Here is a 72,089-nt window from a genome sequence, read left to right on the forward strand (position 1 = left end):
ATGCCGCCAGAGTACCCTCCTTTGGAATGTCAAGGTATCCCTTCACATAAGATGATACACCCATGTATTCATTATCATATGCTGTAAGCCCAAACTCATACACATGATGCACTGCCACCCCTTCAGTAAGAATCTTCAGTGCATGTTTCCTTTCCTGCTTACAGTGAGGTGCAAAGACACGCTCCAGCCTCAATGCTTCGTCCTTGTCAACAATACCCTTGAGCCAAAACTCATTTCCACGCTGCTTCTTGTCATTGATGGGCATATTACTACCCTCTGGACATACAATATGATCAACTTCACATTGTAGCAGGTGTGGAAAAGGCGCTTCACCAAGATAGAATCTTGGCCGTCAATCAGGAGGACAATTGGAAGGTAAGTCTGTTTGTGCAGCCACTCCAAACGACTGTGCAGTTCACTGATTGTCATCGTGTCTGATGCAAAGACACAAGGCACTGACTGGTGGATATCCCATAGAATGCGCCTTGCAAAGCATGTCCCACCGCCTCCAGGGGCATGATACAAGGTGATCAATGCAGGCTGGCTTCTTATGACGTGTCTCATAACATGACTAAAGACATCGTCATACAGTGTACGACGTGCATCGAAGGAGGACAGATGATACTCGTACCACGTCAATACCCCTCCTCTGAGGAAGCTTTCACCCAGATGGGTAGTTTGGGTATCAGGCTTCTCAAATGTCTCGTTCATGTACAGAACATCCAGTTCTCGTTGAAGCCAGCAGGCATCGGAAGCGCTGACCACCAGTGGTTCCGAGCCTTCGGGTACGGGAAGCTGGTATGGCTGACTGGATGCCCTTACCTCATTGTCTCCTGCCATCTTTTGAAGGCCCCAACAGACACACTCGAGGGGAATTTCAATGACTTTGTCGATTTCCAAGGATCGCACTATTGTCTGCACCATTTCCCTCGATGCTGTAGCCTTTGGAACTTCAGGCATACAAAGCACTACCTTGAGTGGATCAATGGCACTGTCCATCTTCATCAGTAACCGATTCAAGAAACCAAGACCTTCTTCATCTGAATACCACAACACGACAGCTGTCAGGAGGGTGGTATCATGGCAAAACTCTGAAAGAAGATTACAGTGAGTTTCAACGTCTTTGCCATACTTCTTTATCCATGCTCGCTCAGACCCATCTACAAGACTGGCCTTTTTATGGACATGTCCTCTCGGGAAGAACCAGTCAGTTGACCTGCTGGATAGACTGTCCAGGTTGTCTATGGGGGTGGAAATGGTCAAGCCACGTGTTGACTTCAGCTTCTCTTCGCAGACTGACAAGACACCATCGACACGACTTTTCTGATCAAAGTCAAACACCTTAAGCCAAGGTACACCTGCAAGTGCCTCTAGCTCTCCAAGATACCGCGTGCCCTGAGCACAGCGACTGAGAATGAGGCAATATGAACGCCGACTGTCAAACTGATCAACTGCCTCAAAGAATGATTCCCATTTCTCGTCATCTCTTCCTAACAAGGAGAACCTCAGCTGTGCCTTGGCTGACCTGGGTGAACCGCTCTCACGAAACCAAGCAAAGACTTTATCATGGTTTTGTGCTGGGGCAGCTGCATTGCAAGGACCATCACGGCACCAAAGATCACCTTGATACCACATACCATGTTCAAGAGAATCTTCTGCTATGCAGGGTTCAGTGTACATTGAACCAAAGCAGGGTGGGATAACAATAATACCCAACAACTTGCCCTGATACTTGAGTTCTTCATACCTGAAAGGAGGCTGGTAGGAGAAGTACTTTCCTGTACATGTATCAAAAAGATTCTGGTAGTATGCATCAAGGTTTGTGTCCTTTAGTCCAATTACGTCATGTGGAGGTGAAGATTTGCAATGAACTCCCATCACTATAAATGCTCTTTCTTTTCTTTTCGGAGTGTTCCACATGGACACAACATCGAGCATGAAAGCTGCTTGCCCTTCGTGTCCTTCATAGCTTTCTGTGAACTGAATATTTGGTCCTGCAGGTTTCTGCAAAAGTGTGTTCAAAAGGTCATCAGAGATATCTGTGTTAAAGTAGGGCGTTGATGGAGGCAGTCTGCCATCTGTTGACGAAAAGCTGAAACGAGGTGAAGGAGAAGGAAAGAATGAAGGAGACCCTGACAGAGACAGTGACAAGTGCTCAGACTCAGCACTGTTGCGATTTACATGCCTACTTTGCGGCCTCACAAGCTTCCAATCATCCTGCCCAAGGTCTTGACCAAAAGAAAGTGGTCGGGGAATCATTGGACGGATACCAGGGCTTGTGGTGCGAGATGATGATTTACTCCCTGGCTGATAACTATGACAACTTTGAAAGTCCAACTCGGATTCATCATCGTTGAACTCTGAAAGATTTGGCTCCATTCTCATTTGCATATAAGCAGAATCAGTGGTGTCTAGTGGTTCCTCAGAACTTGGTGTGTCCTGTTCAAACTTCTGCTGAACCATGAGCCCTTTGTCTGTCTGAACCAAGTTGAAATGAGGGGATTTTTGCAAGAAAGCCTTCAGGGGACCAACCCCTAGGCTTTTAAACCTCCCATACCTGGACTGAAATCTCTCCGCAAGGTCTTCATACTGCAGGTAGTATTGATTATCATAGTTTCCTGGATTGATAATCGAGTTTAAATAATCCACTGCCCGTTGGGTATCATCAGTCTGCCCTCCTAAATAAAGCAGGAAAATCAATTCAGTAGTTAGATTTTGTAAATACTGTTGTGTATTACATTATCAAAAGAGACTGTTGGTTAGGCCTAGGAAAATTAATGTTATGTTCCTGGTTTCAATCCTAAAAAAAAATTGGGGCAGAAGTTTTTTTTTTTTTTACATTTTGGCTGAAGTGATCCAACAAGTACCAGGACTAGCTATGGGATCAGTCCCTCTGTTTGCTTGTGGGGAAGGATCTGGTTCCTGTTACTATCATACAGAGTGAAATATACTACATGTATATCTGATACTTTTACCAGTTGTCCAAACTTGCATCTCCCATATTATCATATTCCCCTTGAGGTACAATTATATCGATGCCATGAAAGATAAAACTACTAGTATGCCTGATAAAATGCCTGAAAAATTAAAAACTACTTTTCATGGAATTCTTACTACATGTTACATGTATACGAACATGATGTATCTTCTGTACCTTTTGATGAAGCTTGCCCTCGTTGAAAGTACCCGACGTTATGGTGTCCAATCTGAGAGTTTTGGATGGTTCCATAGTTGACAATGTGGATGTTGGTTGTCCCTCCATTATTACTACCTGAAAAATGGCATTGTGTTCAAAGGCTTATTAATTAGGTCAAACTCAAAACCCAAAGTACACATGCACCAAGCTTTGAAACACAGAGATTAAAAACTTGGGAAGAAATTGACTTTTGAGTTCCTACCACAACAAAGCCTGGGTGACATATCAAAGAGCAGTCAAAGTCAAAATTCTTGTACTAGGAGGGACTCCATGATACACTAGATACTAGTACCTCGCCCTCACAAACACACACACACAGACACACACACACAAATACACACACAAACAGACACACACACACACACATGCACACACACACACACACACGCACACATAGACACACACACAAACACACACACACACAAACACACACATACCTGATATACTGGTATTTCCATCAGCCCCTGGTGTACCATTATTTCCACCATGGTCCTCTAGCATAGGAGTGGGACTGGGTGCTCTCTCTGGAGTGATGGTGCCATGGGAGGAGCTGCTGCTTGTGGACTTACTTGTACTTGCACTTGATTGAACACTGGCTTTGGTGTCCTCAGCTTCTTTTGTATTACTGGCCTTGCCATTGGCAAAACTGTCATCAGGAGTGCTTTTGACTACAGTTGCCATGGCACCTCGTGTGGAACCCTCCTCTCTGCCTTCTTGATCCATTAGATCTGCATGTTAAAAAAATCTGTTACACTCAGTATGATTAATATTTTATATTATCATACCCTTGTTTATGGGTTAACCCCAGTGTTTAAAAATGGTCCTCATTTGTAGCCTCTACCAGGCTCCGGTAAGTGACTGTAGAAATTGGCCAAAGCAAATAGACAGATAACATGCCGGGGAAATTGAGTTGGTCTCCTAGAGGACGACAGAATAATGAACCACTTTTCATGCAGGTATAACCATATATAACCAAGGACATCATACGCCTTGTGAAAGTGACATAATTTTTATACATGTCCTTGGTATAACTAAGTACTAGTATGCCAAATAAATGTAACGTACTTACCTGTAGTCAGAGTCTTGCCATGTAGAATTGATTAACAGGTCCTCAAGCAGTCAGCGGACAAATGCCAACTCCAAACGTTTCCGCCATTTTCCAACCGTCCGTCCCCAGTCTTGCCTCTTGCCTTGGAGAGGGCCTTGTGAAAGTGAAAGCAAACTTTGCGCCTGTCTTTCACCACAGCCCGACAGACCGTCCCTCCAAACACTCGCTACAACTTTCTATAAACTTTCTCACGCCGTCGGTCACACAAAAGTTACACAAAACTTCAGCGACACGTCAGTCTGCCGGGGGCATAATGGCAAACGGTGACAGGAAACGTGGCGGGGAAATTATTTCCAGTCAACTGGGGAATCCCCTTGGTCGAGCGCCCGTCCAAAATCTCTGAACGGCTCCACAGATTTTTTTGAGTCAATTCGTCCCAGCAGGGGAAACTAGTCCCTTTGATGGACGGCGACAAGCAAGCGCTACCGTAACACTACCGTAAAACTGTCACAGCTTCGCCAAGTTCAACTCAAAGTGAGTTATTTTCTCGGTTGGTCGTCGAGGTGTGCTGAGGTGTGACGGACACGGTAGATCACGGCAGACTCTTTCTCCCGCAACGTTGACCTCAGGATATTCGATCTCCCTCTACCTTTGGACTCCGTCTTTCTCGTCTTGACAAATTGTTTTAGGCCCTGGTGGCTCCGCGGACCCAAAAAAAAATAATCAGTTCCTTCCGACTTCCACGGGGAGTCCAACTTTCGGACCGAATTTCACCGAAACCAAGCGAAACTAAAAATATCCCACTACCGCATCAGAACGAATGTCCTCCATATCAGACCACCAGGCTAAAATCGTATAAAGGCAAAAAAAATCAATCTTCGATCACGAATTTTATATTTTGATTTATTTCTGATCACCACCTATGTAATATTACCTAGCATTGTACATCTACCTGATTTTAAACTATTACAGATAGTGGCATTAGTCTGCTGTCCCTTCCCAGGATGCACCAGACGGGACAACCAACGCGCGGCGAATTTAAATACAAAATGGCGGCCAAAAAGTAACAACTGACGATTTCAGGCAAAAATTCACGCAATTTCTGCGTTCTTTGGGCAGATAGAAAAGAATTAGATAATTTCGGAGACTTTTGCAGCTACAAAGGTACGTAAGATGCCCAAAACTGTCCATAATAAACAACCACAAGCAAAAGCTTTTGGTGGGCTAGGATCTAGGACTCTAGGAGGCTTAAATTAGTGGGGAGGGGGGCGAAAAAACTCAAGATCAAGACAGACGAAAGAGTAGAGTAGACTGAGTAGAGTCATTCGGCCAGGTAGGACAATCTGTCCAGTTTAGATAGCAAAAAATTCTTCCCCAGTTCTAGATTGCCATCCATGCAAATTGCTATCCAGTTATAATTTATGCTAATTTCTAATTGCCATGAAACAGAAATTTATTCTGTCAAAATTGAAATAAGTTTTTATGCTCAGCTTCAGATATAGGTCGTCAGGATGGAAGTAGAGTCCAGTCACACCAGAAGTGCAGCAGTGTTTGAGCCAGGTCTGTGCAAACCTGTGCCCACATCTGCCACTAGCACAAACTCCAACAGGTCTGTCTACAGTGACATCACTCCTGGTCAGGACACACATGAACCAGTGGACGCCTCAGTGTTAGTGGAGTTAAAAGGGTGAGATTGTTAAACTGCCTCTTTATAAATACAATGTACAGGGTTCTCACCAGGATTTTTTCATAGCATAGAGGTCAGGTACAGAAGAGCAACTTTCGTGGTGCACTGATGTACATGTACATTGAGTACTAGTATATAATTTAGCATTGTTGACTAATGCATGTGTTCAAAATCACATGTAACGTTACATAGTTGTACTTTGCACTACAAGTTTGCAGTGAAAATAGGTACATTATACTACAATGTACATGTACTCTAGTTACTTTTACGCTCAGTTACGATAGAGTCCCTGTGAAGAAATAACAACCTTGTTCACTCTGCTCCCTCTGTGCTTTTTATTCAGTGGTTATTTTTGTAGCAACTGAAAAGGCCTTGATATCACACCATATGCACCTTGAGGGAGATCATTAACCCTTAATTATTAATAATCTGGTTTCAGGACAAAGGAATGGGTGAGAAGGCAACTTGTGGAGCACAAGGCAACGCAGCTTGCACGTGAGTTCTCTGTTTCACAATAATGTCCCTTTTTTATGATCACAAATTCACAATGTAACTCGCACATAGTTTTGTGGCATATGGCTATTTTGCATTCGTTTGTTGGTACTGTGTAACATTTTCTTCTGAATTCTACTTGCACAGGACAACAGGATGTAGCTGACAATAGCACTCAGGAAGAAGTGAATGCCAGGTATATCAGCTGAATTTTTTTAGACAATTTGTCATGTGAAATAAAACCACCCTAATTGATACTTGTGATATGCTGGTTAATAATCATTTCCAGTTTACAAAGTACTCTTTTGTGTTCCTGTCAGTTATAAAATGCCCTTTTTTAAACATCTATATTTTTACACGAAAGTGTTTTTATCCATTTCAGCATTGTAGAGCTGCAGTCCCAGCTCCAGGAACAGTCTACAAAACTCAGTGTGCAGGAGCTGGTGTTGGAAAGGTGAGTATAATATCATGTCTGCTGGTTGTATGGACAGAAAGTCTACACACACAGGCTTGTAGACGGGTAGTTTATCCAGGAGTCTCCCCAAAAATTCTGAGGGGAGAGGTGCTCCCTGATCGGTTGATGAAAAACCAGCAAATTTTCATGTAAATACTAAGAAAAACCCTAAATTTGAACATTTTTGGGTGAGGTTCTAGGATTTTGGGCAGAGAGGGAGCACCCTTGCTCCATTGCTTGGGGAGAGCCCTGTTATCACACTCAATACTTGCCTCAAATTTTCAGGGGCATTCATCAATATGTGTTGAGGTTTACATGTATATTTCTGTGGGTGTGTTTCTCCCTATGCAGATTGCAGTGTGGAGATGTGCTGTCCAAGTTCCTGTTTGACTCACCTGATTCAGAAAGAACAGAAGAGCCTTCAGACAAGGAGAAAGGGTAAGAGTCTTATTTTTTTGTTGTTGTCTACTGGTGCTTAAAAGACATTATTAGCCCAAGAACTTTCTTTATGAGATACCTTCTATAGACTATTGGAAGGTATAACATGTACAAATATTTTAAAGTTTGTTTGTCTTCAATAATGTGCTTTTTTTGCTTCCAGGAAAATTTGTGACATGGTGAAGAAGCAGAATGAACTTGTGTTTGAACTTGGCAAGTATCACAAGGTCAGTAACCTGGAATCTTAACTTAACATGTACTAGGTTTATTTTCTAGTCAGCAAACTAAAACTGCAATTCTTCCCCCTGTTTAGGATATACAAGATCTGCAAGAAAACCTGGATGAGGTGAAAAAGAAGAGTTTTGGTAAGTTTCTACATGCATGCATGAAATTCTCATACACTCAAACTTTCAAAGTCAGATATGTGATTACATGTACTTTACTGCCTGTGCAGTGTTCTAGCCAGTACTTTTTTCATAGCATAGGGGTCAGGTACAGAAGAGCAACTTTCGTGGCGCAAATCACGCATTGAGCCGAAATATTTTGAAAGTCATAACCCCCTGAGATACAATTTCTTGTTTAATGAGGAACAGATTTTGTGAAGTTAAGGTTTTCCCTTTGCTATAGTTATGTTTTCATTTTTTGAAGGTTCTCCCTCCCAAAACACCCCTATGCCGGCTGAAAGACAGCATAAGGGTCAAAATTATAGCATAGGGGGTCAAAATCATAGCATAGGGGGCCCCTGTGCTAAAAAGGCCTGGCTAGAACACTGCTGTGATGTGCAGCAATAGTTCTGTGAGTTTGGAAGCCTGACATTTCTCTTCTGTCTTTAGAACAACAAGTCAGGAACAGGGAACTGATGACCTTGCTTCAGCAGAGGAAGGAGGAACAGCAGCAGAGGTCACAGGAGGACAGCAACGACAGGGTCAAAATGTAGGTCATCAAAACCATGCTGTTCGTAACTTTTTTTTCTTGACATGCAATGATGTCACTAGAAACGCACAGTGGTACTAGTATTTAATCAGACTCACTCACTGCCTTAACATCAAAACCTTTCTACTGTGCCTCTCCATTTCTTCTTATCCTTGGAGCAAGTGAAAAATTTTCTGGGTTTATATGTACTAGGTTCATATGCAAATGTAGGTCCAAGTGTTCGTGAATTTTCATTGCTAGCTGTATTGAGTCGACTGTTGCCACCTACTAGTATTAGTTGTAAAAGAAATAACAGATTGGCAATGGTTTCTGATAAGTTTCTTTTTTAAAGTGTGATCATGCATAGCATACTTCTAAATTCTTATTAGTGTTGCAGGTAATTTTCAGTGTCATCTGCATTTTTTTTGTAAACCAGGAAATAAGGGAGCTGCTCCCTCATGTAACCAGCCAGCTCCCCCATATCAATTTTCAGATTGAACCCTAAGTGGCTACATACACAACATTAAATATTGCTCAAAATGAACTTTTTCCAGTGAAAATATTGACCCCAAAATTTATATTGACTCCTGAATGTTTGTTGTTCCAGGTTGGAGAGTAAACTGGGTGAGGCGATGTCTGAAATCTCCAGACTGCAGCACATCTACCAGGCCCTGATGGTGGGGAGTCAGGTACACTGGGCACAGGACCCTGACCTGCAGGAGCTCATGATCAGTCTGGGCACTCCTCCTGACATCTGAACACTGCACAACTCAAGCCTGTATTATTATTAGTGTACATACTGTACATTTATGTAGTTCCCATCTCTATTGTTTCTTACCTATAGCAGTATAGGAGGCTGTATGTTTACCACAATTTAACAAACTTTTGTGTAATCCCATACTGAAGACATGAATGGTAGCAAAAAGACTACTCTCCAAGCAGAGGTTGATGGGGGAAGATCGTTACCTTTCTATATATGGCCCTTTTTTGTCGCTACCCCCACCTTGGATCGCACATGGACCCTCTCTGGCCAATGGATAGTGCCTGTCCAATTCGATACTGTCCTTTTGCCATCCTAGGATCTGCTTGGAGAATATACTAGTACTGTACATTATGTAGTCCCCATCCCTACTGTTTCTTACCTAAAGGCTGTCTGTTTACACCTTTGTGTACAAATCCCTACTGAAGACATGGATTTTTAAGAGATGTTTGACTCGCCTCAGCAACTGAGAAGACATGTTGGAACCAATTTTATGACTCGTTTTTTATTCGTGGTAAATGGCTGACCTTTGTAAGAAGCAGTTCATCTGCATAGTCATACCTGTAGACATTACATGTGTCTATGTCAAAAGAGGCCATACCGCTCATTACTTGTTATTATGTGATGGTAAGCTTCTGACCAGAGTTGAAACTTATCCTGGTACAAGAAAATCTTGTGCTCTGCCACTGTAGATAAATTTCATGGTGATAAAGTATGATTGGTGTAAAACAAAAACTGACCAGATGAATTGAAATTGGAACGAAATAAATTTGCTTAAATAATCATGAGAAAAACAGGTCTCAATGGCTTTTCACTGCATTAAATGGTTATCCTTTACTTGTACATTGTATTTTTTATGTGTATAGACAGCTGTGTGTTTTGTTAATGTAGCAAGTTGCAGACAATCAAAACAAATTCTTTCCAGGGGCACAGGCTTTTTTTTCTCATTTCAAAGCCTTGAAAGATCCTTGTTGGAACATGTCACTGAGTAATGAGTCTGGGCGAGAGGTTACAGAGTAATACGTTGTTATGAAATGAACTCACACCACTTGCTCAACTCAGAATGGGTGCGCGACTATGCTTCAGTCTCCTGTCTGTCTATTTGGTTTCGACAACGTGCCTAACAGAGGAAAAGGATCACGAGTTCGTTTGTAAAACGGGAACACAGTATGCAGAAACTGGAGACGCTGCTGGGATCAGCCAAGTGATGTATGTGCTAGGTTGTTTACTTTTCTTGTGGGATAGTATTGATACCTACAATGTAACCTCACCACTAATTTTAAAGGACCATGCTTGAATATTGACTAATTGAGCTGTATGCAAAATGCAAAGATGAACCATGTAATTTAACACGTTGAATATTCAACGTACTCCTCTTCCATCAAATTTTACTGTAAAATATTTACTAGTAGATGGGTTAATCCCATTATTTTGTTGAAGGCCACAAGGGCTCCATCTTTGCGCTATGTATTAATAATGCCCGTTCGTTCGATGGTAGGGTGTCAGAGACAGTTACCGTATGAATGAAAATCAAGCAGATCTCAGGAGGGAACAAAAACGATGTGACACAATTCTTTGAAGCACGTAGCCGCTAATTAACCATAACAAAATATCTCTTAGAGAGAGCTCACGATACATTAGTTACTATTGTGCATCTCTAAGTCTAGTCTTATTAGCATTAGTTCAATTCAAGTCACCAAGGTGACCAATCATTTGAGTTACATATCATGTACATTACATATCAAATGGATCCTGTCAACTTACATGTTCCAACAGCAGAAGGCGTTGGAAGATTCCATTGCTGCATGGGAGTATAGACTGTTGGAACAGTTCACATTTTGAACAGGGGTGATTTAGGAACAATCCATTTGTGTGGGAGGGGGATATAGATTCATTTTGGGGGGATGTGGTGAAGCCATGCTGCATTCGCTCCTGAGCAAATGTCGGCCTTTCTAGTTTTAAAGCGTTTGTTGTTTCACTACAATGTACATCTTTTTGAAGTCTTGTATGCGCTTTAGGAAATGGAGGTACCGATCTGACCAGTCAGTACTAAACGGGAAGAATCTTCAACTCCTCACACCCGATGTTGACGTAACGGACATCAGGGAGAACTTGAAGAACATGTCTCATCTTATAAATCAGAGCGCGGCAATGATACACGGTTAGTTTTCGTCAGCTTTCTGGATGGTTTATATATGTTATGTTATAGATCTCATTACTTTCGTACTTATATTCTGTAACACTACGGTCTACGTCTTTCTAAATTCTCTATTTGCCTCTTCTTTGTCATCAAGAAGCTCCTAAGCATTTCAGGATTTAAAACGTACTCATCATGACTACAGTACGTATGTCCTAAGGACTCTGTGCGTCTATATATGTCTCGCTTCTGGATTTATATAAAGCACTCATTTAGACGACTTTGTATCTTGAGCGTCGCTTTAGTTAGCCTCTACCAGCCTTCGAGAGGCGGCTGGAAAGAGTAGAGATCGGTCAAATAGATCATATAGAGAGATAACATGCCAGAGGAGTTGGTCCGCTAGACAGTGCATTTTGCCGAAGCGGGAGCGGCAAACTGTTCTCTCCAGCAGACCAAATCCCCTGATATGCTATCTCTCTATAGTAGGCGGATTTCTACTCTTTCCAGCCGCTTAATTTCCGAAACCTGGTAAAGGCTAAGCTTTAGTAGCTAAAATAATAGTTAACAGGGACCTCAATCTATCTTTCTACAGACTTCTGTGTACTGGAAGACCAGCGATGGCAGGACACACTGAAAAATTGTACCAGCAACAACACCATGGTCAATGCACTGCTCCGGAACGACCAGCTCCGGCCCTGGGTGCGGCCGTACTGGGCACGGCGGAAGGACTGGTTAGAGTCGCCCGTCCCGCTCTGTGAACAGCTACCAAAGACTCTGACACAATTCGTGGCATTCTGTGCTACCGAGGGCACCAAAAGCGGCTACATGCAGGCTCACAACATCAACAGCTACTCGAGTTTCTTTTCTTCTCTGCTGAAAGCTGTGAGAATGATACCTACTGAAGCTGCCTACTGCACCAACAAGACAGAAGTTAGCAGCCTTTTCGACGTCAGGCCATCCCAGAAGATTCCGCAGCACATTCGAGCAGCCCTTATCCTAGAGGGCCGACAGTTCACCACCGCTGACGCCGCTTCGCTGGCCGAGCTTTTTCCGTACCTTGACTGCTTGGAGAAACTCAGCATCGTGAACTCTCGGATGCCAGCTGCTGCCACGAGGAAGATCATTGACCGCCTGTGCGAACTGAAACGCCTGATGTACCTGGACCTGTTCGGTAACACCATCGATGACGAAGGCGTTACGAAACTCACACAGACTTTCATCCATCTCAAGAGCATGAAGGACCTGGCATTGGAAGACAACAACATCACCCCAGTTGGTGTAGCCATCATAGCACAGAACATCGCAAAGCTGCAGGAGCTGGAACGATTCATAATCGGTGGCCTCGACGAAGTGGCTGGCAGCATACTGGCCATGACAAGGGCTTTCCTGAAGATGCCTAAACTGCGTAAAGCCCACCTGGTCTATGTTCGATCCCCACCGGCTGAAATTTCAGACGTTGAGAACCAAGTGAGTGAGGTGATCCGGCTGCTGAAGGCTAATGTGTACACAGCCAGGCCGTGGAAGAAGAAGTTGCTTTACGACGCAACAGACCTAGACTCGGGGCGTAACGCAAACGCCAGCATGGCGTCAGATTGGTCCGCGGTCATCTCGGAGCTGTGGAAAGACCTTGGTGGCCGCGGTGTGACCGTCGAAGCTAGCGACAGAGATTTAGACATCGTGCTTTGTGTGTCTTGTTGGTGTTACGAGCGTGGGTTTGACCGTGCTTTGAGATGCTGCACGAGGGACTGACTACAGTCTACAGAGAACACACACAGGGCACAGGCATGGCCGTTCACACACGAACAGGGGGCTCACTTTTGAGGACTGCTCTCCCCCTCTCTTTTTCAAATGCTGCCTCTCAGAGAGCACCTCCCGTCTTTATTCACACTGACACTGTATTAAATGTGAGACGAGTGACTCACATTCTCTGCTGGAAAACACTTTGAAGTTCAAACATACATGTAAAACAGTATACGTAGCCTGAAGTTGACACTTTTTCATGAAAATGGTTTCTTTTTAAGGTGCTAAATATAGTAGGGCTTTAGTGCGAATGCTCCTTTGTACATAAGGCTTCGTCAGTGTGAAACCTTTTACAGAAAGCTCAAGAGAAGTACAAAATACAATGATAAAATGTGATTTCTGGCCTGCTTACATTGGGACTGCTAAAATGATAAAATATTTGTAGCGTAGTCATTTCAAATTTAAATGAGTATGTGTTCTGCAGCACGGCAATTCATCCAGCAAGTGATTGCATCATATACTAGTATAAATAAAATTGTCTATCTGATCTTACACATCTTACACATCAAACAATCTCATCATATATTAATTCGATTTGCATCATACAATGTATATTAATTGTCTATCTGATGTAAAACATCAAACGATCTCATTTATATCTAAAAGTGCACAAGCGGCGTGCGCATGTCTTATACATAAAGAACGCAATCAGGATCACAAGAAAATAAGTGTTTTCATCAACATTATAGCATTTCTGTGATGTCTGGCGAATTGAATATTGAAAGGGTCGGGGGGCAGCGGCCGTGGGGTTTTTGCCAGGGGATGCTCGTGAAGCCGAAAACACAACTTTTCCCTAGGCCTGATATAAATCTGACTGTGTCGTGCTAGCTTCTTGTTCCACTTGGTCGTAGGTCTAGTATAGAATGGACGCGGGACTGTGTCTCAGGCTCCTGGCCGTATTCATGGTTTTAACATCCGGCTTTCCGGACGAAAGGGCCCCCACTTCTACTGGTGTAGCGGGAATACGGCTGCGACATAAGAGAAGTGGCCAGGATTTCAACTCAAACGCGGGCATTTGCCACGTGAGGTATGTCGGTTCTACGTTGATGATAACTGGTTTATTCTTCTTCACCTAAACATACACATTTTAAAAGTCTATGGCAGCCTAAATGGCTGAATTGTCGACTTCTTGCAATTTCAAAGCTTGAAGAATATTATAAGTTCAGATTTACAGTACATATACATATGGTATGCAATATCGACCTTACCCTTCTCCTTGCTGCCTTGCCCCATAACCAATACAAATTTGGAGCCAAATATAGGCACGCTGGATGTTACAGTGCTTTATTGATAGACAAGCAGTACACGGTGCAGTGAGGCCCCGGTATAGATTAATGTTGAGAAACGACATTCTCTCGTCATAGCTCGTGATCTTAGCCTCTACCAGGCTTCGGCAGGCGGCTGGAAAGAGTAGAAATCAAAAGACAAAATGTTCTCTCCAGCAGACCAACTGCCCTGGCATGCTATCTGTCTATTTGGCCGGTTTCTGCTCTTTTCAGCCGCCTCCCGAAGCTGGTAGAGGCTACATGATATATAGTATCTGGACATGCTAGGGTCACGAATTTTGGATGATAGATAGCGCTTGTACGAGTAGAATAGCCTTCTTTCTTGAGATAAGACTGTTACTTACTAGTGGGTGAGGAATGGTCAACTGATGAAATCCATGCAAATGAAGGTCTTATTTGCATTATAAATGAAAGGCGTTCATAATTTGTAAGTCGTATACAAGCTAATATCATGGGGAAGGTGTGCGGTTGTGGTAATCTCCAAATGTTTATAATTATTAGGTGGCCGCAAAAGACAGTATCAAATTGGCCAAGCAGTATCCATTGGCCAGACTGTATTCATGTGCCACCCAAGATGGATACAGTCTGAACAATGGATACTGCTTGGTCAATTGTACTGTCGTTTGCGGTCACCTAAACATCTGCTTAGAGATTAAGGTTGTGGAACTTTTTGTTTGTTTCAGAAATTGGACGTACGAATTCGCTCAGTCAGAACTGTCTGCCCAGATCAACTATCGCCGATTCCTCCTACCTGATGTTGGTCACATAAAGGACATGCTCAACAACGTCAGGAAAATGTTGCCTGCATTCGAACAACAACAAAAAGGTTCGTTTCCTTTGCAGAGCTTTACACTACAGTGTATATTTTATAAAAGATTGGACGGACGATACTGTATAATCTTCGCATTCCTGTTTGACCAAAATAAAATTTTTCTTTTTTTTATTCCAACATGTAATCACCAGACGTGGTGACGACACACTCAAGTTTTTTTCAACTTATATTAATGCCACCACCAACACAGGGGACAAATACATGACAGGACAATACTCATTTACACCTGAGCTAAGTGAGGAAAGCCGAGTAAAAAATTGCCTGTGGTTGTGCTCGAGCTCATGTATGCTTTTCTGCTCTTCTCTTCAGTATTGACAAGTATTGATATTGAATATTAATCCCCTGGATAACCAAGGGCGTTCTTGATAGAACGTCCTTGACTACACGTCTAGATAGCGCCTGCTTTACACATAACTTTTTCAAGGCGACTAGAACTCAAGACGACTTGAGCTAGTTGACTTGAGCGAAAATTTCCCTGTGTAAAGAGAAATAATTCAACTCAAGTCGCATTCTAATAAAGACGACTTGAGTCGTATCCAAACCAGACTTAAGTCGGCCAATGGGGTGCCGAGTCCGCTAGCTTCGCGTGTGTAAACGGGCGAAGTCGACTTGAGCGTCTCTGTGTAGTAGTCAGGCAAGACCGACCCACCGAGTTGACTTGGTGGACTTGGGGGGAGGGTGGCACAGCTGGACAGCCAAGTCGCTTTGCGACCCCGTGTGTAAACAGAAAGTTTTAAAGTCGACTTCGCTGAGTCGACTTAGAAATGGTGTGTGTAAAGTGGGCCATAATGACGATGCCTCTACTATACTTGGTGACAGCGAGTTCCACTCTGCGATAGTTCTAGGAATTAAAGAATGAATTCTTGAACACCTCAATCCTTGGTTGATAACGCTGGTACTTGAGGACATGGCTATTTCTTGTTCTTATCTGTTTTGCAGACGTCTGTGAGCAGAAAGAGCGACGCTGGGAGGATTATGTCAAGGAGGAGTGCTCCAAGCTTGGAGGGTCAACATCATCGGAACTTCCCAGCAACAACTCCGCTGTGACCGCACTGACGACCGCCCAACCGTTCTGGCCTCGGGGCTGCAAGAACTTGTTACGAGATCGGAAGAAGTGGTGGGGGTGGCCCGTTCTGCCCTGCGAAGAGTTCCCAAAGACTCTGACCCGCTTCGTGGCACACTGCGCGTCGAAAGCCTCGCACACCCACAAGAACTATATGACCGCAAGTGGCTTCAGCACTCTCGCAGAGTTTTTCTCGGCCCTACTCGACGCTGTACGAGTAATACCTGAGTCTGCATTTGCCAACACCACCGCGTCTGGTGCAGGCAATGCCGTCCAACTGATACTCGACGTGAGGAAGAAGCTAACCGTCGCCGACACGTCTGCTCTGGCCGAGCTCTTTCCGTACCTCCCGCGTTTGAAAACATTTCATATAATCAACACTCGCGTGCCTGCTGCCGCCACAAGGAAGATCGTCGAGCGGCTCGGTGATTTGAAACACTTGGAATTCCTCAATCTGCACTCCAACACCATGGACGACGAAGGCGTCGAGAAGTTCACACAGAGTTTCGTCCACTTTAACGAGAGCATGAAAAAGTTGTGTTTGGAAGGAAATTCAATCACTCCAATCGGAGGAGCTATCATAGCCCGAAACATCGCTAAATTGCAAGCGCTGGAGAAACTGGTTCTGGGGGGCTACAGCCGAGTGGCTGGCAGTGTACTAGACATGGCAAAGGCGTTCCTGAAGATGCCCAAACTGTGCCGCGCTTTTCTCTATGCTCTCACGACCACTGCTGCCGAACTGCCAGAAGTGGAGAGACAGGTAAGAGAGACCATACACTTGCTGAAAGCTCAGGTGTTCGGTGTCAACGGTTGGGTGATAGCGAGGGACAAGCTGCTGTATGATGCTACCCACACCGAGAACACAGATCTGAAATGGGAAAAAGTACGCAGGGAGATACGCCAAGACGTAAACGGCAGACCTGGTGTGTTTATCGAGTCTGGAAACAGGGATCCGAAGTTGTCCGTTCATTTTCAAGTGCACTGTTCGGACTGTTCGGACTGAAATGCGCGCTTTCAAGACACCCGTAGAGCTCTTCTTCTAATCTCCAAGCAGATGTTACGGCGGCAAAAATCGTAACCAGCCCTCAAGGCAGTATCCAGTTGGCTAGACCATATCCATTCGTCCACTCCTATCAGGTGTTGCGGTGGCAAATTTTTATTTGTTTGTTATAGAATAACCACTTTCGAATTCTATGCTACTTAATTTACTGGACATGATTGGAGCTCATGACTCAATTCAGTGCACATGTTGCAGGATGATCATTACAAAAGATTTTTTGTAGACGATGCAGATGTTTAACAACGTAATTTTGGATTTTACATCCCTTAATTGTTTTTTTGCGCAGCACGGTAATAGAAAGAACGCTACTGCTAGACTGAAGCTTAAGAATCACATAACGTGTTTCTAATCATGAGTTTTGCATAAAATGATTTACCCAACAAGGCTTGCTGTTATATAAATAAAACTAAAAATTGCTGTCGAAAATTGTCTACGATAATTTACACATCAACTGTTCTCATTTATTTCATGTTTCTGAATATGTTTATTTTAAACCCAATATTGTGTGCTCAAAAGGCCAGAAAATGAAACTACATGTAGTAATTTCTTCAACACAACTAAATTATTTCATAGAAATAGAAATTATTTGAACATTTTTCTTGTATTTGCTGAGCTTCCTTGACTTATTTTGGACCAGCACAGCAAAATGTTAGAGCGACTTTTATTCTGTATGATTTTCTAGTAGCAGACAACACATGCTCAAGTTGGAAACATAATAAAAGATGACAACATCAGCCACTTGGTCTTGAGATCTTTTTACTTTCACGATAAAAATGTTTGGAAATGGTTTGGTACCTAGTCTGACATTACTGCAACACATCTGTGAGGAAAGACTACATGATACGTTCTTCCTGCTGAAATAAAGGTTTTATGTACACTTCCATTGCACTGAACTGTTACACTTTACAAGGTCCTTAAGTTTTCAGCGTTATTCACAAATTGTGAGTACTAAGGCTGTAGCAAAACCCCATGCTAGATTGGCCATGTGCAAATTTTGTTACTTAGATATTGTAGACTGCAAAAGAAAAAAGTTTCTTCCAGCCTATACCATTCTGACATGGTAACAAGTACAATATGTAAATGTGTTACCATCATTCTGCTAAATCATTAATGGTTTTCCGACGTCTTTTTCCCAAAGTTTTTTTTTGTATAAGGAAGAGGTTCTTGCTATTACTGAGGTACACGCACTTCAGCTATCCATATCTTTGACTTGCCGTTGGCTGCTATCCGGTTTGCACAAGTGTGCAAAGCAGAGCTATTTAAGACTTTTGACATGTCATCTCTAGATGGTCAATGCTTCTTAATCCAACAGTCACATGCTGGCCCAACAGGTGAGGCATTTTGAAGTGGAAGACATCATTGTTAGAAGTACAAACTATTAAGTTACAGCATACTTGTACACGGTACAAGGTTTCAACTTAAGGCTGCTGACCAAGTGTCGAACATAACTTAGGGAAGTTGTACTGCTGTAAGCTTAAGTCTTCCACGTGATGATTACTTCAAGATATACCTGGCTACTTCTCCACACCTGTCCTGCTCTTCGTACACTTACACATGATGTCTTGGTCACCATCCAAACCAACGACGGACAAACAACAACACCTGATTTCTTTGCACGTGGGATTAAAGAGGCCATCTACATCAGGGCATTACAGCCATCCCTCAACAGAGACGGGGGGCGCCACAGACTTTCTGCAACCTATGATCCACTGCTCATGGATGGAGTCACGTGTGTTATCTGCGTGACGTCACGAAAGCGGTGGATTGCTCATTCCTTGACAAAGACTGGAGTTGTGCAGTCAAAAATTTGGGTGAGTCCAATTTCTTGTGTTGGAAATTACAGCTTAAACTTGCTTTGTAATGATTTCTACTGACACAGATGATAAACTTTCAAGATAACAACAACACCTATGCAGCTCCCACCGTCAACTCCGCTCCTTCTCTTCTTGGGCCTCTGCTCTGTACACCACCTGACCACGGCACTTCACATAACACCATTGCAAACATAACAGGTCAAACCAGGGCAAGGGGCTGAGTTCACACTTTTCATATATATAATATATATCCTACAGGTCCTTATAATGCATTGCATATTTTGCTGATATTTTCTTCACTTCTGTTTCACGCCCCTCCTCTTCATAGCAGCAGTGCATTGTGGGCAGTACCATTTCCCCTTGGGGGGCTCAGAGATGCCGACACACCCGTAGTGGAACCACTCGATTGGACACTGCAAAACAAGCGGGACAAGAACGTTTAGAACTTTTTGTCATAAACAAGACTGAAGGTTAACTCTTTACACAGATGCTCTAGGACGACCACCCCCTACATGACCTTGTCCCTGTCTCTAGAGCTAATGCTACTGCAAAAAGGAAAACAAAACAAACAGACAAGGTACTTACGTCTTCATTGTCACATCCCACCATATCTCCGTAGGACACCTGAAGGCAAGAAAACACAAGCACATTTAGGCATAACACATCTCACACTCGGCTGTGAATGAAACACCTGGTTGTAAAAAAAGCATCTCTTTACTCAGTGTGGTGGGATCTTTAACATGCTGGAGGTGTGGCTCTCCTCAAACATGTGGCCTTCTATATATGCCTTCTTACAACCAGAGCAAACAAGGACAAAAATCTGTATCTGTATAACCTTCCCTTGGTGTAACACACCAGCTTCTGTATCTGTATCTGTATGGCCAGTATAACTGGCTCTTAGCGTAACACACCAGCTCTGTATCTGTATGTGTATTGCCGGTATAACATCCCCTCAGTGTAACACACCAGCTTGCAACAAACCAGCAAGAAGACAATCACCTGATTACATATACAGTATCTTGGTTCGTTTGGATCGAAGGTCCAGTCCATGGACGATGTGGTGGGCTCCTCTATGATGGTGGCCTGCGGCTGGAAGGTCTCCACAGGTGGAGGGGGCGGCGCAGGTGTGGAGGCCGCGGCTGCAGCCGCAGCAGCAGCTGCTGCAGCTTTCGGTGTTCTGTGAAGAAAGACATTAAAGGTTAAACAACTAGAAAGGTAACATTTGCAAAGCAAATACATAATGTTTACCTTTGCATATGGTCTGCTCTTTTATTCTTACTCAAACACATTTCATACATGGTCGGACAGGAGTCTAAATCTCTCCTGCTTTAAAATTGCAACATGATGTAACCCAACACTAGTTACCATGTACCATGGTGACAGACATCTGTTCCCTTGGTTTAGGTCATTGACCTTATTGGTTTGGAGAAGAAGAAGAAACAGAGCAAACCATTATGTTTTCCATAAATACACCCTAGCAGTCAGTATTAATTAATCACTTTCAGAGCTAAGGAAACATTTTACTCCTCCAAGACTTGAAACCCTTATCAGAAGCCTGAAATGCCTTTGAGTTGCTCACTTTTTCTGTGTTCTCTGAGACCTGCTAGTGTCTGCAGTAGAGATGCTGGGAGAGTTGGCCTGTGCCGTGACGCCGTAGTTGGTCCCCAGGTTGAAGTCGAGTCCTAAGTTGGTCAGGTTGGCATTCTTCATCACTTCGTACGTGGTCTTAAGGCTGGAGGTGCGCCGTCCTTGTTGCATCTGTGGGGAGAAAAAAAAGGTGGGAAATGTACAATAAGGATGGCACTGAGTAAAGAGACAACAACCACAAAAGAAGTGTTTTATTTAGCCGATGTTTCGGTGATCGACTGTTACCTTCCTCATGATCAGGGCAATTCTGACTGGTTCACATTGTACAGCACAGGTGTCTTTACTCAGTGTCTTACCAACCTGATAAAACTATTCATAGAAATAAGGATGGCAACCCTGCATTGAAAATACACTCTGCGATAAACTTTATATAGGTTTATTCAGCCCCCATTCTACAAAAAAACATTTCAGTAAGATCTCTAACACTTCCCTATTTGGTTCTGAAACAGTACAGCACATACAGTCACACACCAATCTTTGCTCAATATGCCACTAGCACTTTTCAATGATGCTATGATTGCTTGGGTATTAGTAGCATTCAATATTTAGATTATACTACTGGTGGGCAGCAGTCAGATGGTCTTCACACCATGTTTCCAGGCAGCTCAGTCCATCAGAGAGTGCTACTGAGGCCACACACATTCATGTCCCTCTTGACACACTTGACACATCAAGGTAAATATGGAGATATTAAAATATGGAAACTGTTTTTTTTACCTGCAGTGTTTGGTTGACAGCTTGAGCAGCGGCAGCAGCAATAGCACCACTTCCTGCACCAATCTGACCTGGAATGGGACCATCCAAAATACAACACTCTTATTCACAGATTCTGTTGTGTACAGTGTAGTCAATAAAAAAAAAAGGGCATCTAGTATTATCTACATAGTACAACATCATGTACAGTATTTTCACTTGTCAGCTCAGGGAGTTACAAAGGTATTGAGCTACATACCAGTATAGAGCTGATGTTAAAGAGGTGTAACTAAATCAGACATGGTACATGAAACTACATCCAACAAGGCAATCGGTGATGGTAGACTTCATTCTCTTACTGCTTTACAACTTCAAACCATCACTGGTTTGCAACCCTTTCAGTCCCAGAAACAAATATTAAAGCACTGACTATGCAACGTAGCTATGTTGTGTGGATTGGAAAAAGCAGAAATATACACACACACTCACAAACACAGACAAGCCCAAACAACACTGCCCTTCCTTGACTTGAGTTGATATGATAACTTAAGAGAAGTTTCTCCTTACCCAGGTTGGGCAGAGTGAGTGCAGGAGAAGGCTGCTGCAGACTTGGGTAGAGACTAGGAGTGGGCGGGGTCGACGTGTTACTACGGTAACTGACAGGAGAGTCTGGCGTCCCATTGGTCAACGTTCTCAGCAGCTTGTCTGATGCTGGTCTCTTCTCGGGCTGGTGTTCTGTCTGTGTCACATACTTTCTCTCTGTTTGAAAGAAATAATAAAGGCAGGTTTTACACAATGTTAGAAGAAAACAAAGGCATGTTTTACATAATTTTTAAAGAAAATAAAGACATGTTTAACATAATATCAGAAGAAAATATAGGCATGTTTTACATAATGTTAGAGCAAAATAAAGGCATGTTTGACATGATTTTTGAAGAAAATATAGGCATCTTTTACATGATCATTATCATACGAAACACAGATGAGCCATCTGCTGCCATACCATGTGCCTACAAGGCTGGTGTGTTATTTATGCCAAAGGGCAGTTAAGCCAGAACTCAATCTTCAAGTTTGTTGTATTTTTCGAAAAGAATTGGGCTTACTTTCAGTCTTGGGTTTTCCACCATGCTGACTTCCCGATGGGGTAGGGTTATCCAACTCTAAGGATCCTGGGGAAAAAAACATGTACATACTTTTAATTATTTATTTTTTTTAATGCTGTATGTATACTAGTAGTTTGGGTTTCTATGTTTTGTTTTCTATGGGCGAAATACCTTAAATAAAGACATTCATTCAAAACTTGAGGCAGATTAAACCAAACATTTTGTCAAATAGATACATGTGTATAAGGGATAGGATCAATACAGAGGTGGTTGTAACTTGGGTAGGGGCAAGTCCGCAAAGATAAACACAGGAAATACTAGTACTAGTAGGACCAGTGCACAAGAGAGCCCCCTAGCAGGTTGTGATTGAATTGCATTTCACTGAAAGTTGTGCAACAATGAACTTTGTTTATATTACCCAAATTGAGTCCTATAAACAAATCTAGTGTCCGTAATAAATTTTCACATTAAAAAAAAATGAAGAGATAGGAAAGAAAACATACTTCTCTCCAAAATTTCTGTGATACCAGCATTGTCTGCTTCCAACTCCATTTTGAATTTCTGGAGTTCTTGGTCAAGTTTACGCAAGTGCCGGTCAACCTAAGGGATAGACGTTCAAAGAAATGTTATCAATGCTGTCATTCCCTTCTACATTATATGCTTGGTCAAGCTGTGAACAGGCTTGTCCCAAAGTATGTGATATGCAAATTAGTCAAAATCTTTAAATTTAATTGAGTCTCCATCCCAACTTATCATAGTTGAGAAAAATAATTCATGGAAACCTGTAAAAAGTTATGATTGGTGCATCAATAGACAAAACTTACCAAATCATAGATTTGGTTGGCAAGCTGGACTTTTTCATCTGCATCCTCAAGTGCTTTGTAATAATCCTGTATAAAAACAATTGTAAAAGGATGATGTGATCAAAAAAACACCTCAAGATGACAAGATCAACAGATAACCTTAACACATTTTGCCGAAAATTGCGAGTTTATCCGCCCCGCATCCGTTGCCATGACAACCGGTTACTCACCTGCCGGATCTTCTCAAACTGTTCATCCCGCGCTTCTGGCTTCATCTTCTTCGCGTTGGCGAAAAGCGTCTTTACCCGCTCTTCTAGCGTATCCATGGCATCTGAAAAACGAGAAAAAACACAAAAAAGTTGATATTTCGCCGTACAAAACGAAAGAAAAGCGACGAAATTTGCGAAATAGGAGATTTTAAATTTTACCCACTTTGCACTTGCAGGTCCATTTCGCGCATTTCCGTGAACCGGTCCCTGAGGTCCTGCGGAAGGGTCTCGATCACTGCAGAAACGAGAAGAAAGGGCAAGAAAATATCGGTCAAACGGCCAAACGATGGGAAAATTTTCCACAGAATTGCGAGATAGATGCCTTATGAATCGAATCTGGCACATTTTGGGTTCTCTTACTCTCGAGATAGTCTTCTAAGTACAACATTTTGAAGGGGTTCTGTGGACTCGATCGTCGCAGTAATGGCGGAAAGGAAAATTCAACTCTCGCTCCTAGACTCCCCAGGCTTCTACTGCGATGTCACCTTCCCTCTGATTGGCTAGAATTCAGGAGGTCCGTATTGAGTTGAATTATCATAAATACGGTACTTTAGTCTCTATCCTGCAAAATTTATCACTGAATTGATCTACTATACGTTTTGGATGTTTTACAGCTTGAAGACTAGTAGTATAGTTGTATTTTGTAGGAGATTCGTGGTATACAACTGTGTTTATTTACTCCAGTCTGACCAATCAAATGGCTCCATGCGGAAAGACGTTTGGCTCGTACGATGACCTGTGACCTACAGTGTGTCCCACTGCGCATGCGTACGTTGGCCGCGGTCATTTTGGGATTTTGCTCTTCCTGTTTTTTTCGACCGATAATTTATTGCAATTTTTCGGCCCAAAATGACGCTGACAACCGTTTTTCGGGCGAGTATGCGACTCCCTCGGCTGAGAAGTATACCCGAACGTGCGACAACTGTCTACGCAAGGTCATTTTCCTCAGAGGTGTGTATGCATGGTTTTTATTCTGTACAAGGTTACGAAAAGGGGGCGGGGAAAACACCATAGTCCATAGTACAGCCAACAATCAAAACACGTGGAAAGAATACACGTGTATGAAATTTGAAGGAAATTATAGATTGACCTAATTATGAGCTATTGTTCTCAATCATTGTCAATAAGATGAAGATAATACCAAGAGAGGAAAAGTTACATCTCGATATTAAATTTCTCAGGAAACTATGTAGATAGTGAGTAGTGATAACGTTAGACGATGGATAAAAAAAAACCAGAAGTCGCCTGAAAAAAATTATACATTTATTACTACAAGAACTGAATGGCTGTAACTTTTTAAGCTGGTGTGTTACACCGAAGGGCAGTTATCATATACCTGCTACTTGTTATGAATCGCATTATGTGCAATATCATATAGGAGCGACTCCAGTTTTTGTTCACATCAATTATTGGTAGGCCACAAGCTGTATTAAAGCTGGTCCTTTTGTTATCATGAAAGTTCATCTGTGTTGGTAGTTAAATGTTTAAAGTTAAAACTTTTGGTCCAACACAAAAATTTCTCTCACCTAGAGCTTTCAACCAGTCACTCTGGTCCTTTTGTTGTTATTCAGGCTGAGCTGAAAAAGACACCGCTGTACGAGTTCCACAAGGAGCACGGTGGGAAGATGGTGGACTTTGCCGGCTGGTCCATGCCGGTTCAGTACAAGGACGGCATCTCAGCTTCTCACCTCCACACCCGGGCCAACGCCTCCATCTTTGACGTCTCTCACATGGTCCATGTTATTGTTGTTTTTGCTGTCTCTGCTAAAGGCATCCAAAGTGATTAAAGAGCAGCAAAACTGAAAATATTCGGAATAAGGCAATCTTTATTATATTGACACATTTCAATCAGTATTTCATATTTTGGGTATTTAAAACTGCAGAAATAAGCCCCAAGATGAGTCCTTTATTTCAGGGATGGTACCCTAAAAATCAGCCAAGGGCCCTTCCAGTAACCATTTTCCGTCAGTGAGGGTCAATATACATTGGGATAATGTGGTTTCAAATCAGCATGTAGATAAGTGACTAGAATATTGACTTTGAAAAATTGGGATTCCAAGCCCTAAAATCTGCGTTGGATGCCTTTAACGTCTATTTTTCTGCCAGACGTAGACTCTTGGTGCCCTTCTCTGCTTGCTGCTTGTTTGTATTCGATGCTCTGGTACTTTTGCACTTACATGTATCTCCAAGCAGATCTTTCGGTGGGGGAAGACAGTATCCAATTGGCCAGTCTGTAACTATTTCTTCGGTGGGACATTTGCACTGGTGCCTTGCACTAATCTCCAAGCAGATCCCTTTCGGTGGCAAAAAACGACAGTATCAAATTGGCCAGGCAGTATATCCCTTAGCCAGAGAAGGTCTGCAGCCACCGACTGTAGCGACAAAAAACGGCCATATATAAAAAGGTAACGATCATTCCCCCACAACCTCTGCTTGGAGAGTACCTTGCACATGTGTGTTTTGATAATGTTGGTTAGTCCTCCTTCTCTAACCTTGCCGTGTTCTCCATGTAGGTCCAGAGTCGGATCCACGGAAGGGACGGGGTCAAGTTCATCGAGTCTCTGACTGTGGGGGACGTTGCGGGGCTACAGGAGAACCAGGGAACCTTGACCTTGTTCACGAACGACCGGGGAGGGATCATGGATGACTTGATCGTGTCGAAGACGTCGGAAGGGTTCCTGTACGTGGTGACGAACGCTGGGTGTGCCGAGAAGGACATCGCACACATGCAGGTTTGGGGATTTTCATGAAAGTTCATCTGTGCTGGTAGTAATCATAGTAAAACGTTAAACTTTATTCCAACACACAGTTTTAACAGAGATCAAATTTTTGCAACCACTGTCACCTTCATCAGGATTATTAATGACCAATCACTTAAAAATGTAATCTACACATGACCTTGTTCATATGAGACTTTACTGATACGTGATGTAAGCAATTGATCAAAAGTGCCAGGGAGTTTATATCGTCCACCATCTCTATGGCTGAAGTGTTCTGATATATGTGGCTTTCTTATAATGCCTCTTAAAAAGTAGCCCTGTTCAGTGTCCGGTATTCTAACTTTGTCTAAGGTTGGGAGATGATGATGACAATGAATGGTTTATCTCAAAGAAAATACATCACAGCCTCAGGTTGAATTACATTGAATTACTCATTTTCAGAGCCAGTGTAAAGAGTTTCAGGCCCAAGGCCACGATGCAGCAGTAGAGGTCATCCAAGATCAGTTTGGTCTTCTGGCATTACAAGGTGAGTGGGCAACCACTGAGGTACTACATGCTGCATGTTGATCTAATACCTCAGAGCACACAATGATTATAGCAATTAGATGCAGTTCAGCTTGATTTCACTAGATGTCATCGATGAACTGATGGCATTGATAGGATCTAATCTGGTCCATGCAAAAATGTAGTGTGGCAAATACTGGCATTAGATATACTTGCTTTCTTGTTCTACAGATACATATGAGAACCAAGAAATACTCAGTATTCTATGGTCCCAATGTTATTGTGACTTTCATGTCTTCTGTCATAGCCTGGAGTCTAGCCTTGTTAACTTTAGTCTGTTAGCTTTAGGATCTCGGGGAGCGGACTAAAAAATTAAAGCTAACAAGGCTGGACTCCAGGCTAGTCTGTCATTCATCCTTTAATTATCTTTATTTATTTTAATTCAATTGCAACAAGGCAATACATTGGCCACCCAGGTAGCATGGCTGATTTCGGTTGCCAAGAGGTACACAAATTAAACAAAGGAGAAGATCAGACAAACTAAAAGAATTTCCTGCTGACTGTACATTATACGTGTATGTTCTTTTGTGCACACCTCCACATGTACACCTACAGGTCCATCTGCCGCAGCTGCGCTACAGGCAGGTGTCGAAGCAGACCTGTCCAGGATCACCTTCATGTGCAGTGCCGTCCTGACGGTGTTCGGTGTCCCCGGCTGCCGTGTCACCAGGTGTGGGTACACGGGAGAGGACGGCTTCGAGGTAACAGCAGTCTCCATTCTCTAAATATACAAATATGTGTATCTGTATAGCCGGTATAACAGCCTTTTCGGCGTAACACACCAGCTTCTGTACCTGTATAGCTGGTATAACCGCCTTTCGGCATAACACACCAGCTTTGCAGGCACACAGCACAGCGGCAGCTGGCTACATTATACCGACCGAATTGTTACACCTAACACTTGAACATCTAACTCTAGACATTGTTTAAAGCTATCTAATGACAATGCCCCTACAGTGCCTTCAGAAACAGTAAAGTCGCAAACACTTTTAGTGGGAGGAAAATGGACGAAAACTTATTGTAGACATTGTCATCGATCGATATACTAGTAATCAGTTGCGAGTCAGTGCAGCCTAAAGTATAGGGTACTTGGAGGCATGTTCTTGAGCGTTATGACTATTGGCACCTGTGCGCTGCACTGCGTTTGGGAAGGTTAATGGAAAATTTATCACACGGGCTTGACCGTACCCGGCTGTCCACATGAATTTCTCTGCCCTCATGTAAACTGTCACGGCTCTTCGCGAGCTCTTTACGATACAATGTGACAAACCCATGATAGCTGGAAGTTAACTCTGGGGCAGGTGTTAAGCATGAAGTTATGGAAATGTTACAGGCTTTGGTGTTAGAATGTGTTTACTGGGTGCTAAAAATCCAAATTAGAAGGGAGAATTTATGGAGAATGACTGTCTGATGTGTTGGATGACATGGGAGTACCTAAGTCTGATTCTAAGTAATGCAGTAGTGCAGAGAATGTGGTTGGTCCATGAACAACATACCCAAAGATTCAGTCTGTTTGTAGGTACCGGTAAATCTAGGCCAAACAGATCTAGAGAAGCATTGCAATTTTGGGACTGATTTACATGTAGTCTTAGATTCAAATCCAGGAATTATTCAACGGACTAACTATTGCAGGCAATGTTGGGAATACCGGTATGTGGCTAAGCCCATGAATTTACCATCACAGTCATATAGATATAGGCCACATACATGTACTCTTAAGATGTAATTTTCCCCAAGGTATCTATAAAATACCAAAAAAATACAGGGAAACTGCAAGATTTGACAGGATATTTATTGTATATTACACACAACCTTGAGCAATGATGAGGGCCATTTTTCTTCATCTCCTTGCTCCACTGTAACATTTTACCACAGCAATCAGCATGCATGTCACATCGCCAGTAAGTCACCATGCATTGGCCACACCGAGATACATATAGTTTCAGGGCTCAAAATACATGTACCTCCTTCAAATTGGGGCTGTGCGGGTATTTCTGATGTCTACCTGCACTGGTCCTTGACTAAACCAGCCCCAGACACTACATTGCATGCAAACAGATGACTACCAGTAGTGATCAAAACTGCAGTGCATTCTTCAAAGCAGCATCATTGAAGACAGCAAAGAACTTGATAAAATTAAAAATGTTTTTTATGAAAGGCAAAGAAACTTAGCCTGGGTACCATCCTGATCAGTTTACGTCTGCTCACTTGCGGTCGGTAGCAACAGTGGGAGTGGATGTAAACTAAACAGGATGGCACCCAGGCTAAAAGAAACTGTAGTGCATGTAAAACTTAAGCTTGTCTAGTGCAGGTATATATGCAGAGAAAAGGATTTCCAGCCCCAATTCATGCAGCCATTCCATCCATCACCCTCACAGTGAAGCTTATCTGACTGGGTGGAATATTGTTTGCCATTAAGTCAAGATCAATATTATCTGGGCAGAACCACATGCAGCTGATGCCGCGCTCTTAGAGTTACATTCTTCCTGCATTTTAAATTCTCTATCCCAAGTGTAATTTTTTCTTGCCTGGCAATCCCACGGTCTATCAGATCGGATGTCAGTTCTTGCCTTCGTTGTATCAGAATTTGTCCAATCAGGCGGCTGCTCTTACGGCAGCTTGATCAGATAGGTATGTAACGAGACATCTGATTGGGCGACTAAAGCTATAGGATCCAGTCAGTCGAAAGTAATTAATGAAGGCTTTAGTAGCTAATACCATTGAGTACTTTGGCCTTGGTCCTGTTGTGAATAATTACAAGCACAGAATCTGCTCAGGGAAAAGCTATATGGCTAGTAGTACGTCGAGTAGATCTCGAGCATTTTAAAGTAAAAATGTGTAAAGTGGACAGAATGAAAACATTAGGCCAAGAGGAAAACTTGAACCCGATGTTCACACCCTTAAACTGTGGCTGTGTTGATAATGATGCCATGTTGATTTGATTACACATGTATATGGATGACATCTGCGCGCGCATGTATTTTTGGCCATTTCCAAAATAAAAAAAAGTTTTCAACCACACTGTAAATTGTACAAAACACTTATAGTGAGCAAATATAAACCATAAGTTGCCAAAAATGGAAAACGATACCAATATCGTAGAATGCCAAAATCAAATGATAAAGATGAAAATGTAAAGATTGCATTTGAAGAGTAGATTATTCGCCATACCATACTCTGTGTCATTTGTTCAACCTTTATAACCAAGTAGATTTCATAATGAAAGCAACTTTTGCCAAACTTTTTTATTATTCGCACGCGCGCATCAGTCTTGGGGTTCCCAGACGACGTCATGCATATAATCAAATCAACATGGCCTAATTCAGCATTACAGAACCAAGAAATTAAATTGGGCTGGCCTAAAGCTTGCTGTTCTGAACTTCAGATCTCCCATGAAACGGCTCTGTGCTTGATTGGGTCTATGGCATCAGGCTTTATCAAAATTCTGTATTTGGGTTCCCGTGCCTCTGGGAGTTGACTTCATTACAGGAATCACCTTCTGGCTTTGGCATACAAACAAACTGCAGAACGTTCCCCTGATAAAGTCCTACTGTTGGCATCAGTTGTCATTAATCAAGCCTACATATGCTGTTTAATACATACAGCTTTGTGTTTAACCAATGTTATTTTACAGCTGCTGCGCATAATCACATACACTGACTGTTGTATACATCTTCTTAATAAACTTTGCTTTGGGATACAAACAAACTGCAGAACATTCCCCTGATACAAACAAACTGCAGAACATTCCCCTGATACAGTCCTACTGTTGGTAATAGTCATCATTAATCAAGACCACATATGCTGTTTAATACATACAGATTTGTGTTTAACGAATGTGATTCTACAGCTGCTGCACACAATCACATACTGACTGTTAATGTACAGATTGATAATATACTTTCTTCGACCTATGCTGATGATAAAAATGCACCTGTAGAAATGATAAATATTCTGTAGTTACAAGCATTGTATGAATCACTAAGTACAGTAGGGGCATTGTCATAAGATATCTTTAAACAATGTCTAGAGTTAGATGTTCAAAGGTTAATAGGTGTGACAAGTCGATCGGTGTAATGTAGCCAGCTGCCGCCGCACCGTGTGCCTGCGAAGCTGGTGTGTTATGCTGAAGGGCGGTTATACCGGCTATACAGATACAGATACAGAATCAATGTAAGATCCTATCACTCAATAAATTTATAGGTTCAGATTATTATGATGTATGACTATAAATAGTTTCAGTGCGAGTCAAGTTATCTTATCTAAACAACCCAAACGCAGAATATCTTATCTGTAGTTAAGAGCACTGTTTGAATTATAGTTAGATCTCTATCACTCAATGATTTGATATGTTCGGTGTATAACTATGAATTATTTCAGTTAGAGTCCATCTTATCTTTACAACCTGAGTGTGAGATATTTTATCTCTCCTTTCCCTGAATTCCTACTATATCCATCCTTAAGGTTAAAGCTGCACCAGTATTGATTGATTTCAAAATACACACGTAATCAGATTATCTCTTCTTGCAGGTGAGTTTGAGTCTAACCTCAGCTTCACATACACGTATCTTTTGTATCACATCATTAGTAGTGATACTGTATTATTATCATCAGCCTCCTACAAGGGTTTTGTAAAGAGATTGCCTCTGAGATACTGTATTACGTATGATCACAGTTACTGTAATAGTGATACAGGGCTCAAAAACCCTCGTGCATCCGGCTATTTGTTGAAAAAGTATTTAATGACAGAAGTATTTCAAGCCCTGCAATGTTCATGTTGTATCTTTCTTTTCTTTTCTTTACTTTCTTTTCTTCATTCGTGACACCAAAAAGCAAACCTTACAGCAGGGATGAGACTCCCTGAATTGCAAAGAGTTTGCATACAAAATTACAATGGACAAGACAGGTGATATATACATCTCTCACATACACTATAATTTATTATTTTGTACCAAGTAAACCTTGTGACTTTATGTAGATGAGGTTTAGAAAAGATAAACGTGACTAGTGAAATGACAGTTCTTTGTTGTACAGGGTTATGGCCCGGTGAAGTACCCCCTGTTGTTTGCTGTAGGTATTGTTGTAGAAGACTATAAGAAAGTCTGTGCACTTTTATTATGTAGTAGTAAGATTTTCATGTTTTTTTTTTCTTCCTGCAGGTGTCCATTCCTGCGGCCCAGGTTGCGCAGGTTGCGGACAGCCTGCTGGGCGTGCAGGCTGCAGACGTGAAGCTGGCGGGGCTGGGTCCCAGGGACAGCCTCAGGCTGGAGGCGGGGCTCTGTCTCTATGGCAACGACATTGACGAGGACACCACGCCGGTGGAGGCCACCCTCCTGTGGACAGTAGGTGAGATATGTGGACTGAGAATGGAAATGGTTATCACTGTACCCTTCAATATCATTTTTTCCATAGCCAAATGCCAGTCTGTGTGTTTCCAGGGTCTACACAAAAAGCCCCTCAGCTCCAGGGCCTACACATGTACATAGGCCAGCTCCTTGGCTACAGAACCAACTTGCTCCCATGCAAGGAGTTTTTACTACAGTGCCCCAAACTATTTCCAGAGCCTACACAGGCCAGCTCCTCAGCTCCAGGGCCTACACAGGCCAGCTCCTTGGCTCCAGGGCCTACACAGGCCAGCTCCTCAGCTCCAGGGCCTACACAGGCCAGCTCCTTGGCTCCAGGGCCTACACAGGCTAGCTCCTCAGCTCCAGGGCCTACACAGGCCAGCTCCTTGGCTCCAGGACCAACACAGGCCAGCTCCTCAGCTCCAGGGCCTACACTGGCCAGCTTCTCAGCTACAGGGCCTACACAGGCCAGCTCCTCAGCTCCAGGGCCTAAGGCTGGCTCCTTGGCTCCAGGACCAACATGCTCTCATGCAAGGAGTGCATGCTTCAGCCCCCCAAACTATTTCCAGAGCTCACACAGGCCAGCTCCTCGGCTCCAGTGCCTACACAGGCCAGCTCCTTGGCTCCAGTGCCTACACAGGCCAGCTCCACAGCTCCAGTGCCTACACAGGCCAGCTCCTTGGCTGCAGGGCCTACATGCTCCCATGCACTTACTTTTTGCGACAGCCCCCCAAACTGTTTCCAGGACCTACAGAGGCCAGCTCCTCAGCTCCAGGGCCAACATGCCCCCATGCAAGAAAATTTTGCTATAGCCCCCTTGAATTAGACCTAAACCAGACTTAGTTTCCAGGGCCTACACAAGCCAGCTTCTCGGCTCCAGGGCCTACACAGGCCAGCTGCTCAGCTGCTCAGCTCCAGGGCCTACACAGGCCAGCTCCTCAGCTCCAGGGCCTACACAGGCCAGCTCCTTGGTTCCAGGGCCTACACAGGCCAGCTCCTTGACTCCAGGGCCTACACAGGCCAGCTCCTCAGCTCCAGGGCCTACACAGGCCAGCTGCTCAGCTCCAGGGCCTGCATGCTCCCATAAATGGAGTTTTTTCTACAGCCCTCCAAACCAAACTGTTTTCAGGGCCTACACAGGCCAGCTCTTCAGCTCCAGGGCCTGCACAGGCCAGCTCCTCGGCTCCAGGGCCAACAAGCCCCCGTGAGTTTTAGACCTACATGTAAACCAGGCTTAGTTCCCAGGGCCTACACAGGCCAGCTTCTCGGCTCCAGGACCTACACAGGCCAGCCCCTTAACCCATGAGTACAGGATCTAACTGAGGCTTATCTGTAGTAACAGTCTGGCATCCAGGCTACTCTTACCCCATGCAAATTTTATTAAGAGACTTGAGGTAGACGTCTCCATTTATTATTAGAGAAACCAATTTGACTGCATTAGTCCCTGAGGGCTTTAGTGCCAAGGACCTGATCCAAGGATAAAAAACAGGTTATTGGTGACAAATTGGATTTTGAAGTCCTGCAGTCCTCCTGGGATGTACTTCATCACTTCCTGCACATCTTAACTGCTACACTCCCCTGAGGAAATTTGACCTTGACGTGCTGAAGCTTGACCTTGACTTGGCGATGTCTCCTGAGAGACTTGACCTGGTGATGCCGCGTTTCTTTTTAGACTCGACTTTCTGCCCAAACTTGACATCAATTCCACTCAAATGTCATCAAACGTCCAAACTGACACACAGTTAGAAGTACATCATCAAGCCTTAAGGTTCAAAATGTGATTGTCAGTAGTATTGCAGTTTTAATCATCGATATGCAAAGTAGGACTTCACAAAATGCAATCTTGTTATAATACATTAGATTACATTAGATTGAACTGATATTGTCAGATCCGACTCATGGGAAGAAAAAGAAACCAAGAAAAAGAAGAATCAAATGATATGTTTTGCTAGTGTTTGTATATTTGTTGGTTGGTTTGTTGGATGGTTGGTGTGTTGGCCTTGATTCTATGGTATAGAATTGTAATTGCTAACTGCTAGATTACTGATCAATACCATTTCTGCATGCTCTCTCACTCTCTTCCAAAGCTTAGTCAGCCGTCGGGGCAGGATGTTGTTTGGCCAAGGTCTTCCACTGCTGATGGTCCTCTGCCAGTCTGGCCACCTGGTTGGCTGTTAGACTGGTCCACTCCTTTAAGTCTGTAATCCATGACTGACGGGGACGTCCCCGCGGCCGTGCGCCTTCCCCTGAAGAACTGTGTGTGAGAGTGTGCCTTTGGCCCCAGACACATGTCCAAACCACTGTAGTTTTTTCTTCTTAACTGTGGCCAGGAAGCTGTCTCCATATGCTACTTTACATGTCTTTATTTCACTGCAACACCTTGTGCACATGCACAGTACTAGTGTCCTTTTTTTTTTGTAGACTTCTCTCTAAACTATTGTTAACAACATGTCTACCATGAAACTTTTCGGAGTTCAGCACCTAAAGTCAGCAGGAACTTACTATTTCCATCTTATCTGTGCGGGCATTCAGTGCACCAGAAAACCTGGCTGCCAGCGATAACATGGTTTTTATTAGAAACTGTACAGCCCGACTTTGATGCATTTCAAGTCGAATGCAGCGGTATAAATGCGACAAGCCTGATACCCCTTCTGAAGATATCACAATCTTGAGCACATATCAGCTAAGATGGAACACCTTCGGGCGACCTTTTGACCTATATGTCTGAAGGCTGTTCCCTGAATTGCCGTCCCTCCCTGTGAGTGAGGACTGTTTGACGTAACAAAGCGTAGATTTGACAGTGATGTTCATCCAGCCAGCCCCCAGTTTTAATTGGCTATATGTTCCCCCTTCTCAGAGCTTTGTTGTGCGAATGGTTATCGGGTAATGTGTAGGCTAGTGTCAGAGGTCCATTTCGCTACAGCACGGAGATACATTCAACTAAGTCACGGCTCCAAATTCTCTTTGGGGGAATATTTGTGTTGATAAGCTAGAAATTTAAGTGGACAGAAAAACTTTTAGATGCACAACGTACAAAAATGAAAGATAAAGTACTGTCAGAAAATCCTAATACCTTATTTTTTATTGCCTTTCTCCATATAGTAAAATCTGAAATTCTATGTTACTTTATTGTAATCTTTCACCCATTGCCTACTTCAAAATAAGTATACAAAAAAAGTTTTAATTATTTTTTTCTAACAATTGAATTTCAAGCTTAACATTGCAGCTGTATACTACGGAATCCTATACAAATGTCTAGTTGCACTGGTGCCCCCACAGTCAAGAATTTTAACGTGCACAGCCCCAAATTTTGGTGCACAAAAGACAGCATATGCACCCAGTATTTCCTCCCTGAACTACATGTAAGTCCCTGAATACTAACGATATATACTAGCTATAGCCTCCATAGCATGCCAAAAACTGGGGGTTTGGGGGGGTCTTCATGGTCTTTGGGAGCTTTTATGCTATTTTCTGATTGCATGTAGACAACATAGCCGGTCTGGTTGAATTACCCCCGTTTTTCAATCAGAAAACAGCAGAAGACCACCAAACCCCCAGTTCTATAAGCCTGCTACGGAGGCTATAATGATACAGACCGCAGCAGTTGGTACGGATATGTGAACTTTCTGCAGGTATATATCACCGCACACGCTATAGCTAGTGGGAAAATTGGTGTAATTGTGCCTGACGCCGTCAGACGGGAAGTAGAGAGGCGCATCTGGCAACCTTTGGGTACAATTAACGTCAATCTGAGCTGCACAGCCTGGCAGTTGGGCCCACGTACAAGATCACAATTTCCTGGCTGACCTTTACAGATGTCAATTTTTGTCTCCACAAACTTAGTCCTGCATAACCTAGACAAGAACCGAGATAAAGGAAGAAAAATGAAAAGTTTACAGAGAAATCCAGGAATTCACACAAGTTTAGTTGGGCCCGCTACAAGATCAACATTTCCTGGCTGACCTTTACAGATGATTGTTTCCAAAAATTTCTCCTGCATAACCAGTACTACTAGCCGACTGCTGCCGACCCCTGTGGCAGGGACAACAGCAGCAGTATAATCAAATCCTGGATAGTTAAGTGAGTGAGTGAACCTAGACAAGAACCTAGACAAGAATCTAGACAAAAAAAGGCTTTGAAAAATGAAAATTTTACGAAGAAGTCCAGGAACAAGTTTAGTTGGGACTGTACATGTGTACAAGATCAAAATTCCCTGGTTGACCCTTAGAGATTTCACTATTTGTCTCCACAAAGTTTATACTGCATAGCTTAGACAATAAGTATAACCTAGACAAAGGAAGAAAAATGTCCAGGAACAAGTTTAGTTGGGACTGTGTGCAAGATTAAAATTTCCTGGCTGACCTTTAGAGATGTCAATTTTTGTCTCCAAAGTTTATCCTGGATAACCAGTACTATTAGCCAACTGCTGCCAACAGCAGCAGTATAATCAAATCCTGGATAGTGAGTGAGTGACTTAACCTAGACAAGAGTGTAGACAAAAGAAGGCTTTGAAAAATGAAAATTTTTTCAGAGAAGTCCAGGAACAAGTTTAGTTGGGCCCGCTACAAGATCAGAATTTCCTGGCTGACCTTAGAGATGTCACTTTTTGTCTCTACAAGGGTCGGTAGCTAAGGTAGCTATTTGGTGCCAATTGCAAATAGCTACCTTAGCAGGCTAAAGGTTAATTAAAGCATCTACATCTACTCTACTACCATCAATCTGCACACTGTAACAGTTTTGATGAAATTGTTTTTTTTTTCTGCAATATTAGATCAACTAGCCTGGGTACCATCCTACAATGTATTTGTATGCCGGGGCTCCCACACTCGCTTCCCTATAAACAAGTAGGATGGTACCCAGGCTATAGATCAACTGAAATGCCATATCATGTAATCCATATACATTGTATGCTGTGTGTCGAGAGACAATCTTGTAGTTTGAGCTATAGTGTGTTTGTCATATCACATTATTATAGCTATTGCCTGGGAGAAGAAATGTCAGAAATATCTGTACATGAAGCATTGAAGACTTCTTGTGCAGATATATTAAATTTCTGTCATGACAAATGATAGCAGCACTGTAGCCCCTTATAGGTAGTAAGTGTTCTGTGAGCACTAAGCATGAACATGTATATGCTGGGGTCAAAATACTTTTTGCCTCCAGTTAATTTTAGAAGTTTCAATCAAAATAGTTTCTTAATCAAACAAAAAACTTGTAGCAGAGGACTGAATCACAATGACATCTTCTTGCACAGAGCAACTTTCCATGGAATACCTGTACTAATACACATGAAGAGTTTAGTGAGAATATTTAATGTTAGGGTAGAACACGATTACATATTATTGGAATATGCAGTGTACATAATACTTTTTTGAACCAGGTTGCCCATGGCAAAAATTAGGTTGCCCATCAGAATTTTAGGTTGCCCCACCTACATGTACATGTATAAGTTACTACTTTCCTCAAATTAAGTAATGTTACATACATAAGCCTTTGACAATATTTCTAACAGCCTTTAGTTAACTGATACTGGTAATAGCCATTATAATACCTAAAATTTATAGCATCTGCCGGATACAGTGGTGCTAGCCAAGTGGGCCTGATTTCGTGGGGGGGGGGGGCATTCAGGTAGCGCACTGGGCTACCTACAGGTAAAATTTGCACGCTGAATATGATATCCTTTACGACCATGGGAGCACGGCATGCTATTACTGTAGTAATCAAGAGGTAATTTCCCGTTTCCTGCTCCAGTGAGTTCGAACAATGCTACTCAAACATCCGTAAAATTGTCCATGTTATGCTGGATTTTACATGATGACTGGTGGGATTTGTGTCGATCCCCAATGTTTTTTAGATTTTTATGATCATCCATGATTAGCCAGTTCAAGTTTGGTTTCTATTTTTAAATTGTTATGTTGATGAATATAATATGCTTATATTTGAGTTGTGTGAAAAGTCAAAGATTAAAATTTGGAGTAATAGCTGATTATTGAATGCCAAGACTGGTATTACAAGAATTACTGTTGATTTACATATAATTCTCAACAGGTATAATTCAAGTTTTTCCATAATTTAGATTTTATTCTTTTTATCTATTGCTGCATTCAGTGAAATTTCGACGTCTTACATTTTAGCCAAACGTAGGAGAGCAGAGTCCAACTTCCCAGGAGCTGGCATCATCCTCCAACAAATTAAGGACAAACCAAGCAGGAAGAGGGTAGGCATCACTTCAAAAGGGCCACCAGCAAGAGGCAAGTATACTCTTCTTCCCTGCTAGTGTTGTGAAATCATCCTGACCACCCCTGTAAAAAGACTTGGAAGATCCCAAGAACCAAGAAGAAAAGAGGATGAAATTTCCTCAGTTGAAATATTGAAGGAACTAAAAATGATACAGTCTGAACTAACGTGCCCTTAATTCAAGGAATTGTCAGTGCAATCTTCCAATGACTCAATTGCAACATGATAATGTCAAGTTAAATGGCAAAACAACAAGCTCAATATGTAGCAATTTTCTGGCTAACTCAAGAAATTAATCCAGTTGTGTTCGATGGCCTATCTGACTTGATATGACTACAGGAAAAGTTATTTCCCAATGCAGATATTGATGACTTGTGTGATTTGCTGGTAATGTTTGTTTTTAATAACCATTGGATGTAGGAGTATTAAATCTTACTGGCATGCTGACAACAGGGAATGGAGCTGGCAGAATAACAGATTGTATCTGTGGGATTTTATTTGAGTCTGAACTCAAGATTTGCCAGTAAGGTATTTGTCAAAAGGCACTATGTACTGGCGGAGATGTATGGAGATTGTTGTTGCCTCCAGGCAGGCAAGATCTAATCTTGAAGTTATAAACTTGCATAAAAGATGATATTAATCTTTAGCTGTATTTAATTTGTCCTGGTGTTTTCACTCCAGGTTTTTAAACATAATGCACACAAATTGTTTTAACTCTGTATGAAGCTATATCATTCTAAACAAATAATTATCTAGGTGCACTGATTCACCCATAGTCAGGAATAATTAAGGTGCACAACTCCAAATTTGGGTGCACACAAGACTGAGCATATGCACCCAGTAATTCTTCCCTGAACTAAGTCCGTGCAGATAAAATGTATTTTGTGATGTTGAATCTAAATGTTATTTGACTGCATGCTAATGGCTACCTGAACTTTTTTTAGTGAAAAGAAATTTTGATTTTTCTTTTTATTTGATACAATATGAGGATAATCACAAACTTTTCAACTGATAGAAGAGTCATAATACACAGCATAAGTGAGATCATAAAAAGTCATGTGTATCAAGATAAAAAGTTACTGGCAAAGTTTGTCAGCTTAGAAGGATGGATGTCTATAATGTATTTCCTTGCAATGTTCAAAATACCCAGTGATTTTCAAAATTGCAGAAGAAAAATCACACAATCTGCAATTATGCATTATTAGGTTGAGAAGGTTGTAGTACGGAGGCTTGTGTATTTGTAGAAAGTGTTTTCAAATTGTGGAACAAAATTTGACTCATCTACATGTAGTACAATATTGCAGAACAGTGAAAAAAAAAAAACATTTCTACCACAGCCTTGAAGTCCTCCATCTGACTTAAACACCTAAGAGTGATATATAGCCCTACTTGCAAACGACCAATTATGAGTAGAACGCAGGTCGTCTGTTAATGGATATGGCATCTTCAGGAGATGGGGCCGCATTAGTCAAAAGTCCATCCACTCTCCCTCTCCTCCAGTTAATTTCCTCTTTCTGGTGTCCTTTCTAAAAGTGGTAATGTCTTTTGGCTGACATTGACCGAGTCGGTGCTTGTCTAAGTACCTAATTTGTACACCAGTAAGGACTGCAACTCTTTTCAATACGTGTGATGGGATCATTGAGTATTTGAGGTGTGGCTACCCTCCAGCTTTACATGTACCTCCCATATTAGCAGACGTCCCTAACCAAAGTTAGATACTCATTTTCACCTGCGTAGAGTGAGGAAATACTGGTAGGTGTAAAGTGCCTTTCCCAAGGACGCAACACTGGGGACTGCCAGGGATTCGAACCCAGAACCTTCTGATTCTTAGTCAACAACCCTAACCACAAGTACCACATTGTTACACCCAAAAAATACCTGCTTTTCTGACAACTCTGCAGTGTCACTTATGAATTTCAAGGTAGCTAGTGGATGTTACCTGAAACATCTGACCATTTCCAAAATCATATCCAGTTGCTTGAGTAACTGTTTTTTTGGCATATGTTATTACCTGGATGTCTAACCTTCACCGACGTACCACATTACCACCTTATGTGCAACCGAATAGAAAGTTTGTGCCGGCTGCATGAAGAATGTACTTCAAGAGCCCAGACCATGCTGCAAGACCAACTTCTTTATTCCGCTGTCAGCTGCTCTATATACGCTCTTTTCGGACTGTCCATAGCTCCCTCGCAGTTCATTTGTCTTCCCTGTGCGCTGCCATCCCTCCAAGTCTTTGTTCATCGAGGATGTACATAATGTAGGAGTTTTATGGTCCAAGTTGGCGTCGGCTGTCTGCGGAGGCAGTTACGTGTCCACACATCAGTGCCAGGGTGTCACTTCGCCGAGCCATCCCTATCTGTCTTCTCTACTGCTGATTTACAGGAACATTTCCTCTGGACGCTCCTGCTATGTGTTACAGGCTCCATCAACAAATCAACAATACTCTCTCCAGGCATGGGCCAAAAACAGTTACTCAAGCAACTGGATATGATTTTGAAAATGGTCGGACGTTTCAGGTAGTATCCACTAGCTTTTGTCAGTGACACGAGACCAGAGGATAAATGCAGGTTTATAAGAACGAACCATACATTGAAATGTAAAAACATGAAGACCATTTTTGGGAAGTCCCTGGACGCTTATGCTATGTGTTAAAGCCTCCATCAACAAATCAAGAATACTCTCCAGGCAGAAGGTTGCAGTCTTTTCTACGATTCTGTGTAGTGCTGTGTAACTAAACCCACATTTAGGTTCAGGTCCGGATTCAAGTCCAGAGGTTTAGGTTCAGTTCCAGGCTCGTAAGTCCGGATCTTACCCAAATAATGGCATATACAAAATTGCATGTTGACAATCTTGCAATGTTGTTTTGGCAAAACTGTGGCCACATAACATGGAGATGACACTTGATGATGCCCATTGCAATGTTTTCTTCATTTTGCAGCTTACTAGTAGTCGGACACCAGAAAGTGGAGATAATTGTATAGATAATATCAAAAATCACAATACACATCCTGAAGTAATTTCATTCTCTGCAGATTAATTCCACTAAGTCAGGAAATCCGAGCTTTAAACGGCAGGCTCCAAGTTCAGACCAGTGGAAAATTCCGCGCTTTCAAAGTCATCCGAGTTTGACAAACGTTCTCTACGAATCAGTGTACCACATCCAAACGTAACCGCTGACCTCAGCTGATCCAAAGAGGGGAAGATTTAAAGGCATGTCCAACACAAATTGGCTGATTGCACCGTGGAGGGTTCTTTGTTTAACCCTGTCACATTTATCATGTGTTACTGAGGGTCTATCCGTGCCACGGTCTTGTCCATAACTTTGTTTCTCGATCCATATATCCTTTAGAGCTGGCAATTTGTTTCAATTCTAACCCATAACAGCATTTGATTTAGGGAATTAATTTAAAAGTAACTTCAATTCCCTGACTCAAAATGCTGTTACGAGTAATAGTGCAGTAATACTAGAAGGGTAGTAGGCTAAATGATTATCATAGGTTTCATTTGATACTCTGTTCTTGTCCGTAACTTTGTTTCTCAATCCATCTATCCTTTAGAGCAGGCAGTTAGTTTCAATTCCTACTTCGATTCCCTGAATCAAAATGCTGTTATTGGGTAATAGTATACTAATACTACATAGTAATGCTAGAAGGGAAGTTGGTTAAATGATTGTCAAATGATAGTCTTTCATATGAGCTTCATTTGATACTCTGTTCTTGTCCGTAACTTTGTTTCTCAATCCATCTATCCTTTAGAGCAGGCAGTTAGTTTCAATTCCTACTTCAATTCCCTGAATCAAAATGCTGTTATGGGTAATACTGTGGTAATACTAGAAGGGATGTTGGCTAAATTATTATATGATAGTCTTTCATATAAGTTTCATTTGATACTCTGTTTTTGTCCGTAACTTTGTTTCTCAATCCGTCTATCCTTAAGAGCTGGCAGTTTTATTCAATTCTTATTTCAATGCCCTGAATTAAAATGTTGTTATTGGGTAATACTATGGTAATACTAGAAGGGAAGTTGACTAAATGATTATCATATGATAGTCTTTCATATGTCTGTAACTTTGTTTCTCAATCCATCTAGCTGGTAGTTTGTTTCAATTCCTACTTCAATTCCCTGAATAAAAATGCTTAATGCTATACAATGATTATCATATGATAGTCTTTCATATAAGTTTCATTTGATACTCTGTTTTTGACCATAACTTTGTTTCTCAATCCATCTATCCTTTAGAGCTGGTAGTTTGATTTAATTCTTACTTCAATTCCCAGAATCAAAATGCTGTTATGAGTAATAAATGTAGTAATACTGGAAGGGCAGTTGGCTAAATGATTATCATTTGATAGTCTTTCACTCTGTTCTTGTCGGTAACTTTGTTTCTCAATCCATCTATCCTTAAGAGCTGGCAGTTTGATATAATTCTTACTTCAATTCCCTGAATCAAAATCATGCTGTTATTGGGTACTAGTGTAGTAATACTAGAAGGGAAGTGGGCTAAATGATTATCATGTCTTTCATATAAGTTTTATTTGATACTCTGTTTTTGTCCATAACTTTGTTTCTCAATCCATCTATCCCTTTGAACTGGCAGTTTGTTTCAATTCATTCATGTTATTGGGTAATACTGTAGTAATACTAGAAGGGAAGTTGGCTAAATGATTGTCTTTCATATAAGTTTCATTTGATACTCTGTTCTTGTCTGTAACTTTGTTTCTCAATCCATCTATCCTTTATAGCTGGTAGTTTGTTGCAATTCTTACTTCAATTCCCTGAATCAAAAATGACAAAATGCTGTTATTGGGCAATACTGTGGTAATACTGGAAGGGAAGTCAACTAAATGATATCATATGATAGTCTTTCATATACATTGTACTCTGTTCTTGTCGGTAACTTTGTTTCTCAATCCATCTAGCTAGTAGTTTGTTTCAATTCCTTCTTCAGTTTCCTGAATCAAAATGCTGTTATGGGTAATACTGTGGTAATACTAGAAGGGAAGTCCACTAAATGATTATCATGTCTTTCATATGAGTTTTGATACTCTGTTCTTGTCCGTAACTTTGTTTCTCAATTCATCTATCATTTAGAGCTGGCAGTTTGTTTCAATTCCTACTTCAATCCCTGAATCAAAATGCTGTTATGGGTAATACTGTGGTAATACTATAAGGGAAGTAGGCTAAATGTTTATCATATGATAGTCTTTCATATACACTGTTCTTGTCTGTAACTTTGTTTCTCAATCCATCTATCCTTTAGAATTAAAGCTGGCAGTTTGTTAAACAACTCTTACCTCAATTCCCTGAATCAAAATGCTGTTATGGGTAATAGTGTTACAGTAGTAATACTATAGAAGGGAAGTTTTTAATCTGCATCTGTATAGCCGGTATAACTGCCCTTTGGCGTAATACACCAGCTTCGAAGTTGGCTGAAAATAAATGATAATCATGTCTTTCATATAAGTTTCATTTAATACTCTGTTCTTGACTCCTGCTTTGAATCAAACTTGCTCCAGTTACATATTGTCATCATCAATTTTGTGTCAGTGTGTGATAGCTACTCAGAAATATAAGAAGTCGTATTGAGCAAGATTGATTTCATACGCCGAGAGCGCTGCGGGGACCGAGCGGGACTGGGGAAATTACAACTCACGGACGAATTCAGCCTCAGCCTCAACTTTTAATTGAAGATTTGTTCCTTGCGGCAGTCTTGACTCTCGCCGTCTGGGTAGACTGCCCCTCGTATGCATTATTCATCCCGGGTACACATCAGGAGCCAGAAATTACGTTTCCGTCTTGTGAGGCGACAACTTACCCGTCACTTTTCTGCTTGTAATTGCGAGTTAGAAGCTGTCCCGGGGGGCGGCAGTCATTGTTGATGCTCCGTAACCGAATCAAGCAGACCCAGGTAAAGCAATTAAGGCAGGATTGGACGGGATTCCCGTGAGAGGGCCATCTTCCCGCATCTTAGGGGCAGAGAAAGCGAGGGAAGTTTTGAAGATTAGGCGCTTGTGTCAAGTTTATTCATCTAGAATAGAGAAAGATTGATGATACATTCAAGTCTGAATATGTAGGTGTGCTCTTGATGCTTGATAATGGATTGTTTAAAGTTTATTCATGTAGTTTAGTTAGTGAAACATTGATGTTACATTCAGAACTGAATACGAATATGAATATCTGTGTCCTCTTGATGCTTGGTAATTGATTAAAGTTAACTCTTTGATGAAATTTACATCCATATGTATAGCAATCACTAATGAAGCAAACATGGTGAATATGAATTTCTTGTACTAAGAATAGGAAGATAACGGGACTAAAGGACATGTTAGCATATATATAGTATTTAAATTCATCCCTCCAGAAAGAACCATTAAAGAAATTTGAAAGGGGTGGTCAGGATATTGTCTATTTTCGTAACATAGTGGAATTACTTAATATATGGGTTTTCTGATTTTAAATCTCAGTAATATATATTGATTTAAACAAAAGAAACCCTTGATAAATGACAGAAAATATAATCAGTAGCATGCAGGCTGTTAAAATCAATATACTCTAAATCTTTTTATGTAGATGTTAAATCATGTACTGTGATTATAATCCTGATATTTTCTGTTTGTTTCCTTGTTTGTTCAGCTGGCACCACAATTCTCAGTGAAGACGGAACAAGTATAGGTAAGTAGACAACACATTTTGCATGAATCAAGAACAGCTGTACATACACTGGGAGGGCAGAGAATATGTTGTCCTTTCAACAGGCAGATTTGGTTACATAGGTGCTGCACTTGGTGCTGAAATTATTGTTGCATGAATCAATGTGAAATCGGACAGGCCAACAGTTTCTGTGGTTACACACTTCATTGTCAGGAGAAGACAGGAGAAATTCTATCACAAATCTGACAAATTAGATGGGTGCTGCACTTGGTGCTGATTTGATTGTTGCATGTGGAGTTTTAGAAGGGAGGTAAAATGTGACACACCGACAGTTTCTGGTTACACACTCCAATGACTCCATCATCAGGATAAGACAGTATTCGTCATTAATCTACATTGGAGAGGTTACCTAAAAACAAAACTACTGCAAAGTTTCTCAATTTATAGTAAGCCATACCTCACTTCATGATGGTCTCTGTTTCATTCTGATCATTCTCCTGATAGACTGTTTGAAAATTGAAGCCCTGCAGGATAGGGTTTGCAGATAGTATTATCTGACATTGCTACATCTTGTGTCTTTGACAGAATTGTGCAATGCATACATTTACTGCATTGGCACTGTCCTTGGTGCTGAACTATAATGCACAACATAAGCAAGCAATGGTAGTATTCATAGTATGGTTAAAAACTTAGTGCAAAGGCACATATAACATTGTCCTTATATCAGCTGCCACTAATATAAATGTAGGCTCATTTATTTTAAGTGAACCATTGTAGGATAATGGCCCATGCATATCAATGTACATGTACCAGCATTGCTTACTTCATAATTGTACTATTGTTTGACTTACCATTGAAATAGGTTAGACTGTTGCCAATGCTTTGCGTGAGAGTCGGCAGAGGCTATAATGCCTTCTGAAGGACGTAATGAAATCAGTTGATGACATTATAGAACTGTGATAGTCCTCTATACAGCCTTATCACAGAAATGCTCCCTAAATCAATATAATCCATTAGCCCTAGATCTGTGTGAAGAAAACCCAGGGCTTGAAATACCACAGGTTAGTGCAGATAGAATTTGGGCTGTGCATTTCTGTTGTGTACCTGTACCTAACCTCCACTGGTCCATGTACTGGGTATATGCAGGTTAGTGCAGGTAAAACTGGAGCTATGCAGGTATTTCTGATGTTTACCTGTACCTAGCCTCCACTTGGGCACGTACTAAGTACATTATTGCTTTGTTATTTTTTTCTTTATTGACTGTTGTCAGATGTGAAATACCAAGGAAAGAATTTTAATGGTTTCTAAAATAGTAACCAATGTGATTCATACTGCATGCCCGAAATCCTTTTCTGATAGTGTCCTTCCAACCTTGGCCTTCAAAAAGTCATACACAGAAAGGGAAAGAAAATGAGTGGTGCGGGTAATTATGGATGCAGCTTGCATCATCGCAGGACTGCAGATGAAAAGTATTTGGAGCCCCGGTAATGCATTAGTGCCAGATCTGTGTGAAGAAAAGCATTACTGTGGGAAGGCAGAAGACAGATGGAAACCTGAATCCTGAAGTATGACTCCAGGCAGCCGGGCACGGATAAACACACACACTCCATCAGTGTCAGTCCCTCACCTACATCACAGGGAGGATGGGTTTTCTCTGAAGTAAACCGATCGCAGGGCTGTCAGTAACCTGGTATCCAGTCTATCGTGGTTGGGGTGGATTTTCTACGGCGCTGCTAAAGCTCTTTCCAGCCAAAGTATTGGCATTTAAGAGAACATACTAAAGCTAAAAAAAGCTGGCATCCTGTGGCTACACTTTAAAAAGTCAGCACTGTCTCCCTGCTCTATTTTTCTAGAAAAAAAACAACTGGTAGAAATCTCATTTATCTTACAAGGTATCTAGAATTTGTAGGAGGTGATTTGTTTGCAAAAAAAAAAAATTAGTTGCAGATAATTTTTTGTATTCTTATATGTCGCCTGAGTCTGTAAAATGAATTGGATCATAATCAATTAACTCAGGTGATGAAATAATTGGAGTGGATGAACCTATAAACCAATTGCTTGGAACAGCAAGAACTAATTTAGTAGAATCACATTTCCCTGCTATGAAAGACTTCTTGTCTTCTCCCATTCTGCTCCGTGAATTCGACAAGTGGAACACCAACCATCAAAATGGGAAATCGATGCCGTTATTGGAGCAATCAGGAACCGTTCGGCATCACCCCGGGGTCCTCCCGCTGAATGGCAGGCTTTCTGGCCGTCTTAGATCCAACACGGATAAGATATTCAACCCAGGGGAGCCCATTACATCAATACTACATGTTTTAACTCTGTGGACATATTGCGCCGGGGTGGCAATATCCATAATGGGGTTTACTGCATGTCAGAAAATCGCTCGGCTGGAGCCAAGCTGTTTGTTTCCTTGTCTGAAGGTAATTGGTCCGGCGGGGGAATCGTCTGATTGTTTGTTTGCTTGTTATTAGAGCTGTGTACCTAAACAAATTTTAGGTACAGGTACAGGTACAGGTACACAGGTTTAGGTACAGGTCCGGACCTGAACCTGTACCTGAACAATTCGACCAATTTATATGCTCTTCTGAACTCCTTCAATAACAAAAAAACATAAATAAACTTGATAGTTAAGGTTTATTCTTTGTTTATGGCGAATGCTCAGATGAAATATAGGCAAAACTAAGTTGTTTTTGTTTTCATGAACACACTGTCCTTACACAGGGACCCATTGTGGACCAGCTATTTACACATTTGAGGTCACAAATAGGCATAAAATTAGTGTGAAATTGTTTAGGTACAGTACCGGTACTGAGGGATTAGGTATTTTGGACCTGTACCTAATCAATTTTTCCGGTACAGTATCGGTACTGCGTACCGGTACACAGCTCTACTTGTTATACATTGTATATGGATAAAACTGGAAAGGTAACATTTTGCAAAGCAAATGCATGATGTTTACCTTGCATTGGCATCTGATCTGTTAATTAATCTTTACTCAAACACATTCATGTATATATAGTGACTGGAGTATAAATCCCTCCTGCTATAAAATTGCAACATGATTTAACCCAACACCATGGTGATAGACTGGTTGAGGTCATTGACCTTATGTGTTTGAAAAAGAGGAACCTGAGCAAAAACACAAAATACTGTTTAGCATATAACATACCAGTTCTGTACTGGTAAGTACTGGACAGGTACATGTACTAGAGAATTTGAAAACTTGCCTCATTAAAAGTTAGAAACCCTGCGCATACATTCCTCTACTGTTACTCTAACTCTTCAGCATTCTAAAATCTTTAAACTTGTCCTTGAATTGATCCCTACAAGCCATTTTGATTGGTCCAATGTTGGCCTGACCTTGGAGGTGACCTCCCATCATGCATAGCTGCCCAACTGTCTCACAAGTCTGAAGAATCTTTACCCAGGGGTTGGCCGTTGGGTTTGGGGTGAAGAACAAGCAATTAAGGAAATGTCAGCTTTCCATTTTGAGTCCACTAAAAGAATATATTTCCTTTAGGAATCGAAGGCACAAGGCCAGCGCTATTAAAGAAGTATAGTAAGACCTCTTCAGATGGAGAGGCCATGTACATGTATAATGCAAAGGACTGGTGTGGAAATAGCTTATTGAAGAGTCAAGTCAACAGAACTTGTCGTTTTGAGTAGACCAGGGAGGTTTGCTTGGAGCAGTGTGGAATTGGAAAAAGAAAATTACTCAGCAAACCTATAATTTATTACAATGAGAACTAAGATTTTTAAAAATGCCACAGATGTACATGTAGTTGTACCTGACATGTGTGCAGCTATTTAAGTAATACTATTAAAGGAAAGGGTCTCTATTCAAAGAAACACTACAGTAATACACAGTAATACATAACCCAATCAGAAAGTTTTGCCAATGAACAAATTTGCTTTGTCATCTCTATTAATCAAAGAACAGTAGTAATAAAAACTAGGAACGACAAACAATTAAGAGCAGTCGTGGTTCATTTCAGTTGCAGACATCAGATCGACAGATCGCAGTGTTTGATGTAAGGAGTGTGATTAATTTGTGGTTTAACAATCTTGAACACTTCAGAGAGTCTCCTAATGGGGTCTGTATACCAGCTCCCAATCAGGCAATTCCCTCACAGCTTGATGCACTTGGTTGGGTTCAGAATCACAGCGCAGTAAGGCCACGTCGACTTAATTTTTTGGATGGCATCCACGCGCGCATTGATTTTTGCCTGTTCTCAAAAAAAAAAAAAAGATCACGTCCACCTAGGCTCTGGCCTAGCTCTAGGCCTGGGTAGTCCATGGTAGTTAGCGACAAAACGGAGCCGGGCACCCAGGCTACAAAAGCTCCACGACTCAAGAACTCAGTACATACGTGCAGTGCCAATTGATAAATTCTGCAAAAAGGCAGCATGTGCCGGCTTGTATACGTCGCTACATGTATGTACTGCTGGAAATTCACAATACCAGCTTTGTATTCCTGTGGTTTAGTAGCACTTTTATTGGCCGGAATTTTTGTTTTATTCGCCCGCGCGCACTAGTTTGGGGGACTTCAGAGGATGTCATCCATAAAATTAAGTCAGTGTGGCCTAACCGGTAAGAAAACGCGGCTGTTAAAAGGCAGGCAGAAGTGCACTGAGCTGTAGATAGAACACACATGTACACCACACATCATCATCAGTAGTCATTCAGCATCTCCTGAAGGTCACGACAGCAATATCGGGATGATGGAGTTAGGGAAGTTTCTTATAGGCATCCGGTACAGTTTTTAAAAGCCAATATTCTCTAGTCATTTATCTACATACTGAGTTGAAACTACACTATCCCAATGTATTTAGACCCTCATGGAGCAAAAATACCCAAAATTCTGACGGAAAATGGTTACTGAAAGGGCCCTGGGCTGATTTTTGGGGTACCACCCAGAAAATACAGGACTCATCTTGGGACTTGTTTCTGCAGAGTATGAAATACTGATTTAAATGTGCTAATGTGAAAGAGTATGTGTCAATATCACAAAGATTGCCTTATTCAGAATATTTACAATTTTCCACCATGAAATCGCATAGGATACCTTTAAGTACCCACAGGATGAGCAGCTATGCGTCTTCTGCTTTGCTGCAGCAGCACTGCTATAATTTTGTACTCCAGGGGAGTATTAATTCTGACAGTGAGTGCGAGAGAGTGCTATATAATGGTAAACCCTGGCATTTACACGTCATATTATTTCTCTTCCGCTACAACAAGCTGGATCACTTTCAAGTTGCAAGTTTCCCTCCTAGAGGTGTTGTGAATGCAACCAGAATGTTTTGGATGCTGTACGAATATTCATAATTCAGTCATACATGTACGATTATTCTAGCTGGCTCTAAGTTGTAACTTGTTGGGTTTGACTCCTTTTTCTGAGACAGTGAAACAGCCAATAAAAAAATGCAACAACAAGAAAGTTTTACAGATCGTAACAGAAGATAATGTAACAATGCTTTCGGCGATACTAAAGCATAAAGAGCTTCCCTTTCCAACAAAGTCAATACTCTGACTCCAAGACAGAGCCCTTACGACTCCCGGAGCCAGAGCAACAGTAACGGCTGTCAAGACTGTTATTGACAGTGAAAGGGCAGCTTCCCCATTGATTTTTACGGTCCTAAACTTTTCCCTTATGAATAATGGATGTTTGGGAAGGATCTTCATCAGACATCTCCTGTCCTGGGGGACATGCAGGCATGAAATGGCACGGCACACAGAGAAGTGAGAGATAAGAACTGAAGAAATGGCTGTACACTCCACACCTCTACTGGGTCAATAGCTGACTGCACCTGGGGGTGACCGTTGCAAATTCAGCACCTAAATCATCTCAGAAATGGTGGATTCCTCACATGGAGGATGAAATCCAGACAGCTCAGTAACAAACCCAACAAGTTAGAGCCAGCTTTTAGACTAGAATAATCACATGTTACATATATATGTAGAGAGAGAGATTATGTATCGTGCTTCATCGTTTGTCTTTTTCTTTTACTTGCAATTAGCCCTTGGGCAAGAATTTGCAATACAAGTTGCTATGATTACAGATAGTAGGACAAAAGGGAAATGTTTCAGGTAAAGAGAAAATTGTCACACAATTGTAAGGAAGTTACAAAGAAACTTTCACTCGAAAAGGGAAGGTCTTGATTTGGTTTGTTTTTCTTTTTAATGCCCATGATCATGATAAAGATCATTCTGGCATGCTCATTTTTATCTGAGTAAAGTGAGGAAAGTCGTGTAAAGTGCCTTTCCCAGGGGCACAAGATCGGTGACAAGGTAGGGTTCGAACCCGGGACTCTTAGTTTCGAGCCGAACATGCTACCGCTATGCCACACGAGCCCGTTGATGAGTCCACGATCATGATAATGATCATTTTGGCATGATAATTTTGGCATGCTCAGTTTCACCTGAGTATAAGTGAGGAAAGTCGTGTTAAGCCTTTCCCAGGGGCACAAGATCAGTGACAAGGTAGGGTTCGAACCCGGGACCTCTTGATTCCGAGCCGAACATGCTACCATTACGCCACACGACCCCACAGACTGGCGAGAAAGTTGTCGGTAAATTTCATATATGTTCAACTAATCTAATATCACAAAGCACAAATACGCCCTATGAGATACCTTCTATCTCCTGTGCTCTTAAGAGGGGAGACTTATATTTTGTACCTACTGTTTCTTAATTGAATTTCTTCGTTATTGCACCTTTAAAACTGGCTGTAACATATATCGTTCAACAGTTTACTTTGCTACTTGTAAAGACAGGAGTGCCCGGCAGCGTGCAACTTCCACGGAGATAAGAAAACTGGAACATGCTACCGCTATGCCACACGACCCCATTCATTGATGAGTCTGAGCATGTCCCAATATCGCCATCGGAAATCTAATTCATGGACACTGAACCTGACATTCATCTGGCAGCCGTAATGGTCGGTAGATGAAGGCAGTTTGCGAGGAATCAATCTTCCTGAACGCTTCACCTTTGAAGTCGGCGGAAAGCGGGTCCGCTAGGAAAGCTTCGGATCTACAAGGTCATGATATCATGAAGGGCCCCACAAAATTGAGCGATGCAGGTGGCATGCAGATGTACCAAAGGCAGGGCTCGATATTAACAATAAATGCAACTACATTCTCAGGGGAGATAACCAATACAGTGTTCAAATAGGAAAATACATTAAAGAATGTTTCGATCTTAGAAAACACATGTTAGAGAATAGTTAACCTTTATTGTTACATCATACATATACTCTGTACGTAAGATGACGTTATCCACACATGTATTTAGCTTTGTTAGATCTTTAGTTAAGTTGTAGAAGACCATACACAAGTCTCTGTACTTTTTCTGTCAATAAAGAATCTATTCTTCCTATTGTCCCAGCACTGTCCCCAAAATAAATTTCAATTGTCCCAAAGTGAGGATGAACTGTCCCAACCTGTTTTTTTTAATTATTGTATGACTTAAGCTCGAAGTCAGCTTGATGTTGCTTAATGTTGCTCATTCCTAGGTGCACTATAACTGCAGAGTAGACAGGAAATTAGGTGGGACTTTTCTGGATCAAAAATACGGGACGTGTGACTGATAATTATAATTATAGACAAAAGAAGGGCTGACATTCTGATGTTCATTATGTCTCTATTGTCCCAACACTGTCCCAAAGTGTGTTTTATAGTTGTCCCAGCCTAAATTTTAGCGTCAGTGGCCATTGGACCACCTTTGATTTTGAGCCCTGCGAAGGCTGTGTGTGTTTGGTCTTTGGGAGTTCAGGAGATCAGTCTGCAATCTTGTTGTAACGCGCTCTGTTGAGTACAAGGATGGAAACCTGATGACCTCATTTGCAGCAAAGTTTGTTTGACAAATTTTGGGTCGGCTGTCCACACTTCTGTAGATCTGCCTTGCAGGTACAACATGAAAATGTTATATAGAGCCATAATGGAGTTTGTCATTTGTTGCAGTATAAGACAAGCAGTTGCATTGCATGGTTGGACCATGTAAATACATGACCAATGCATGACTATATAACTTTGGCAATTGAAAGTGAAAGACAGTGATCTCAAACCAGTTTAGCTCACTGAAGAGCTGATCTTCCACTGGTCGTGACAGAGAAGATTAGATGCTATGTACAGTATTTACAGGTTCATTGTACCGGGGAAATTCCCCTAGCTCTTCTCTACAAGCACAATGAACAGTGGATTACAGGGCATTTCTGAAAAGCAGTGTTTTTAAATAGCACTGAGGTAACTACCCTGTTTAAATAAAACAGAAATAAATAAATAGATAAATTACAGCTTAATGTCCCATCCTAAGGTCTGCAACCCTAAACAGTAGCGTGCATGTAGAGTTTTAATTTTCTATGAGTATTTCCTGAGTCTACTTGTATGATTTGTGTTGGTTGATGTATCCACTAATCTGATGACATCTTCCTCGCAGGTGTGGTGACCAGCGGTTGTCCGTCCCCGTCCCTGAAGAAGAACGTCGCCATGGGTTACGTGCAGACGGTGTTCGCCAAGGCCGGCACACCCCTGAAGCTGGAGGTCCGGGGAAAGCAGGTCCCGGCACAGGTGTCCAAGATGCCCTTCGTCCCCGCTAACTACTACTACGGGAAATAAGCATAGTACACATACATGTACACACATGTACACTCAAACACATGTTTAAAGTTACTTTTGATCTAACACAAAAAAGTTCTCTCACCTAGAGCTTTTGACCAGTCACTCTGGCCTTCCTCAGTAGACTGACCTAGTGAAGCTTGTCATGTGGCTTCTTTGAAGTGTGACATCAACACTGGGTCAGCAAAAACACATGTTTTTTAATCATTCTGAAGCAAAGTTGAATTGTAGTTTCCACTACAGACTTGTTCAATGAATGACTGCGACTGAATTTGGGCAGTACAACATAAATGCTTCAGAATGATTTCTACCAGTAACAAAGGTTCAAGCTTCAAACGGTCTTGTTGAATTTTGCTGCGATGATCCTGGATGGTGAAATGTTGATGCTAACAATCTGCTGCTGAAATCAACAAGAAGATAACCTGGGTGATGTGCCATTGGGGTGTTATAATTACTTGCATGGGGAAGTGAAGCTTTTGAATCTTGTTCAACTTCCCTGTGATACAATTAGGTTTTGGGTGCATAACAGGTGAGATGTGGAAAGTTTTAGGGGGCTAAAATCTGGATATAAGGCAGCTACGGTAAAAGCAAACAAACATTGGGTGTTACAGTAGTCTCCACAAGACTAACAACTTAGACTTAGGGGCTCACATGTTTTCCAACAAACAACACAGACCATTTTCAGCCCTAGTCTGGTGGAGACTATCTTTGATGGTCCGTGCCACGAGTCCCACAAGTATTAACCTCTCCATAAAGAGAGATAGACAACAATCTATGCCGTGTTGTGCTCTGCATTACCACCCAAGTGCCTGGTCAATCCAGCGGTAATCTTAATGAAAATCTGCTGGTGTTGGGTTATAATGACAGCCTATAGCTAGAAGTGGATAAGATAGAGGTGTAGTATTAGTTGCTACCCACTGTAATATACATGAGACTGTCAACGGTCAGAACACTACTGGTAACTTCTCAACTTAAGCTGAGTTTAGTTTAGCCAGGCAAGTATGCCTCAACTGTGACCTGTTTTTTCAGGTACCTGTTTTGTTGGATAAAACAACCAAAGATAGTATGTTTAGAGTTTTAAAAAACTTAAGATCCAACACAAAAAGTTCTCTCACCTAGAGCTTTCGACCAGTCACTCTGGTCTTCGTCAGTTGACTGACCCAGTGAGACTTGTCACGTGGCTTCTTTGGGAGAGCTATATACATCAGGGCCCATCACCCTTCACTGAACCATGACGGCGGCCAACATCATCTACCAGATACCTTTGGCCCAGTGTTGACGTCACACTTCAAAGAAGCCATGTGACAAATCTCACCGGATCAGTCTACTGAGGAAGACCAGAGTGACTGGTCGAAAGCTCTAGGTGAGAGAACATTTTGTGGTGGACCAAAAGTTTTAACTCTAAACATGTAAGAACTTTCATGATAGTATAAGGAGGATAGTATTTTACATGATTTTGATAATGTCTCCTTGCGTGCAATGCTTTCATCCTATCACTCCTTATAATGTTACTCATAGAGTACTACTGTTCCAAAAATGTATATGCATGTCTGTCAAAACTTACCCTTAAGTAGCTTAAAGCATATCATGACAAGCCATATGTTCGACATCGCATGAGTATCAAGATAGATTTTGTACAGTTAATGCAGTAATTAAGTAAGCCTTGTGTGGCTTACGCAACGTTACTCTATGAATCTCTGGTTCATAGCTTTGCAATCTATTATGACTAAGAGTGCCTACTGTAATCCTGCCATATGTTCCATTAAGTGAACATACGAGTCAAGCATGTGCAAGTCACAGCAGGAATGGATAAGATATACAGCTGCTGTGTTGCATAACAGACAAGCTTGTCTAAGGCCACACCGATTTAATTTTATGGATGACATCCGCGCGTGCATTGATTTTTGCCTGTTCTCATAAAAAAAGTCGAGGCTCTGGCCTGGGTGCCATCCTCCTACTCCATGGTAGCCAGCGACAATAGGGAGCCGGAACAGGTGTTCACCGGCGGTAACTACGGAGGACAGCACCCAGGCTGCCAAAGCTCCACGGAACTCAAGAACTCAGTACAGTGCCGACTCAGAAATGCCACAAAAGGCCAGCATGTGTCAGCTTGTCTGAAAAGTCGCCATGTACTACTGCAATTCACAAGACAAGTTTTGTATTCCTATGGTATAGCTGCATTTTTTTTTTTGGCTGGAATTTTTTTTTATTCGCTCACGCACACTAGCTTGGGTGTCTTCAGAGGATGCCATCCATATTAAGAATTAAGTCGGTGTGGCCTATGTTGAACTGTATTACCTCAAATAGATGTATTACACAGTCGATCTCTCTGCTGTCTGATGTATGCTCTCTGTTTTATACCCTTAATCCTCCATACTGCAGTGTGGTGATCATCAGGTGGGCAATTAGGGGTTCTACACAAGGCTACAGCAAGTAGATTTTATGGATGACATCCTCCGCAGACTCCAAATCCAATGCGAGCGGGCAAAAAAAAAAAACAAGGTGGGCCGAAAAAACAAGATTCCTACAGTTTGAAATTTTGACTCAATCATTGTACAAATGGTTTTGGTTCAGTGGGAACATCACATATACACAGCCAGCATCACATATCACTGCATCAAAGTATTAAGAAACAAAACATAAAATCAGAGCCTTCTCCTCTCTTCATATTTATCTGCCATCCACCTTCCTGCATGGCAGCAGACATCTTTGCCCATTTTCGGCATGTTGACCACTGTCAGAAGGCAACAAATTTCTTTTTTTTCCAAAATCAGTGAGAATTAATGCGTGCCCTGAGTGATGTCATCCATAAAAATAACTTGCTGTGGCCCAACGTTATAATGCTTGCCGCAAAGTGCGGTTAACGACAGAAGAAGCCAGAGGACACGTTATTCCTGAGTACGGGTGGACTTTAGATAATTACAGTTACAGAATTTACAATACACAAAGGTGATTATTAATATCATCTATCATTGACAGGGTGTGCAGGGTTAAGAGTTGTCTTGTTTTTCACTGTGTCTTCTGTAGCTCTTGTCATCTTGGTAAAGTGTGGTCTCATCAGTCGTTTCTTTACTGTAAGTAGAAGTTTAATAGCGTGACTTGGTATGGCAAAACCTTTGTTCATAGCAAATATGATTATAAACATGTTATGATGATATACAAAGAGTTCTAACAGATTTTCTTCATTCTTGAGCGGATCTTAAACAGCTACTAAATTTTTCTAAAATACTACCATATCTAACCTTCTCCCTGCTGCCTGACCCCATAACCTACATGTATACAAATATGTTGCCAACTGGCTACCTTAGCAGGCTGAAAGTTAATTCACAACTCCTGTGTTACTATCTCTTAACAGTTGAGAGTTCATCCAATTAACTCTACTTCGTAAATCGTTGCAGACTCAGATCATACTGTAATCCAGACACATCTAGAGGCTCAGGCCGAAGCGCAGAGTGAATTTGTAGTGCCTGCGGTGATTCGTACCGAACCCGGCAACCCTATACTTTACTATACTTTACACCGTATGAGGCAATTTCCAACTCACTAATGAGCTGAGCCCCGCGTTAGTGCGGTGTGCAGCAAGTGGTAGTTGTGAAGTTTTCAAGGCGTGTGATCGTCCTATGTGGTTAGGATTTGACGCTCTCACCGCCAAGGCCCGGGTTCGATTCCCGGCGTGGGAACCACTGTAAGAATTAGGAGAGTAGAAACAGAGAGACACTCCTGGTCCCGGGCCGGGGTTCGAACCCACGCCAGCACCAGCTCATAATATAACCCGCACGCTCTAACCATTCGGCTAAAAGGTCTATACCCCTCGGCCGGATTAGTTGGTAGCACCTATAAACCCCGCACCGTTACACTACTCCCCCTTTTCTTTTCAAGATTCGTCCTCGAATCTTCAGAATCCGACATCCCTGGAGCGGCACTCAGCCTATAAACCCCCACTGTCACTGACACTGTTACAAAGTTTTAAGGAAGGCATGTGATCGCCCGTGTGCGCTGAAGATACGCGCGTAACAAGCTGTTTCCGGCATCGGGAGTTATAAGAAGAAAGTTCTGCGGTACACGCTGAGGTTAATGACATACGTTGTGGAGCAGATGTGAAAAGGAAGGAAATTCTAGCGGATGTTAGTTAGTTAAGAAAGGCTTTCAGATGGAAAGTAGTTAGGGCTTTAATAGCACTTAAATGTAATGGGGCTAACTCATATATTACATGTCTATGGCGGTGGTCTTTCTCATCATGACAGATCAAGACACGTCTGAGATTCACAGCAAATACAGATGTACGTGGGAGCTTCAGATTTCAAACTCCTGCAAGTTGTTACGTTAGAGAACCCAACACACTCATCGACAAGAGGGCGAGTAATACTGAGGTCATATTTCCAAACCGGGGCCCGGCCGGGCTGTTTCGATTAACGAAGAATCAACAATTTATATCAAGAATATACGCAGATAGTTCCCATTATTAATTTTTTCAACTTTTGTGTGCTTTTCTTGTCTTTCATATCATAATTTTCGTTCCATAAGACTGCCCGGTCGGGCCCCGGTTTGGAAATGTGTCCTCAGCATAAGCCTATGTGCTTGGGGCCATTGTCACAGTTTACGTTCCCATGATCAACCAATGACCAAAACGAACAGCATCGACATATTACTAGTCTGTACACGTGTGACACAAAGAAGTACGCGCTTTCTGTTTTAAAACAGTTTTTACTGCCCTTCCAATGTTTTATTGGAAGTATGACAGAACTTGGCTCAGCTCATTGATTTCACACCCCGGCACCAGACTTGTAACTTGGCACCAAGAGTTATCAGGCGTTATATAGCATATACTAGTAGCATATATAGCATACACCGTTAGGTTTTAGTATAGCCTACGCACGACCGCCTGACGGTAAAGCGCCATATTCAAGCCTCATTTGCTGACATAACGCGTCGCCACCTGTACTTGATATCACGAAGACGCGTGTGTAATGTACAAGTTATACCCACCTTACCACTGAGGCGGCGACCGACCCAAAAATATTTCAAAAGAATTTCTTACTAAATAAGCGCAGTTTGTAATATTTTGTGTGTTTCTTCGTCTTTCAAATCATACTTTTGCCTGATGAATCATATATTCCATGTATTGTTGTGTCGATCACTCTGCCGCGAAGCGGCAGAGTGATCGACTCGGAACCAAGAGGTCCCGGGTTCGAACCCTGCCATGCCACCGATCTTGCCCTTGGGAAATGCACGTGCACTTTACACGACTTTTCTCTCAGTACTGTATTGTCCCCTATGGTAAATACTCATTCAAATGTGCATATTTGAGGCAGTATTATAGAGATCGCCTTATTCAGAATATCTCCAGTTTTACCGCCGTGCAATTGCATTGGATGCCTTTAAGTTAAACCAATGGACGTCAATCTAGCACCAAGGACAGCTCCGGTCAAAACTGCGCTTTGTCACTTTTGTGAGCGGATTTCGCTGTTTTACCCATCTTCAGTGCAAACCGTATAACATCTCTGTACAAAATATTACCTGCAACACACTGTACACTGCATATTTATTGCGATCGCATCTCTGTACTACACCGGGTAAAATCTCGTGGATCATCCCTGTTCAAATCGTCGCTTTTTATAGAAAAGTCGCTTTCTACAGAAAACTCGATATTTTCGGAGATCTTTAGAACAGCTGATAACCTATTTGTATTGCCCACTTTAGTTAATATCTAAGCAGAAATGACAACTCTATGCCTGTTTTGTAGATTTTAGCTATGCATTTGATTCTGTTTTAAGTCAAAGATAGACAATTACTGGAAGGGGAAGGAGTACAACGTTGGCTTTACCTAAGAACTCCCACAAACTCTCACATTTTAACTCTAAACTTTGTATTTGTGTTGTTTAATGTTATCTTAAGAAGCGGATTTTTTATAGGCTGTTACATGCCTCTTTATCCGACCATTATGTATGTATGTATGTTTGGCGAAAAGATATTCTTCTGAAATTGAATAAACTTTGAATAGGAGGAAATGTGGATTCGCCTCGCGTGTTAGAAGCCCCTATACAACCCAGACTTTCCCCGAGCAAGCCCATTGCGGCTTCGATATGAAAAATGTTCTTTATTTCCCTGGGCCAGACTGAGAACGTGGTAGGAATGCTAACTTATATACAGGCCTCGAAATTAACGTTTCTTCCTATTGTCCCAGCACTGTCTCAAATATAAATTTCAATTGTCCTGAAGTAAGGATGATCTGTCCCAACCTGTTTTTCTTTTTGGGAAGTATTCTATGACTTCAACTTGAAATCAATTTTATTTTGCTTATGTTCACTCCCAGGCGCACTATGATTGCAGAGTATACAGGAAATTCCGGCTGACTTTTCCGGATCCAAAGCCGGGACGTGTGCCTGATAAACAAAAGAAGGGTTGACATTCTGATGTTGATTATTTTTGTATTGTCCCAAAAGTGTCTTTTTATGTCTTTTTAGTTGTCCCAGCCTAAATTTTAGTGGTCAGTGGCCATTGGACCACCTTTAGATTGCGTGTAACAAGTCGTTCGGTGTGATATAACTAGCTGCTGACGCGCCGCGTGCCTGCGAAGCTGGTGTGTTACGCCGAAGGGCGGTTATACCGGCTATATCGATACAGATACAGATTTAATTTCTAGCCCTGATATATGAAGTTGAACGGCATCGAGCGGTGGCAGTCTACATGGCACGGACCCAAAACTGTGCCTGTGCCAAATGGAGGGGGAGGCGGTCAGGACGGGGGCACGCGATTACGTTCGATCAGTTGCCTTTGCGTGATGCTCCGGGATTGAATTCACTCCCAACCTTGATACAGACTGCCTTAATCAGACCACATATGCCTCCCGTACATTACGGACTGATCAAGATTCCCCTCACATATACACGCTGCCGTGATGTGTGTATATGTAGTAGTCTCCCCCAGACTCCTTTGCAGGCTGAATAGATAGCAGAAATCGGCCTAAAACTTTTTCCAACATGTAATCACAAGACGTGGTGAGGACACACTCTTGAAGTTTTTTTTTCAACTTATATTAATGCCACCACCAATACAGGGGACAATACAATACTCATTTTCACCTGAGCGAAGTGAGGAAAGTCGTGTAAAGTGCCTTTCCCAAGGGCACAAGATCGGTGGCATGTCGGGACCTCTTGGTACACCTCTTCCGCTACACCACACGACCCCACAAAATGGGGTTTTAATTGGCCAGAGGAGTTGGCCGACCAGAGAGGGTCAATTTGCCTGCACGGGTCCTATTTATTCAGCCTGCAAAGGAGTCTGGTGGAGACTGTCTGTAGTGTGAACCTAAGGCCATATTGATTTGATTATATGGATGAATTGTCATCCGTTCCCCCCAAAAAAATTAGTAAAAGTTTTCGACAATACTGTGAATCGTACAAAGCAGCTGCAAAATGAGCAAATATATATGCAGTAAGTTGCAAAAATAGATATTGGAAAACGATATACTAATGTCGCAGAATTACAAAATCAATTCCAAAGGAAAAGAAGATAATATGAAGAAATGAAAATGAAGAGTCTATTATTCGCCAGACCATACGTTGTGTGTTCAGTCATTGGTACAACCATCATTACCACGTAGATTTCATAATGAATGCACCTTTTTTGCCAAACAATTTATTCGCACGCTCGCATCAGTTTTGGGGTCCCCAGACTAGGATGTCATCCATATAATGAAATCGACACGGCCTAACGGTGTGTGCGCGCGGAGATGTTCTAGTCCAACGCGATGTCAGCAGACACCGATCCATCAAAAATCTGTTCTCCTGTGATCTACTGTGTGAGGCATGTCCACGGCCGCGCTGATTTACCTTTACAGCGGCGTGGCCTTAATGCACATCTCTTCGTGTTAAAGAAGAGTCGGGTACTAGTATTTATTTACGAGCGCCGAGGTTACAACCAGAAATAACAATTTCTCATTGTCATGGGGAGGGGGGATTTTCCAAGTACACAGGAGACGTGCTGTTGGGGTTATTCGTACTTGTCATCTAGCGGTTCATTGATCGTTAAGTCCCCCAGATTTCGTCTGGAATCCCAGGTGGTAATGTCAACGGGATATGGAGCACCGGAACAACTGCGTTGGACCGCGCGCATGGGATGTTTATATCCCCCTTCATGCGCATCTTTGCCGTACACAAATATATCATGACCCGCATGCCCTCCTCGTATACATCATTCTGATTTGGGCAATGTGAGATTCGTTGTAATCATCACACGGGATCTGTATTTCTTTACAAGGCGTCCTACACTTGGGTACCTTAATTAAGTTTACTAGGAGAGTGTTTCTTTGTTGAAGAAACGACTTAGTCAACGTGAGATTCATTCTGTCTTCACGGAAGTTGTGTTCTCCTTACCCTTAGGAACACTTTTCTCAGACGATTGCGCGATGTAAGGACTTAAAGACACACGAGGGGTGCATTAGACTCTTTAGCAACACATAACATCCAGGTAATGCGTCCCACTAGAGAAGACTGTGGAGTATGTTCAGCTCAGTGCAGCTCTAAAAGCTTTCAGAACCTCCCAGACTCTCCGTTTGTAGATTACGCCTGGGAGTGGGTTATACTAGGTACAAAGGAGACAAGGGCGGCTTGCCTGTCTTCCGTAAGCTGGCGTCACATGCACACGGTCGGAAATCTTCAGTCGTATCTGTTCATTGTTGGAAGATGGTCAAATTTCACCGAAGAGTCGCTCAAAAATCTACTCTATTTACGGCCATATTTTACTGCCGAAAATGTTAATTTGAGCTCGCAGCAGACTCGTCTTCAGATCGTAATCTCAAAGCAGATCCTAGGGTGGCAAAAGACCGTGTCAAATTGGCCAGGCTGTACCCAAGATTGACCATCTCTGGCCAAGGAGGTTAAATATGTACCTCCTTGCTCTGGCCAATGGACACTGCCTGGCCAATTTGATACTGTCTCTTGCCACCCTGGGATCTGCTTGGAGATTAGTCAGATCGATAATCCTGCCGTGTGACGGGGGTAGTAAAACCCGGCCGCCGGTACGCCGGGCCTGTCTCCCCCGTCCATTATAGACTGTCCGCGGTGCCTTGTGCGTCCCTCTAATGTAGCTATTAGCCCTTAGAGTATCTGGAAGGGTCGAGGGACCTAATGGAGGGAAGGGCTCTTCATCAAACACTTCAGCTGAAACACTTCACAACGGGAACTCGGTCCGCAGACATGGACTAGCCAAGATCTCTGATCTCTACCAGACAACTCTCTCATCTCATCTGTCCTTTAGTCTGGTTCGTTCGACCGGTGGGTCACCAGGGATGATCTGACGACCATTTTCTCCGCCCTTCTCGGTTTTATACTCCTCTTTGCACATTTAGTGTCATGCTGGTACATTTTCTGATGTTATCCTACTATTCATCTTTCTGTTCATTTTCGTTGCCTATATTTTTGTACCCCTCTCCCGTCCTCCCTCTACTGTACGTACATGTTGATTACATGATGGCTTTGACTAGCTAGGCCCGATGACCGTTACACGTTACACGTGGCAATACGACTTTTAAGGTTCCGTTTCTATATTGTGGTTAGGAAGTCTTCGTGTAGACCTATTCTTTGTTTGACTCTGTTTCATACGTCTTAATTGGGATGTGGACTTTGGTATCCGTGTGTGTCCCTAGAATCTTCTGGAAGTATTTCATTTCTGATAAGACTACACAATTTGTGTAAAAGATGGTAAAAAAGATTGGCTAAATATGACGAAGAATGGCCGTAGAGTCAAGCATTTGTGGGTTGCAAATGCGTAGCTGGCAACTCATCCAGCCAATTTCTATATTTCTTTTTAAATCACGGAATCTGTTAAAACAAAAACTAGCAACCGACAGTGATACAGAATTGTCAGAGCTCTCAACAAAACCGCTATTTGTGCACGGACCATGTGAAATATTACCAACAGTTCGACAATACTATAGAAGACTGACTCGCGGGGGTGCTCACAGTGATTGTGTAGGAATCTCTTCAGCCTTTACTAGATTTGACGTTCGGACGTTCTTTCTATGGAACCTCATCAGCGCACTACAATAACCAATAGACAAACCACCAAAACCCATAACCGCAGCGCAATACCCAATGTGCTCACCACAGTACCTATTAAAGGCACTACAATTGCCGATATAGGCCGCCCTGGTGCTAAATAAGGTACTACAACAGCGAACAAGCCAACCACAGCAGGCCATTAACTCAGGAGTGCAATGGGTAATAAGATCGTCACAATGTGTCGTAAGGTTGCTGCTGCAGTAACTGATAAGAAAAACTTTTATGTTGTAGTATAAAAACCTCAAGTGGGACGTATACATATTATGTATACAGAGGAAATGTTGAAGGATACTTGACATGGTATTCAGACATTTTGTTGAAGTAGGCCATATCTGCCGTTTATTTTCCTGACTATTGAAATTCCTACCATAGCTCGTATTACCCTAGTTTGGTATCTATCCTACTCTAGCTCCTGTCCGATCCTTTGATTGCCTCCCAGCAGAATAGTCTACAGGAAAGTGGTCAGACTCCGGGACTGAACTAGAATTGGATATAAAATCGGGCTAATACCATTCGTTTGGTGCCTACAGTGTTGGTTGAAGACCATGTACACACGGCCATAGTAATGTTGTCCCATTACTTTGATTCGAACTGATGTATAAAGCATCTTTCTGCTCACATTTCTTATGACAACGTCAACACACTCTTACCGCAACAGGAACAAAAGTTGGCTACATATACACAACAAGCAAACAAACTCATGTTCCGTACCACATAAAAGTTCATCAGACAACTGATCTGCTACCCGTGAAAATATATCACCCTCGCCCTGCATCTTTCACGTCTGCTTGATGATTCTTTTATGCTGCGATAAACCCGCTAAAATGGGACGGTAGTTCCAACGAAGTATTATTAAATCTCCAAGCAGATCCCAAGCATTTCAGTGGCAAAAAGACAGTATCAAATTGGCCAGGCAGTATCCGTTGGCCAGAGAAGGTCGCGGCCACCGACGGGTGGTGGGGGTAGCGACAAAAAAAAAACACGGCCATATATAAAAAGCTAACGATCATTCCCCAACAACCTCTGCTTGGAGAGTATACTTGATGGTCTTTTATGTTGCGATAAACCTCCCAAAATGGGACGGTAGTTCCAACGAACAGCAGCAGATGGAGGATATTGAACATCGCAGCCAGACAGTTGTGCAAAGCTAAAGTAGGTCGCTGATCCATATCTCCGGTGGATTGCCCTCTACCTGTCCTCTATACGGGAGTGGGCGGGCTGCGATCTGGTGCAAAGATAGCAACTAATATGTACGGTCATAAATCATATCTTCACGGACCTGACAATTAATTTGTGGTCCTGATGAGTGGAATCTGGTACGGGTGGTCTGTGATACTCTCCAAGCAGAGGTTTGGGTTTAGGCCTATTTTTGGCGCGTTTTTAGGCTTTTTTATCGGGATTTTTTTGGACTCGTATCTTTTTTACGCCAACCCAAAAAAGATACCAGTGCAAAAAAAGAAATTCTGATAAAAAAAGCATAGAAACACGCCAAAAATAAGCCAAAACTCAACTTCTGCTTGGAGAGTAGATCGGTGACACCGGGCAGGATTCGAACCCTAGGGTTAGGGTTGGTATTAGGGTAAGGGTAAGGGTTAGGGTTGGGATCATTGTTCAGGGCCAGGGTTAGACTTACGATTGGAGTTGGGTTAGGTTTAGTTTAGTTTTCCACATCACGACTAAACCCCTCCAACACCGTATCTTAGGTATATCAGTGGCAACCCCCAAGTAGTGTCGGAGTCATGTATTTGGCAGGATCATGTATCGGGTCATGGCTTGACATACTCTCCAAGAAGAGGTTGTGGGGGAATGATCGTTACCTTTTTACATATGGCCTGGTTTTTTTTTTTCTTTTGTCGCTACCCCCAACCTTGGGTCGCTCATGGTCCCTCTCTGGCCAATTGGATACTTTATTTTTGAGACCCTAGAATCTACTTGGAGATTAGCTTGACACCGGTCCCCCAGGGACGACACACGGTGACAGTTTGTCCCCCAGTCAGAAAGTTGGCCATTGCAATCAATAGGTTGTCAGGTTGAAGCAATTTTTGTCGTCCAGTTGAAAACTTTGTCACGAAAAGTAGAACGAACAGCCCGAAGAGCCACCCCAGAGGAAATGACGTGACGAAGCCGCTCTGTGAAATTCAATCACAGCGAACAATTGATCAGGTTTGTGCCGGGAGAAAATGAAGTAGGAATTATTGTCTTTCCGAATCATATTTGAGCGTCGACTGTCTCTGCACGGCGCCAACCACACCGCATTTCTGTCCACCCTTATTTATTTTCACCGGACATTGATGGAAAAGCGACACCTGCAGTGCAATGTGAACCAGTCAGAATTGCCCTGAGGAAGGTGACAGATGGTCACCGAAACGTCAGCTGAATAAAAGACTTGGTTGTGTAAAAAGAGTCTCTATACTCAGTGTCTTACCAACCTGATGAAACTATTCACGGATTGATGGACAAGGTTTTAATGCAGATCTTCGAAGGGACAAGTCCAGATAAAAGTTTGGAACACCTTCGTCTCATATCGGGCGGCCGGTTACACCATTCCTGACGGGCAGGCAGGGGGATGAACACTGTAATGCTTAGGTCACATTTCCAAACCGGGGCCCGGCCGGGTTGTCATTTGGAACGAAAAATGTGGTATAAAACGCAACAAAGCACAGAAAGGTTGAAAAATATCAACAATGGAACTATTTACGTATATTCTTTATGAAAATTGTTGATTTTTCGTTAATCGAAACAGCCCGGCCGGGCCCAGGCTTGGAAATGTGACCCCAGCATAAATGGGAAAACGGGTTTCTTCCTGGTTACAGCGCGATCACTTTTGAATATCACACGTACAATAACAAGTTATCAGAAACAATTAAGTTTGAACTCAAACTAAACACCCTGGACAGTACATATGATTGATAAGACCATGAAATGGCACCCTTCCCCCCACTTTCTGGAACAGAGTATGATAGCCTAATGCAGAGGTCACATTTTCAAACCGGTGCCCGGCCGGGCAGTCTTATGGAACGAAACTATATATATATGAAAGACAACAAAGCACAATAAAAGTTTCAAAAAATAATGATGTGAACTCTTTGCGTATATTTTTCATATGAATAATTGATTTTTCGTTAATCGAAACAGCCCGGCCGGGCCCCGGTTTGGAAATGTGACCTCAGCATTATGAGGGAGTCACAATTCTAAGCCGTGGCCAAGCCGGACTGTTTGAACAAAAAGGAAAAGTGCACATTAAGAATATGCATAAATCATGCTTATGATTGTCTTTTACACGTTTTGTGTGTTTTCTGTATCTGTATAGCCGGTATAACCGCCTTTCGACGTAACACAACAGCTTCGCAGGCACGCGGCGCAGCGGCAGCTAGCTATATCACACCGAACGACTTGTTACACCGATCGACTTGTTGTCTTTTATATCATAATTTTTGTCCGTACTAACTGCCCGACCGGGCCCCGGCTTAGAAATATGACCTGATCACAACGGGAGCAATTTTGGACTCCATTCCGGGTTTATCGACAATTTCATTTCTTTCTTCTCCTCTCAACTCCTGATATGATCGCCAGGCGGGCGATTTGGGAGCAACTTCGCAGACAGCGGGCAATTTTCTTCAATTTTCTTGGGCGAAATCTGGCCGTAATTGGCATGTGAGTTTATTACCGGGGCCAGCCTTAAGAACTGACCTGACTTTCAAATAGCGAGGGAGGCGCAAGGGTGTGTTAGGTTAGGTTAGGAGCGGAGGGCAGGCAAGGTTTTCTTTGTGATCTAAATCTAAGTTTATAAAATGCCCGGGTCGAATTGATTTCCGTAAATTCTATTGAATCTGATATAAGTATGCGTTATGTATACTTGTAAATGGATGACTGGATAGAAACCAACTTATATGAGTAAGTAATATCCAATTCAATACCAATATAGACCCAAGGGCTACAAATTTACGATTACATCTTCAATATACAGCACAAAATTATTGAATTTGATATAAGTATGTATGTGTGTACTTGTAAATGGATGACTCGACTGGGTATGGCTAAGTAATTCCGAATTCAATACCAATATAGACCCATGGGCTACAAATTTATGATATTACTTCTTCAATATACAACACAAAAATTACAGCTACATTTGTCTTTCGCTCGATACGCTTCGAGATCTAGCTCCTATTTCCTGAAGTGCGTCGAACGGAAATAAATTCAACCTAAAATGTCGGTTGTCAGCGAGACTATTTTTAGATTCGGCCGCTAGCGAAGTTATCAAGTTCGCGTTCCCACCACACGTGTGAACTTGACCTGTGACCCCGACACGTGACCCCATCATGACCCCATTTCTCAGTGCGTCAGCACGAGAACCTGATCTTGACCTCCCCGTACGGAAGTCGTGACCCCTGCACATGTTTCCCGCGTAAACTTGACCTTCTCCAGGATAATTTCCGAGAGGAAGATTTGAGAGAGGCAACAGAGCCGACCCCTATTTATACACCAGTGACCCTCTCGCAGAAAAAGTGACTGACTCGGCAGTTTGCAACTCATCAAAAGTCAGAGGCGTCGTGTTGATGACAGTACGGAAACATCATGTGCCTGCGAGAACTATTTGCTCGGTTGCTGTGTTGTATCTGTGGGAAAAGTCAACAGGAAAAGGGAAGGGATGATGGCACGCCGCTAGAACGAGGTTCTGCATGACTTTTTCTGTGAGGAGTAGCGAGTCATTTTAATTCACTGTTAACCGACCGATTTAAGTCAAATTGTCAAGAATGTCAAATTCTTCGTGAAGCCTGTTACGTTATGTTTTACCTTAGCCAAGAAGTTATATTTTCAGAGGCGTTCCTGTGTGTGTCTGTCTGTCTGTGTGTCTGTCAATACGGTAACTTGAGAAGGCTTAGATGGATTGTCTTGATATTTGGTAGGTGGGTAGATCTTCATGAGGCCCCACAATGATTAGATTTTGGACCCCCTGGCGGCTTGTTATGGTACTGCAGCGGAACGTCCGGTTTTGATATCTCATGATCTAGACAAGCTAGGGTCACGAAATTTGGATGATAGGTGGCTCTTGTTGTTATCCTGAATTTATATTTAAGAATTATTGAAAAGCCCTTCGTGGCCGGCCGTTCTAATAAATTTACAGTAAATCGTTGTCAGGATCCCCTCATGCAGACCCTCCTAGAACTATCATTCGTATCTGTACATCTAAAGAGAAGCACGATAGTTGCAATCAAAGACATGCCGATAACATCAGAGCGTATTGTATTCCGGGGGTGCTTACAGGTAAGCCAGATTGATACGGACCTGGGATTTTGGTTTTATCCGGATCAAATCTGCCGTGATTGGGTCATGATATCGGATTCAGACCTCCATTTATGACGCGGGTAGGGATGGGGGTTCTAAGTGTGTGTATGGAAGAGGTTTTCCACAAGATCTACGTAGCTGCCGCCGCGCCGCGTGGCTGCGAAGCTGGTGTGTTACGCCGAAGGGCGGTCATACTGGCTATACAGATACAGATACAGAAGATATTTTGGGTAAGTTATAAGCGGATACATTTGTTAGATCATCACTGCTTTCAGAATCCCTCTTATGATCCTCTTTACATTTTTGGCCCCTATTTTGAAATAATCTCCATATTAATCTCCAATATCATGCGCGATCATACCTATTTCAAATGCGATCGCCCAAATTCACGCCTTCTGTGGAAAGATTTGATAAAAAGGCTGACGCCTATAAGTCACAATAAGTCACTGGCCACCACACAAAGTGATGCGTTTAGCTATAGTACATTGGTTCCGTTTACATCCACATACCAGTACTAGTATCATATACGCACGCCAGTGGTCATGAACGATTTGTTCTCTCGTGAAAAGTTCATATGTGCTATAGTTGTCTAAAACGACTTTCCGAATTCCAAGGGCCCGGCCTCTACTTTCAGAGATAAGCGGAATAAATGCCCCGCGGAATCGCCTGTCCACCGCACGGCCGAGCGGTGATGAAGCGTTTTCACATCCGCCGGAAAAGGTGATATTAGCTTGTATTTCAGGAGGGACCTCTTCGGGCATCCAGAAAGTCATAACACTTCTGCGAGAGGGCGATGACCTCAATTGCGAGCTTCTTGCTTCAATTTGAGGAGGGTAAGTTTGTGGTGATGTGTTGTGAATGGATGGATGGAGTTCCGTCCGGCAGACTAGCAGAAAAGTTATCGGTAAAGCCCAAGCCTTCACCAATTTCCCACAAATTCGTTCCGGACATAAGCCGAACAGGTGGTCTGGTGTTCGAGAGCACTCTGACCAAATCTAGGCCACGCCTACCTTTTGTATACTAGTATATGACTCAAAACAATTGGCTGTAACTTTTACTTTATGGACAGTTTATTGTGCTACCTATAGAGACAGGAGTGCCCTGCAGTGCGCAACTTCTACGGGAAAAAAACTGGACCTGGAACTCAATATGATGAATAGCCACCTTCATGAAGTACTGTTGGAGAGCCAGCCCGCGACAGCTGAAATATACCGCGGCGGTATCACTATTGACGGACGCGTTATGAGCGCATTTCAGCGCGCCAAATATGGGCAGCCGCGCCGTGGGAAGATTTCACGTTTCCTTCGACTTCACGTTAGTCTCTAACAGACTCCTTTGCAGGCTGAAGAAATAGTAGAAATCGGCATGAAAATGGGATTCAATTGGCCAGAGAAGTTGGCCGGCCAGAGAGGGTCCACTTGCCTGCACCAACTCCTCCGGCCAATTATATCCCCCTTTCAGGCCTATTTCTACTATTTGTTCAGCCTGCAAAGGAGACTAACTTCACATCGCTTCGGCTATCATCAGTGGCCGTATTTGGACATTCATACTCTCTGTCCTAAAATCACCCACTCTTTGTAAACCCATCACCGAGCCCGACTAAAGAGCACATCTGAGCTCGGTTGCATCTCCCTCCTCTTCTGAGAACCCCTCTATACGGCTGGAGTAAAGCCGTCCTTTGTGAGCGGAGCTCCTGTTATTTGTCTGGGCTCGCGGCGCTAGAGCGGCGCTGGCCGTGATTAATGATGGCTGTGTGCGTGTGGAGGGCAGGCAGGGATAGCGGGAAAGCCCCAGAAGAACACATATGAAACATAAATGCGGCAGGGATTACTTCTCTAAAGGACGGATATCTACACTCTTATATAACCTGAAACTGTCCGAAAGTTTTCAAGACCGTTCCAAAATGCGTTTTTTGGTGGGGAAGGGAGGGATATATGGTGCAATATTTGCTGTCGCGGTTTGGGACATGTTTTATACCTCTAGGCCGTGGTACAAAATTTTTGAAAAGTTTGTACGGCTGTATCGCCTTACTTCACCTGGCTCGAAGAAAATGCTTTCAAAAGATATCAATCTATTAGTAGCTTGAATTCACACTATCTAATGAATGCGCCGATGAAGATTGGACAACCAGGTAGAACATTACATAATACAGAAGAAATCAATCAACTGGACAAATTCTCCAAAGAGTCAGTTTCAGATAGCTTTCTGATGGCATCCACGCGCTATCTTTCATAATTAACGGTCAGTTGAGATAGTGGATGCTATCTGAAACGTCCGACTCTTTAAATTAAAGCTATCCAGTTGCTTGACTTATATCGCATTATGTATCTGATAGATTCACCCTGTCGCTATTCGTATTCCGCTACCGACTGCCCGGAATCTGTATCTGTATCTGTATAGCCGGTATAACTGCCCTTATGCGTAACACACTAGCTTCTGTATCTGTATAACCGGTATAACCGCCCTTCGGCGTAACACACCAGTTTCGCAGGCACGCGGCGCGGCGGCAGCTGGCTACATTACACAGAACGACTTGTTACACCTAATCCTTGAACATCTAACTCTAGACATTGTTTAAAGCTATCTAATGACAATGCCCCTACTGTACTTGGTGACAGCGAGTTCCACTCTGCGAAAGTTCTTGGAAAAAATATTCTTGAACACCTCGAAACCCTATACCTGTATCTGATAGATTCAACCTCTCGCTATTCGTATTCCGCTACCCCCTGACCGGAAAGCTATAGCCTCCATAGCATGCCAAAAACTGGGGTTTTTGGGCTCTTCATGGTTTTTGGGATCTTTCATGTGCTATTTTCTGATTGCATAAAGACAACATAGCCGGCCTGGTTGAATTACCCCCGTTTTTTTATAACTGGGCTAATCAGAAAACAGCCGAAGACCACCAAACCCCCAATTCTATAAGCCTGCTACGGAGGCTATCCGGAACACCATACCAGATTCTCCACACGCACACGTGGAGTGGGCAAACGCCGCTGAAGTTCTAAGTGATCTCCCCAAGTCTGAAGGAGGGCCAATTATACCGCCATTCAGCCAGGCTTCATGCAGTATTCATTGTAGCCTGGGAGTAATTCCTGGTCTGG

At 42.4% G+C, this 72,089-nt stretch overlaps 4 protein-coding genes across 4 annotated transcripts in view; 2 read left to right on the top strand and 2 right to left on the bottom strand.

Moving 5' to 3' along the window:
• Positions 1–420, bottom strand: part of LOC109472573 — a 3,304-nt gene extending 2,884 nt beyond the window's left edge. The window contains exon 1 of the mRNA XM_019772361.1: positions 1–420. This exon is cut by the window's left edge and continues 2,884 nt beyond it. Within this exon, the coding sequence (XP_019627920.1) occupies positions 1–265 (265 nt within the window). The 5' untranslated portion in view covers positions 266–420.
• Positions 421–5,739: 5,319 nt separating this feature from the next.
• Positions 5,740–9,031, top strand: LOC109472584 (centromere protein H-like). The gene is made up of 9 exons (XM_019772373.1): positions 5,740–5,931; positions 6,371–6,426; positions 6,571–6,619; positions 6,806–6,877; positions 7,229–7,315; positions 7,479–7,542; positions 7,629–7,680; positions 8,149–8,248; positions 8,835–9,031. The coding sequence occupies exons 1-9, from the start codon at positions 5,756–5,758 to the stop codon at positions 8,983–8,985; spliced, it is 807 nt and encodes a 268-aa protein (XP_019627932.1). The 5' UTR covers positions 5,740–5,755; the 3' UTR covers positions 8,986–9,031.
• Positions 9,032–18,927: 9,896 nt separating this feature from the next.
• On the bottom strand, positions 18,928–24,130 carry LOC109472813 (inhibitor of growth protein 3-like). The gene is made up of 12 exons (XM_019772678.1): positions 23,855–24,130; positions 23,658–23,729; positions 23,456–23,556; positions 23,247–23,312; positions 22,926–23,022; positions 22,423–22,488; positions 21,887–22,078; positions 21,344–21,411; positions 20,559–20,737; positions 19,979–20,156; positions 19,565–19,603; positions 18,928–19,392 (listed from the first exon to the last, which is right to left on the bottom strand). The coding sequence occupies exons 1-12, from the start codon at positions 23,880–23,882 to the stop codon at positions 19,276–19,278; spliced, it is 1,203 nt and encodes a 400-aa protein (XP_019628237.1). The 5' UTR covers positions 23,883–24,130; the 3' UTR covers positions 18,928–19,275.
• A 101-nt stretch (positions 24,131–24,231) lies between these two features.
• On the top strand, positions 24,232–53,648 carry LOC109472825 (aminomethyltransferase, mitochondrial-like). Its single transcript, XM_019772687.1, has 9 exons — positions 24,232–24,445; positions 25,066–25,227; positions 26,008–26,226; positions 26,656–26,740; positions 27,334–27,479; positions 31,938–32,124; positions 38,258–38,374; positions 44,997–45,035; positions 53,460–53,648. The coding sequence occupies exons 1-9, from the start codon at positions 24,344–24,346 to the stop codon at positions 53,636–53,638; spliced, it is 1,236 nt and encodes a 411-aa protein (XP_019628246.1). The 5' UTR covers positions 24,232–24,343; the 3' UTR covers positions 53,639–53,648.
• The last annotated feature ends 18,441 nt before the right edge of the window (positions 53,649–72,089 follow it).

Source organism: Branchiostoma belcheri, unplaced genomic scaffold (genome assembly GCF_001625305.1).
Source record: "Branchiostoma belcheri isolate BF01 breed outbred unplaced genomic scaffold, Haploidv18h27 scaffold10, whole genome shotgun sequence".
NCBI lineage: Eukaryota > Metazoa > Chordata > Leptocardii > Amphioxiformes > Branchiostomatidae > Branchiostoma > Branchiostoma belcheri.

Coding starts and splice junctions, on each gene's coding strand:
- LOC109472825 (XM_019772687.1), top strand. CDS start 24,344: ATGACGCTGACAACCGTTTTTCGGGCGAGTATGCGACTCCCTCGGCTG. Junction 25,228..26,007: donor TCTTTGACGTCTCTCACATG/GTCCATGTTATT, acceptor TTCTCCATGTAG/GTCCAGAGTCGGATCCACGG. Junction 27,480..31,937: donor CGGGAGAGGACGGCTTCGAG/GTAACAGCAGTC, acceptor TTCTTCCTGCAG/GTGTCCATTCCTGCGGCCCA.
- LOC109472813 (XM_019772678.1), bottom strand. CDS start 23,882: ATGTTGTACTTAGAAGACTATCTCGAGA. Junction 22,079..22,422: donor TGGAAAACCCAAGACTGAAA/GTAAGCCCAATT, acceptor TCTTTCAAACAG/AGAGAAAGTATGTGACACAG. Junction 21,412..21,886: donor ACTCACTCTGCCCAACCTGG/GTAAGGAGAAAC, acceptor GTCCCATTCCAG/GTCAGATTGGTGCAGGAAGT.
- LOC109472584 (XM_019772373.1), top strand. CDS start 5,756: ATGGAAGTAGAGTCCAGTCACACCAGAAGTGCAGCAGTGTTTGAGCCA. Junction 6,620..6,805: donor CAGGAAGAAGTGAATGCCAG/GTATATCAGCTG, acceptor TATCCATTTCAG/CATTGTAGAGCTGCAGTCCC. Junction 7,543..7,628: donor AACTTGGCAAGTATCACAAG/GTCAGTAACCTG, acceptor CCCCCTGTTTAG/GATATACAAGATCTGCAAGA.